Source organism: Mustela nigripes, chromosome 9 (genome assembly GCF_022355385.1).
Source record: "Mustela nigripes isolate SB6536 chromosome 9, MUSNIG.SB6536, whole genome shotgun sequence".
Lineage (NCBI taxonomy): Eukaryota > Metazoa > Chordata > Mammalia > Carnivora > Mustelidae > Mustela > Mustela nigripes.
In genome coordinates this window covers 55,025,632-55,097,720 of record NC_081565.1, presented here as the reverse complement: position 1 = coordinate 55,097,720, position 72,089 = coordinate 55,025,632, and the positions used below count along the sequence as shown (strand labels likewise).

At 36.4% G+C, this 72,089-nt stretch overlaps 1 protein-coding gene across 1 annotated transcript; it reads left to right on the top strand.

Moving 5' to 3' along the window:
- Nucleotides 1–51,472: 51,472 nt before the first annotated feature.
- TYRP1 (tyrosinase related protein 1) lies at nucleotides 51,473–69,755 on the top strand. Its single transcript, XM_059412295.1, has 7 exons — nucleotides 51,473–51,857; nucleotides 53,140–53,462; nucleotides 55,995–56,199; nucleotides 61,402–61,569; nucleotides 63,799–63,978; nucleotides 68,543–68,689; nucleotides 69,550–69,755. Exons 1-7 carry the CDS (start codon nucleotides 51,473–51,475, stop codon nucleotides 69,753–69,755), a joined length of 1,614 nt encoding a protein of 537 aa, XP_059268278.1.
- Nucleotides 69,756–72,089: the final 2,334 nt, after the last annotated feature.

The following is a 72,089-nucleotide window of genomic DNA, read 5'->3' as shown; positions in this document are numbered from 1 at the left end:
ACATATGTTTTCATGTATATATATAGTCATACAATAAATGTTTATTTATTGCCCAGTTGGGGGCCAGAATTGTACTAGAGACTGAAAGTTCGAGGGAGCAAGACCTAATCCCTGGCACAAGGAGATTTTATTCTAGAATGAGAAACTGACAATAGGACAGGCACCTAAATGCCATATTGTATGTAATAAAGGACAATTGGGAAAATTTTAAAAATAATATATTCAGTTCAACTTAGGTTGGGAATGAGACTAGTCAGGATACTCTTTGTAGTCTAACTAGTACTCAAAAGACTTTACTAAAGGGAATAGAGAGGAGGGTGAGAGAAGAGAGGGTTCCAAGTGATATAAATTGTTCATAATGTGTTGAGTATAGAGCACTGAACAAATTTGGTTGGTGAAGTATTTCAATATGGCTAAAGTATAGATATTGAAAGGGAATTTGGCAAAAGATAAAACTGAAGACCTAAGAAGGCCATGAATAGATATTGTCAAATTTGAACTTATTTTAAAAGAACAAAGATGAGCCATCTCGACAATGCTCAGTGATGGGCATTTAATGTGTGTATTTTACAAAAAGGAATTTGAAAGTCAAAAGCCATATGTGAATTTCAAGGTAATTTAGTGTACCACTCTGAGTTCTGGCAGGAAACAGATGGCATACTCCAACAAGGTGACTGAGGAGACTTGAATAAAAGCACTATTTATAAAGGTGAGTTCAGGGTATAGGGAAATCAACAAAGTGCAGGTCTAAGTAGGAAGTCCTTACTAACTCTAGACTGCAAGAACCCTGGGGGCAAAGAATTACCAGAACCCAGAGAAAAAAGATACATGGAGAGGCTATCTGACATTCAGTAAAAAGAAATCTCTTATCCACTGTGACTAGCAGGAAAGGAATGGGGAAAATGAAAACCTTGATCCCACTGTGCATTGTATGAACCCAAGTGGACGCCAGAGGTTATGGGAGTTATTTGGTGCAGTCTTAAAATATAAAGCATGGTGAAGAGAGGAAGAAAGAGAATATAAAGAGGCAAACTACAAGCAAGAAATCCTGAACAAAGCTCAAACTTAGTCCTCTGTCTCCAATTCCAAATACATACATGTATATGTATATGTATGTACATATATATATTTATATATTTGTATATTTATATATGTGTGCATATACACACATACACACACATGTATATTTATATATATACATATTTATATTTATATAACATGTAAATACATATATATAAATTATAAATTTATATATAAATATATATAAATTTATATATAAATTATAAGTTTATATATAAATTATCAAGAACAAAAGTTACCTTCAATAGGCTGCTATCATTTTCCATTTTTTTATAATGAAGAAAACCCATTAAAATAATATTCAAGAAAGAAATTATTTTTAAAAAAATACTTGAAACTCCAGCACCTGGGTGGCTCGGTCATTTAAGCATCTGCCTTTGGCTCAGGTTACCATCTTGATAAGGGAACAGAAGGCTGGCTGAGAATAAAGCAAAAGGCTAACACCTTGCAACCTTTGCCTCCACCCCCACTCCTGGGTGGGACATATTGTGACATTCTTTAGGAATTTCCCAACTATCTTAATAGCTTGCTAAAAAGGGCAAAACAACCCTGGCAATGGCAAGGCCTCTGGTATCCAGTATTTTTTAGGTCCTCTTTAGTATATGAAAGTTCTGGTGAGACCTTCCTTTACCTTACCTCCCTCAACTCCATGGTACATAACTTGCCATCCCTCACAGCCCAGGGGCAGCAGCTCTTCCTGCCCACGGGTCCTGTCCCTGTGCCTTAATAAACCACCATTCTGCACCAAAGATGTCTCAAGAATTCTTTCTTGGTCCTTGGCTTCGGACCTCACCCCACTGAACCTCACCTATGTTCTAAAACTTCATCATTTGGCACCCGAACGTGGGGCTATGAGTCTCTTACATCTGGACTCTGAGCTTCAGTACAAAATTCATGAGTACTTTTTCTCTTCTTCCTTTACTCTCACTTCAGGGGTTTTTCAAGGAGTATGGTCTTAACTGGAACACTTTCATGTTGATTAGTCAGGCTGCAAACCTCTAGCCCGTGGCTACTCTATGGGGAGGAGAATGTCTGCCTTTTGGCTGGAAGTTAGTACCCTGGCTGGAATGGTAATGAGACGCAGAAACTTGATGCCCTCTCTTTATTCCTATTCTTATATAAAATTGTCTCTCTTGGGTATGGGACAGCCACCTAAGTCAGCAGGACGGCTGCCAATCTTAAGACTCCATGTGAGGTTTCCTCCTGATTGATCTAATGTGATCCCCTCCACATCCCTGGTATAGCCACTTCTGGCCATGGGACCTCCACTGGGAGCTGGCCAAAACCAATATCTGATTGAATTAAAATGCAACCAGGGACTGTTTCCTGGGGAAGTTAGCTGTAAGGACCACCCACATGTGTTGGAATGTTGCATAGACCATGATGGATTTCAGTCTACTGTTTCTTGTCAGTGCCTTCTACAAACTACTTAAAGCTACAAAACTGGGTAATTTCTCCTTGCCAAACTTTTCTAGTATTTCCATGGGTTAAAATGGTAAAATAGTATGCAATCTTCAGGACAGTCGATAGCAAGGCACAGCACAGTATTTTTGTCTATTCACCAGGCACCAGTCAGCAGTCTAGGATGTGATGGGGAGGGGTAGAGATGCCAGCACCCCTCCAGGGCCTTTTATGGCAGGAATGCCTTCCTGGGGAAGGCAGGATTGTGATCAATAGCAATGTCTTGAGGGACGTCTCTGGTTGCTTTTGATACACGGGAACCTCTGACATATCCTGCATGGGATGCCACGAGTCAGGAGGATTTGGTAATGGACCTTCTTTACTTTTCTGGGAGCATGACCTCAGTAGGCTTCTTCAGTTCCCAAGGACTCTACCTTGGGGTGCCTTTTAGCCCACTGGAAATAACTTGGATTGCAAAACTTAGGAAAGGACTGAGCTCCTGTAACACTGCACGGCCTCAGTGGGATCTATCAGTTAGATCTTCTCCGCAGGAAGTAGGGCAAATAGACCTAGGGAAACTTCATTGCTCATGCCTAGGTCTTCATTGCTCTACACCAGGACCCCGACCTAAGGGCCTTTTGCAGAATGTGTTTGCCTGAAGAGTCAACTAGTAAACTCCCTCCAGACCTATTGGATGATAATTATGTAAATATGCCTCCTAATCAACCCAGGTTGCGGGAGGATACACTGGCCATCCCTAGCAAAGGGGACTTTATCTCTCTCTGTTCCTCTTATTAGATTTGGGGGCTTCTTCCTCACTCATTTCCCATGTTAATGGCTGTAACTGGAGCCAACTGGGGTTAGTCTAACTCCAGACAGAGACTTCAAGGAATATTCCCAAACTGCTGCCAAAACTCCCTTTGTTTCAGGGAAATTTCCTGTCTTCTCTGGCCCGATGTGGATTGCCTAACCCCTCCCCCCCTTGCTGGTGGGAAAACATGGCATCTGCTCCTCTATTGGAGCTGATGAGCTCTAAAACTCAGAATCCTTTCTCTGCCTTCTGGAAGCACTTTGTTTCTTCTGTCTCCCCTTCTGCTTCTGCACCAACATGGATGCAGCCTGCATGACTGGCCTCTAGACCATTCACAAGGCTCCTTCTCTCTTCACTATTAAGGAGCAAGAAGAGCACCCCCTGGACCTAACACTCCCCACTCCAGATTTCCCCACCATGTCTCAGGTAAATACTGAAAATGGGTTTGTATTAGTATTTAAACTAAGCTCATTTTGTTGGTTTAATTAAGACAGACATGTGTTTAAAGCTACAGCAGTAAATGTGAAGATTTATTCTATCAAGGTTTACTGAAGGTCAAATAAACTCGTGTTAACTCTATTGGGTTGTTCATCAGAAAGATGACTAAATTGATGGTTCATTGTCTGTCTCGGAGTCTTGTTGTTGTTGTTTTTGTTTGTGTTTAAGATTTTATTTATTTATTTGACAGAGAGAGCGGTCACAAGTAGGCAGAGGCAGTAGCAGGCTCCCCACTGAGCAGAGAGCCCGATGTAGGCCTCAATCTCAGGACGCTGAGATCATGACCTAAGCTGAAGGCAGAGACTTAACCCACTGAGCCACCACGGCAACCTGTCTCGGAGTTTTCATGGGTAATTGTTAATATAGCTTTCAAACCCTTTGGTAACCTGAAAGTTTATAAAGTTTTTCTTGGATGAAAAATGGAATTAAATTTGTTGGACATCTAGGTCTTTTCAAATAAGATAAAATGCTAAGCCATTAGTTACTGGATATAGGTTTATACTTTTCTACAGCAAAAAAAAAAAATAATAATAAGGATATTTAAATCTGTTGGTAAACACGTTTTGTGTTTAATTGATTCATAAAGAATTCTGTTGTAACAGTTCACAATTAATACTTAACTGACTAGAGACTAAGGTGTTTCTAAGAGTACAAAATTCGAACTGTAACCAAGACTAATGGAAATAAGGGAAACAACTCTATGTGGAAAAGTAGGTGCGGAAGAAAGATAAGGAATGGGAATGCAGTTTGTTAAAGATAAAAGGTAATTTCCTTCTAAACGAGATGGTTGTTTGGAAAGAAATGGCTTGGGACAAAATCTAAATGTAAAAGAAAGTTATTAGAATGTTTGTGTAGAAAAAACTTTGGAATGGAATTTTAGGCATGGTCAGGACAGACTAAGATTGAAATGAATGGGTTTTAAAGGTACATTGGTATAAGAATAAAACTGTCTCCCCTCAAAAAGACAGTTTTCTTAAATTAATCTGCTTTTAGGAAGAAAATGTAAACCGTTGTTTCCTATTTGCCTGTCCAGAAAACATTTTCCACATTTTGCCTATATCAGGTCTTTAACATCCCTAATTATATTTAGGAATGTGCTTTAAAACTTTATAAGATTTTAGCAAATGTTGACAAGATTTAAGTTGTAAATGAAATCTCTGTAACTCACAATGCTTTTCCTTGGTGTGCTAAGTTACTCATGAAGTACTCCTAAACAAATGATAAACCTTGGGTTACATTTGGGTAAATGTTATAACTATTCTAGAGATTCTATGCATTTCCTAAATTTTTAATGTTTTGATAGATCATCACTTGATATTGCAACTATTGAAGTGTTAGGTGTCACAGAAATAACCTGATTTCCTTGCCAGCTAAATTGTAAACTCTCATCTCATCAGCTCTTTAACCATATCCATTCTGACTTTTTGTCATTTATAATTGTTTTAATTCTTTTGTAAAGTGAGTTTCACCTTAAAGGGGATTCATAGAAAGGACTTTCAGGACAAATACAGATATTTGATATATTTGAGAATCCTAAAACTGTAATGGGTAAGAATTTCCAGAACTAACTAAAGCTGCATTCAAACTAAACCAGAATTTGTAATGGGAATAAATGAACTAAAAGATTATAGTGTTGCATCTGTTACTTTATTTTTTTTTATTTGCATCTGTTATTTTAAACATTGCTGGTTCTCTAATGTTTGCTCTTCAGACTAAGGAAAGTTTTTTCTTAAGATATCTGTGACTTACAGAAATGTAAAAATATTCATTTGTAAACAAATCAAAGCATTCAACTTTTCTCTCTATCTGAACCGTTTGAAACTCAAAAGATCTCAGTATGTATTCTTCCCTGGCAATCAGTCATTTGCATAAGTTTAATAAGAATCTGTTCTCCTTGTAACAGGACACCATTGGAAACATTGGTTATTTTACCAAGGCTTTGACTGGTATGTCATATTTGAGAAAGACATGCATAGACTCAGATATGACCAGACAGCTTTAAGGAACTAAAGTTGACTTTATGAAACATGGAGCCATAAAGCCCCTTGGAACTTTTGGTGCCTTGCTTACAGAATTCCCAGCAGCCTCACCAGGTGAGTAAAGAATGTCACTTCCTGGAAGGTGCAGGAACCTCAGGATATTTTGGGGACCTTATGAAGAGGAATTTGTTCAAATCTACAGGTATTGCAGGCATGTCTGATGGCAAGTACTTGGCTTGACTTCTGGCCTGGAGAGGCTACTAAAAGTTCAACCTAGAGATTCCTTATAAGAAATTGCAGCAAAGCAGATTCTAAAAGATCTATATGATCACTCACTGTTCTTGCTGGGCTTATGTAAATAGTTAGGCCAAATCTGTTTAAACTGGACTTGTTTTTCAAATAAATTAGTCTTAATTTGGCTATCTCTGGAAATGAGGGTTATTTTAGAGAGAAAAATTATGTTTTAATAACACACCTTTGTGGAGTCTAGGTTTGTTTGTCTTTCAGTGTTGTTTACCTAAGCTAGACAACCAGAGGTAAACTTACAAGAAATTACCACAATAACTTGTATATAGACAATCTTCTGCTGATTATTCTGTGGGGATAATAACAGAACCCCATAGGAACATAACAATTTAAACAGCTGAAAAATGGGATTAATTCCCCAACAATTGTATAACTCAACTATCACCTTGACCAATTCTGTGGGGCTAGGATAATTGCCTAAAAGCCAGCATATCCCACTCCATAAAATTAACTATGGACTTGTGGAGATAATAGATGACCCCACTTTCTTTATGATTGGATTGGATGATGCATTGGGACTCCCCTTATCTCTTAACAAGTTTTCTCCCACTTGTCAGTGATCCTTTGTAATCAGGGTATTGTTAAGGCTGGCCCACTCAAAGGGCTTCTTAATGGTTTCATCCCTTAGTCATATTTATCCTAGAAGCCAACAGTATTGAGGTACAGTTGTAAACAAAGGCTTTAGCTAAGCATAGAACAGCTCTCCTCGTAAAAGGAGCCTCAAAGCTCTCTATGGGACAGTCCCTGACTATAATGACTTCACATCAGGTCCAAAATGTCTTAGAAACCAAAGGCCACCAATGGGTGATGGAGGCTGACTTATTAAATACTGGGCTACACTTACAGATATGCCAGAAATAAAACTTGTCAAACTATAAACCTGATTGCCCATATGCCTGAGCCTAACCATTATACTTCTTTCTCTAAAGAGCAAAAACTGTTAGGTTATTGATCTTGCTTACTTTAGTTGGCCATATTTAAGATACCCCTATTAAAAGTGCAAATGACAATTGTTTTGCTGCTGACAGTAGCTTTCATAAAAGGAATAAGGAAAGCTGGGTATGCTGTAGTGCTCACTAGCACTTTGCAATTGTCAAAGCCCTACAAACTGATATTAAGACTGACTCCAAACATGCTTTCCTAGTCCTACATGTCAATGGAGCAATTTGGAAGAAAAGGGGATTATTATCAAGCCACAATCAAATAATGGGGCTAAAATTATTACTCTTAAGGCTATACACCTACCTAAGGAGACAGCTGTAATTCACTTCAAAGGATGTCAAAGGATATGACCTTAGGAACCAATGAAAGTAATATAAGGTTTACACCAGGACACTGATTTGTGCAAAAAGGCCATGGAGATAACAAAACTTCATAAAGGAAACTTGTCCCTAGATTTGGACTCTCTTGGTCCCTACACAGTAACAATGGACTGCTTTTTATTACTCATTAAAAAAAATGGCCCTCCAAAACTGAATAGCCTTGACAGAAACCCAAAATTGGAGGACTGTCTCCTAAATGAACCCAATGGTTATATGACTCTAAATTATGCTCATGGTTTTCCCCAGGCGGGATAGGCCACTGTACTCTGGGTTTGGCCTGGAATCACGAATGCGTTATTAAAACCATTATCAACCTGGACAACCTTCCAAAACTTAAAACAGTAGTGAAATCATTCTGTCTCATTGGTATGACCAAATAACATCCACTTTTGTTCCCCCTTTGGAACTGGAAGATGTTTGGCACATGGAAGCTCTTAGTAAGTATGTGGTTAGTCCTAATTGAAGTAACATTTCTCTATTAAAATGCTATGGTAATACAAATATGTAAAGTAACTTTACAAAATAGAATGGCAAAATACTATGTTTATGTTCCAATGACAAAATAGTTCTTGGGTTGTAACATACTCAAGTTGGCACTTTAAACAATCCCTCTTTCCTTTAATGATTGATTAAACTCCTGGACTAGAAAAGGGTTTTTTTGTCAACTAACAAAAACTTAATTTGAGCTTCATTTTCTTTTTGTTACACTAATCATGTTTTGCTGTTTTCTCCCATGTCTCCTCACCTGACTTCAACTCCTTTGCTGCCATAACTTCCACAGATGATTTTTTCCACTTGGGAAGATCACATGAGCAGTCTCCCCTGGATTCAGCTGCCTCTGTCTTTTGTAACTCCCCTACACATTCCCCAGCTGACCAGTGCTGACCCGAGTAGGTAGGGACAACTCTATGCCCCTGTTCAGCAGGATGAAGTTATAGAAGCTGAGACCTTCCACCTTCAACAACCTTGAAGATTTAAGGGTCAAAATTGTTCAGGGGGAATGATGAGGGAACAGAAGGCTGGCTGAGAATAAAGCAAAAGGCTGACACCTTGCAACCTCTGCCCCCACCCCCACTCCTGGGTGGGACATATTGTGACATTCTTTAGGAATCTCCCAACTATCTTAATAGCTTGCTAAAAAGGGCAAAACAACCTTGGCAATGGTAAGGCCTCTGGTATCCAGTATTTTGTAGGTCCTCTTTAGTATATGAAAGTTCTATTGAAACCTCCCTTTTCCTTACCTCCCCCCAACTCCATGGTACATAACCTGCCATCCCTCACAGCAGAAGGTATTAACATTAAGATAGGTGGGAGATTCCTAAAGAATGTCAAGTATGCCCCACCCAGGAGAGCGGGTGGGGGAAGGTTGGAGGGTGTCAGCTTTTGCTTTGTCCTCAGCCAGCCTTCTGTTCCCTCATCAGAAGCACTTAAAGGAAGATCAGAGATAATTAATTTCATTTCTACTAAGGCATAAACTAGCTTGTTAACACGTTCAGTTCACCTAATTTCCCCAGGCCTCCATTTCTTCCTTTGGAAAGTGAGGGAGTTAATTAAATGACCATCGAGATTCACTCCAGCTTCAAGTCCTAGAATTCCTGCATAATAAAACCAGCCATTTAAATTAAATATGTTATACCAAAGAGCCCTGGGCTCTGGCTCCTCCATACAGTTCTCAAAAACTTAAAACATTAAGCCTCAGCCTGTTCACATATGAAAAAGGGACAATAATATATTAAATTCCTCAGAATTATTGGGAGAATTCAGTTTTAAAAATGCATATGAAGTGAGTCTAAAAGTCTAAAGTCTAAATATAGTTAATAGATAAATAGTTAATAGATAAACAGATAAATTTGAAAGATTGTAGTAAACATTCCCTATCCTGTTTCTGTAGTTCCTTCATGGTAACATTTTTTTGTTTGTTTTGTTGTTGCTGTTGTTGTTGTTTGTTTTTAATCTCACTGAATGTTGAGAGTCTCTCAGAGACTATGACTATTGAAGAAATTACATGTGTTTTATGGTTTGATCAGAACTATGATGTTCAGTAGAGCAAAAATGAAAAGCATAAACACACAAATGCTACTGAGGATAAAATGGCAGACTAACAAGACCTGCAGGCTTCCTCTCTAACCCTACAACCCCAACCTCATTCCAGAGAATTCTTCAAAACATGATAAAAATTTACAAATGGGAAAAGCTAGTGACAACCCAGGGAGGCAGAATTTATTTAGATACTATTCCAGGAGATGCCCACCCGGAGTGGAAGAGAGGCAGGTAATATTGGGAAGCTTCCCCTGGGAGAACATGTTTTCAGTTGTACTTTTATCTTTTATACATTTATGCACTTCTTCTTTGGGAAGATCATCACTTGCCACTTGCTGGAGAAAAGACTGAAAATACCTGCAGTAACTGAATTTTAATGTCAAATGGAGGTGTAACCTCAGGAGACATTCATTCATTCTTGTTGGGTGGTGAGTAAATGAGAGGTACAGGTATGACTAATGGCCCTCAAGGGCCAGTTTCTACTCCAACATGCAAACCCAGTTCTCATTAAACTCTTAAAAATGGCCATTATTTAAAGATAGGGTCTCTGAAGAGGAGGAACGTGAAAAACAACAATCTTGGATTACGCTGTCAGAGACACTCCACTCTGAAGTTCAGCTCTTTCCCACTTTTAACTCTTCAGGCTTTGGCTAGGACCCCAAAGTTAGGAGAATAATACTATGTTGCTGATACCCACAGAGAAATACAAGTTTTCAGGGGAATATGACAAAACTTCTGACATTTTCAGAGAACAAATATAACAAAACAATTTAATCATCCTGATAAACATATACACAATAAAGATAAATTCTCCTTCCAAATGGAAGAATTAAAATGACACTGAATGAAAAGTAAGAAAGAATGGTAACATGACTGATGCACAAAACATTTTAAAGAAGAAAGTTGGAAATACAAGGTACACAAATGTATTAATTTCTACAAGGCATTGAAAAGAATTGATATAATAGAATGAGTACAGTAGAAGAATGCACCATGAGCTGGAAGATGAGAGAAAAACTTCCCAGGAAAGGATAAAGGGATTATAATGTCAAGTTAAAACATCAGTGAGGAGTGCCTGGATGGCTCAGTTGGTTAAGCAACTGCCTTCATCTCAGGTCATGATCCTGGAGTCTTGGGTTTGAGTCCCATGGGGACTCAGTCCACGGGGACTGTGGGGAGCCTTTCTCTATCTCTGTCAAATAAATAAATAAAATATTTTTAAAAATAAATAAAACATTCGTGGGTAGAAACAGAAGTGCCAAAATCTCTACAAGGTAGTCACAAATAAAAGAAAATAAAGAAGAGGAAGAAATATTTAAAAAGATATTAACTCAGAAACTCCCAAAATTAAGCAGAGTGGAAAAGTAACAACTGAGAAGATGGGAAAGCCTAGATATTTAAAAATTGCCAGGTGGGATATATAGAAGATGAGACCTAAACCAAGATAATGAAATTCAAGAATTCCAAAATAAAGGGAAACTTCTAAAACACTTTCATAGAGAAAGAAAATGTAGAAGAATCAATCTATAACATATTCTCAAAAGTAATATAGACTTTTAAGAAGAAAATGGTGTGATAGAGCAAGGTACTGAAGGAAAATAACAGCAAATTCAGAATTTTATGTCTAGCTAATGTAGCATTTTAATACCAGAATAAAATGAAGATATTCTCAGTCACATAAAGCCCTAAAGCTGTTTCTGCACAAAGGACACCTTTGAAAACCACCTTATGTTTCAGCATGAAGAAGAATTAATCCAAAAGTTGTACTAGAAACAAGGGTAACTAAATAAATAACTTAAAAAAAGAGATAACTCACTATGCATCTGGATCACCGTGGGATTGTGATCGCTTACCTCAGCCTCTTAGGGCATTTTCTTTTCTTTCCTTTCCTTTCCTTTTCATTTTTTTTTTCCTTTTCTTTTCAATTTTACTCATTAATTTGAGAGATAGAAGGAAGTTAATGAGGGGGAGAAGGAGAGAGAAACTGAATCAGATTCTGCACTAAGCACAGAGCCTGACACAGGACTGGATCCCACAACCACAAGACCATTACCTCAGCTGAAACCAAGAGTTGGAAAGACACTTAATTGACAGCCATGCAGGTGCCCCTCTTAAGGCATTTTTTATGGCATGATGTTACCACCGTGTACTGTTACTGCTTTGTCAGCTACCATGTAATAGGAGCCAATTCAGAGCAAGGACACTTGGAATATTTTAGTTATGTAAAACTTAATGAAGAGTGTTTATTAAGTGGGTGATACTCAACAAATAATATATTTAACATTTATAAATTTCATCTGATAAATTTTGCTCCCAGTAAAGATTTAATGAACTATCATATTTCCAGGTCAATGATAGACAAATCATATCCATTTAGAAGACATCTTACATTGTATTAATTTTCATCATAAATAAAAGTCAAGTGTTCTTCTGGCTTTGAGCTAGACTAGAGGCTCTGTGCTAATCGTACTCAAGGTTTTTTTCCCTTTTTCTTGATTCACTAAAAATTTTGAAACCTAAGGATTTCAGTCCATTTGTCTTCAATTTTAGGGGTACATACACAAGAATGCATTCTTAGTATTAAAAATGGTGCTTCTTGTATACAGACTTTGTTCCTCAGAAACAAAAGAAATACATATCTTAAAAAAACCTCTCCCACTCATGTTGAAATCACAAGAAAAAGTGACATCTAGTTTCTAGTTTTGTTAGTCAAAAATTTTTCCCTCAAATTTTTTAAAAGATTTTATTTATTTATTTGACAGGGAGAGACAGAGAGAGAACAAAAGCAGGTAATTAGGAGAGGGACACTCCTTGGTGGGCAAGGAGTATGATGTGGGGCTCGATCCCAGGACTCTGGGATTATGATCTGAGCCAAAGACAGATGCTTAATGACTGAGCTACCCAGGTACCCCAAAATTTTTCCCTCAATTAAAACAAAAAAATCTCATTTGGCTATGGAGGGTTAGGAGACTTGATCTGAGTCTTAGAATTATCTCTAGCAATTCTTTAGATGTACTGTAATGTTCACATTTTAAAGAATATGCATTTTACTTTCTGAATTTAACCTATAAAGGGATTTACAATTAAAAATCAACATTATCAGACATTTATCAATAAGAATTCATACTCTATAGGATTATAAGAATCATTGAAGTAAACTATTCTATTCTATTCTTTTCCTCATCAAATCTAATCTATTTTTTTAACTGAATCTAATAATCTGCTTGATAGCAGTTTTTCTTCAGTCCAAGATCAAATTTAAGATTAGGTATCATATCTTTTTAGTTCCTTTTAACTGGATAAGTTCCTCAGTCTTTCTTGGTCTTCTAAGACATTGACAGTTTTTGTTGAATAGTCTCTATTCCCATCTCATTTTTAAATACAATGTTCTTCATTTTGTTTGTCTGATATTTCCTCATGATTATTCAGGTCATACATTGTTAGCTAGAAAATAACATAAGTGATATGTCCTTTTCAAGATATCACATTCAGGGCACCTGGGTGGCTCAGTGGGTTAAAGCTTCTGCCCTCGGCTCAGGTCATGATCCCAGGGTCTTGGGATCGAGCCCTACATCGGGCTCTCTGCTCATCGGAAAGCCTGCTTCCTCCTCTCTCTGTCTCTGCCTGCCTCTCTGCCTACTTGTCTCTCAAATAAATAAATAAAATCTTAAAAAAAATAAATAAAATCTTAAAAAAAAAAGATGTCACATTCAGAGGTACATTAAGTCCACTTGCCCCTATTTCTGAAATTAATTTTGATTTCCTGTTCAAGGTACCATTCTATTTCCCTAATATATACTTTTTCCCTCCTTACTAATAAGGAATCTGTGGGGGAACATTCTTTTGTAAAAAAAGATTTATTTATTTGAGAGGGAGAGCATGTACGTGTGAGAAAGGGGACAGACAGAGGGAGAAAATATTCAAACAGATGCCCCATTTAGCTCACAGCCCAACTCCAGTGCTGAATCTCATGAAACAGATCATGACATGAGCCAAAACCAGGAGTAAGATGCTTATCCAACTGAACCATGCAGGTACCCCTGGGCAACATTCTTTAAAATCAAACACATATCCTGATCTTCATCAAGATTTCTCTTACATTATGCATTTATTGATGATTTTTGCTGACCCAATTTTTACTGAATAGTTTAAAAATGGGGATTTTCCACCTTTTACATGTCCCCCATATTTAACAGTCAGCATTGGTATCTACTGTGAACAAGATCCCCATTCTTCTTTCTCCCACATTTATTTGTAATGTATTATTGATGAGGAAATAAGGACTCATGGATTCTAATTTTTCCAATATTTTATAATCAATTACTCTCCTTTGTTCTTTAATGCTCAGATTGTCCTTGCTTTGGTAGGTGGGAGTGTGGCAGGTCTCATCATGGTTTTTAGTAGTTTCTCACCTTCTGGCATAACAAGATGTCCAGGCTTATCACTGTATTCAGCATCCCTTCAAGGAGCCCTAAGTCCTTTTATTGCTGTGTGCTATTAGAAACCGACATCTGGGGTGCTGGGTGGCTCAGTTGGTTGAGAGACTGACTTCAGCTTAGGTCATCATCCTGGAGTCCTGGGAACAGGTCCCGCATCGGGCTCCTTGCTCAGTCGGGGGGTATGCTTCTCCCTCTGACCTTCTCCCTCTCATGCTTGCTCTCTCTCATTCTCTCTCTCTCAAATAAACAAAATCTTAAAAAAAAAAAAAAAAAAAAAAAAGGAAACCAACATCTGGGTGCTTCGTTTCCTTCTCAATACCCATGTGTCTTTGTTTCTAGACTTTTTCAGTGGACAGAGTTAGGAAATCTACACGTTTATAAAGCCATACATATACCAACATACATAAATTTATAAGCATATACAAGTATATAGATACCTAAATACATAAGCATATACCTCAATATACACATATACATTTCAGAAATCAAGTTCATTCTCATCCTTCAATTGTTATCCATCCTCACATGGTTCACTCTTGTCTTCCCACATTTTATATTTTTATCTCCCTCTTTCCTCAGTGAGAGCTCTGTCTCCCAACAATACCGACATATTTACATTTTTGCTCAATGAGTATTACTTTGTCCATACTACTATGAAAGCAAACTTACTTTGTAAAAAGTTTGGTGTTTGCTTCTCAAGAGCAAGGATATATACGTGAATACTGTGCTTATAAGACTCTCAACTCTTGATATCCACATCTTTGCTTCCCTCTTCTACTATTCATAATAACATACTTCAGCCAAGACTCTTAATTTCTATGGACTTCAGCCTTCTTATCTGTGAAACAGGTTTAATGACAATTCTCATTTCACAGGATTGGTTGAGGATTAAATGAGATAAAGGCATTCACACAGTACTCAATGCTGGAAGCCCTCCATAACTGATCTGTAGTCAGAGAAAAGAGAAAAGAATTTGTAAACTTTTTGTCTTAGTGGTAACAGTGGTGCTGGTGAAAATAGAATTAAAATGTTGATTTTGAAAAATCAGTCTATTCCACCAATTATTAAAATATGTGTACACTTAGGCCTGATTTCAGAGAATGACAATCCATTCCAAACACGTCAAATATGAACTTTATTCAAAATATACTCACTGTGTCCATTATTTACTGGGTGTTGAATTTAAAAATATAAATAAGATATATTTTCAGCCTTCGAGTATTTGTAATATAATATGCAGATAGGGATAAGTAAAATAATTCTCAACACAAATTACTATAAAAAATACACATGCTGCTAAGGGAGTTCAGATTTGGGAGAATGTGTTAGAGTTAGAAATAAAATACCTATGATTACAAATGGAATCCAGACTATTTCTGTAATACTTATAATATCCACCCAAACATTGCTATCAGAAATTATAAAGTGTTTACTATAATGAAATAATATTCCAGAATTAGAATGAAATTACTTATAGTAATTTTTGCACATTAAAAATGAGGGTCTGGGGTGCCTGGGTGGCTCAGTGGGTTAAGCCGCTGCCTTCGGCTCCGGTCATGATCTCAGGGTCCTGGGATCGAGTCCCGCATCGGGCTCTCTGCTCGGCAGGGAGCCTGCTTCTCTCTCTCTCTCTCTGCCTGCCTCTCCATCTACTTGTGATTTCTCTCTGTCAAATAAATAAATAAAATTTAAAAAAAAAGTGAGGGTCTGAGATAATTTCCATGATAATCAAATTAAATTACAGCCTTTTTTTGGCTATAATTTGCAACTTAATTTTTAAATTTTAAATGATGTAATATTTCATGAAATTCTACTTATCTGTGATTTATTTTATCAAACAAGTCTTGAGACTCTAGAAAATCTTGATCCAGATTCTTTCTCTCATCAGCTTAATATTTATAAAAAAAATTTAAGCTCAATGAAAAAGAGGCTTCAAATGAACAACAACGAAATGTTACTCATTTTACAATGTCTCCCAAATGGAATATATTGGACTAGAAAATTATCAGTAATATTATGTAGGGTTTTTTTTTTTTTTGAGATATGATTGACATATAACCTTATTTTAGTTCCAGGTGTACAAGGTAATGATTCAATACATGTAAATATTGCAAAATTATCTCCACAATAATTCTACTTAACAGCTTTCACCACACTTAATTATGCATTTCTTCTTGTGATAAGAACTTTTAAGATCTATTCTCTTAGCAACTTTCAAATATACAATATGTTATTATTAACTATTATCATGTATATTACATCCAAGACTTATTTATTTTATAACTGGAAATTTGTGTCATTTGACCACCTTCACTCATTTTGCACAATCCCCATCCCCCAGCCTTTAGCAGCCATCAATCTGTTCTCTGCATCTATGTATTTGATTTTGGTTTTTGTTTGTTTTTTTGATTTGGAGTTTCAATACCTGATTCTTCTAGACAGTCTTTAAAAGTTTTCCAAATGGCATACAATAAGAAAGCTCAGCTATCACATGGAAATATTCTCTAATAAGTATTTTCCCTCAAGAAAATATTTGGTGGGGCACCTGGGTGGCTCAGGGGTTAAAGCCTCTGCCTTTGGCTCAGGTCATGATTCCCAAGGTCCTGGGATTGAGCCCTGCATGGGCTCTCTGCTCAGCGGGGAGCCTGCTTCCCCCCTCTCTCTCTGCCTGTCTCTCTGCCTACTTGTCATTTCTGTCTGTCAAATAAATAAAAATCTTTTAAAAAAGAAAAAAAAGAAAATATTTGGTGACATTTTTATGACATAAACAGTAAAACTCTAAATACATTTCCTGCTTTCAAACACTATCCATAATTTGACAACTATCTTGGTCTTGACAACTTTCTTTTATGGAATTTATGCTTCACTCAAACTAAGAGAGACCATTTTCTTCACATTCTAACACTTCTTGCATCATTCTTTGTTTATTCTATTTTCTCTACCCTTCTCTTAAGGTCTCCCATATTACTTAAAGTAACTTGAAGTGACTCGAGAGATGAAGGGAAATGATTATCTATACCTAAAATAATCCAGTGGGAAAGGCACACACAGAATGCATATGAACATACAATTTAATAGTCTCTAGGCAGCTTATTATAGACAGAGACTACTAAATCATTTATCTCCATGTCCTCCATTCTCAATTCTCATCTTTCATTCCTTTTTTTTTCTTATTTTCTTTTTTCTTATTTTTTTTTCTTCTTTTCCATTGTTTTTATTTTTTTAAAGATTTTATTTATTTGACAGAAAGAGAGAGATAACAAATAGGCAGAGAGGCAGGAAGAGAGAGAGAAGGGGAAGCAGCTCCCTGCTGAGCAGAGAGCCTAATGCAGGGCTTGATCCCAGGACCCTAAGATCATGATCCAAGCCAGAGCCAGAGGCCTAATCCACTGAGCCACCCAGGTGCCCCATTGTTTTTATTTTTTATTTTTACTTTGGTAAAAATACACTAATTTCAAAAACATAATACTCCATAAATATTGAGTACTTACTACACACCAACTCCTGCTATAGTTACTGTTATAGACAACAAATATACTCTGGTAAAGAATTCGAAACCAGTCCTTGCCTACATAACTTTTACTCAGTGGGTTTTTGCAGGTGCCTAGGCAGCTGTTCACATACTAGTAGAAGATAAGAATAAACAAATAAATAAGTAGCTATATAATATAATGGTCAAGTATTTTAAGGGCTTTAGGGAAAAAATAATTCCCAACAGGGATGAAAAGTAATGATTATTTAGTTAGAGTATTTAGCAATATTCTCACTGAAAGATGACATAGACATGAAAATATTTAGGAAAAAGTCATTCCAGAATGTCAGAAAATATTAAGAAAAAGGATAGGATGGAGATATTAAAGGCAAGAATAGTTAGGGAAAGCAATGTTAGGAAAGTAACAAAGAGCATTTTATTATGCCAAATTTTTGAAATTATATATGGCTTATAGATATCACATCCAGAATTTTCCTTTGAAGTCTTTCAGGAACATATATTCCTGTAAGATGCAAAAAAAAAAAAAAAAAAAAAAAAAAGAAAAGAAAGAAAAAAGATAAAGCTCCGGTAGGGATGGGAAGAAGTTAAAGAACTTGGGAGTAATCGTCCCAAAACTAATTTTAAAGTGTCTTCTTCTGAATTTAGCTATTTCTTTGGGAAGAGGAGGGATTTTAAATGTTCCAAGTACAACAGGAAAAAATAAGTAATAAACTCTGCTCCTGCCCCTTATGGTACCACAATCCATGTCAAATGGCATTGGAGGTTGAGCTATATGTTTTTTAAATTTGAAGCAGAGTACTCTGCCCACTGGCCCCTTGGTGCCCACAAAAACAATTCATAAAAGTGATGCGTTTATTTCTCTAGTGTATCCACTCATTGGAAGAGTTATCCTCCTTTATGCCCCAGTGATATTAAATTTCTCCAAGTCGCTACATTTTTCATGTAGAATGTCATCCCTTCTCTTCTTCCCCTTCATTTTACTAAACATTATCACCCTCCAAAATGGACATGAGTTTATTCTATGTTCTTACAGCAATCTGTGCTGAGTTTTATCATAGTTCACACCACACCAAATGGAGATTAGCAGCAATATTTCTCTCACCCTCTAGACTAGAATTACCATCAAGACAGAGGTTATTTCCTATTTATCTTTTTATTGCCAACCCTGCATAGATTCTAACATATAAATATTCAGATAATTATAGATAACAGCTGAAATGAGACAGAAGAGTACTCAAACCTTCCAACTCAACACAAATTGATGATCTGAATCATTTATTCTAAGAAAAAGCAATCAGGCTATTTCCTCAAAGGAAGTAGTAGGATGCAATTAAGTATTTTCCCATGACAATCAATGAAGAAAGCAGGATAAATCACAAAAATCACATTTTAAAAAAATAGCTGACCTAAAATTCTGAACTGAACTTCCAAGCTCAACTGTTAATCCCATCCATCTTTCCCCTTGAGGCATTTGCTAATTCTAAGCACAGGCTGTGTATTGGAATGGCTTAAAAGGCAAAGAGATTCTGCTGAGGAAAACTAGTTAAGTTTTTAGCAGTTAAACAAACCCGTTGGGAATAACTGGTGATTGGTAGGCCATGAATGCATACTCAGCTTTATCCTCTATATCCATGCTGAAATGTGGGATTTCCATGTGAGACAGGGAAGTCAGAGTGAAATTCCCTGCATTCTCACAGTGCTTATTCTAAGCACAGATCTTCTGGGAAAAGGGTCCTGCCTCAATCACATTTCTAGTTTCTCAAGATATCTGACAGATTTTTAAACTATGAGGAGTGGAGTTGATCGATAATTTTATATATCAACTTGAATGGGTCAAGGGACAGTTAGACAGTTGGTTAAACATTGTTTCTGGAAGTGTCCCTGAAGGTATTTCTAAAAGAGATTAGCATTTAAATTAGTGGACTGAGGAAAGCAGATTGCTGTCCCCACTGTGAATAGACATACTCCAGTCTTTTGAGGATCTGACTAGAACTCAAAGGGGAAGAAACATTGTGTCCTCTTTCTGCTTGATGCTTGATACATTGATCTGCTCTTGCCACTCCTGGTTCTCAAGCCTTTGGATTCGGCTTGGAATCTACACCAACAGATCTCTAGCTATGAGGTCTTTGAACTACACCACAGGCCTTTCTGGGTCTCCAGCTTATGGAGGGAAGATCATGGGATTCCTCAGCCTCCATGATCACATGAGCCTATACCTTTTATAAATTTTTTTTCTATATATAGATAGATAAATATCTGTTAATATGTGGATACATGAATAGATAACTATACATCTTTATCTGTATCTATGTCTATGTATATTTTTATCCTACTGGTTCTGTTTCTTTGGAGAACCTTGACTTGTACAGGGATCTAGAGAGCTAGGCTAAGGAAACCTCAAGAGCATAAGTACAATATATCAATCTCCAAATGGATTTAGGTGATGAGTTCTCCATCTTAGGTGCTTATAAATGGAAAGAAAATTTTCTCTGGTGAGTTGTAACTGTGAGGCAGGAGAGAAAGAAGTCTCAGGAGACAGGCTAACCAAAGTAACCCCATTTTGATCTTAGGCTGACTCTTAACCTACAAGTTAGAAGGTCATAAAAAAATTCATAAGATCTGATTCATGAAAAACTACAAGGCTCCACTTCCTCTGACAGTAAAAGCCACATAGGGCAGACATTCTTGAAATCACTCCCTGTGGGTAATTACACAATGCTAAGACATTGGAAAAACTAACCACCTAATAAAAATGATAAACCTCAAATTAAAGAGTAAGTCCCTCCCTGTATAGTTAGTTAATTTTTAAAAACTTATTAAACTCTTTGTTAGAGACAGAGTTGGGGAGGGGAGGGTGTTCTTCCTCATTTGGGAAGCGAGACTGATACACTCTATTAAGTAGCTCCTGTCTTACTTCCATACTTAGTAAATATTTCCCCCTTATTCTAAAGGGCTTGCTCTTGAATTATTTTTCATGCAATGCCAAGAACCCTTCTGGTGATGGGATTAAGGGTCCTCAGCCCATCGGGCATCAACAGCATCTATAACCTCTAGTTTTCTTTACTACACAATATCTGGAATAAAATTTTTAAAGTTACTAGATACTAAGAGACAAAAAGTAAATAAAAATCAAGAGGTGAGATAGTAGAAGTAGACATAATGATAGCCTGAGTAGCAGAGTTAGAAGATGAGGACTCTGCACTAACTAGGATTCATATGCTTCAAAAATCAGAAGATGAGATAAAATGGAATAAATGAAAAGTGAATAATTTCAACAGATAAATAGAATCCAATTTTTAAATGGACATTGCAGAACTGAAAAATTTCAGATACTGAAATTGAGATTTCATTAGGTGAGTAAGCAGAATGGAACAATGGACTACATTACTAAATAATTGGAGGAATGCTTGAGTGACTCAGTAGGTTTGGGGCATTACTCTTGATATCCTCTAAGGTCTTCATCTCAGGGTCATGAGTTCAAGAACCATGTTGGAGTTCCACACCCAGTGGGGAGCCTACTTAAGAAAAATATAAATAAATAAATAAAATGGAAAAGAGATCAACAGGAAATAGAAAATATTTATGATGAAACACAGAGATTAAAAACAAAACAAACAAAAAATACACTCACACACACACACACAACAAGGAGAAGAAATCAAGAAAGAATATGAGACTTATTCGGGACAGTAAAAATTTATCAGCTAGGATATATATGAATGGAGGAGAAGAAGGAATATGGCATAAACAATATTTGAGAAAATGATGGTTGGAACATGTCCAAGATTATTAAAGAAAACAGCCAAACTGGAAAGAACCAAGATGCCCTTCAACAGACGAATGGATAAGGAAGATGTGGTCCATATACACTATGGAGTATTATGCGTCCATCAGAGAGGATGAATACCCAACTTTTGTAGCAACATGGATGGGACTGGAAGAGATTATGCTGAGTGAAATAAATCAAGCAGAGAGAGTCAATTATCATATGGTTTCACTTATTTGTGGAGCATAACAAATAGCATGGAGGACATGGGGAGTTAGAGAGGAGAAGGGAGTTGGGGAAAATTGGAAGGGAAGGTGAACCATAAGAGACTATGCACTCTGAAAAACAATCTGAGGGGCGGGGGGGCGGGGGGAGGTTGGGATACCAGGTGGCCAGGTGGTGGGTATTATAGAGGGCACAGATTGCAATGGAGCACTGGATGTGGCGAAAAAATAGTGAATACTGTTATGCTGAAAATAAATTAAAAAAAAGAAAACAGCTCAGAGATTCAAGAAGTTCAACATATCTGGGGCAGGAAAAACACACGCATATATGTACTTTATACTGAAATTCTAAAGAACCAAAGATCTAAAAAAAAAAAAAAGAAGAAGAAGAAGAAGAAGCCTTACTAGCAGCCACAGAAAAGAAAGGATGTGGGGAGGAAGCACACATTACCTTCAGAAGAGGAGCAATAAATTTACAACTGACTTATCTAGAAACTAGAAGACAGACATAATGTAACTATATATATATATATAATGCTATAAGAAAATGGGCAATGAACTGTTATTCAAAAATGAAGTTTATAATAGCCATAAAATTCAATGTAAGACAAAAGACCAAAATAAGTGAGATGGGAATAAGGAAATTAGTTTCTTGCATAGTTTAAAAAGTGGCTTTCAAAAAGTCAGAAAGTATATAGAAGATTTGACCAATATTTGCCAACTTTACCTAGTTGATGTTTATCAGACATTCCACAAAAAAGTGCAGATTATAAATTCTTTTCAAGTGCATATGGAAATTTACTGGAAATCAAAACTTATCTGGGGTCATAAATCAGGCCTAGGCAAATATAATTAAAATCATACAGAGTATGTCTTATGACCCCAAGGAAAAATGAAAGTATCTGGATATAGATGAATTAGAGAAAATGAAAAGTACAACTTTGAAAAGTGACTAAGAAAAATAGAAAATCTGAGTAATACTATAACTTTTCAAAGAAACTCAATTTATAATTAAAAAATCTTCCACAAGAAAAATCTGAATTTTAAATACCCCAGCAACTCCTTGAGAAAAAAAGGGGAGACAATGTGCAGCACATTTTATGAAGCCACTATATTTTTTTATAGATTTTATTTATTTATTTTACAGTGAGAGAGGGAACACAGGCAGGTAGAGTGTGAGGAGAAGCAGGTTTTCCACCAAGCAGGGAGCCTGATGCAGGGCTTGATCCCAGGAGCATGACCTGAGCCGAAGGCAGATGCATAATGACTCAGCCACACAGGCGCCCCAAACCACTATAATATTGATGCAAATACCTGACAATGATATGAAAATTTAAAATAACAAAAAACAAAAACAAAACAGGTAAACCTATCTTGTGAACATATATACAAAAAAATTCCCAAACAAAATATTAGCAGAAGAAATCCAGTGATATATAATAAGTAAATACATAATGAGTGTACCTAATAAAAGAAAAGTTCATTCAGCTTTATAAAATAAGTCAATGTAATTCACATTAACAGAATAAAGGTGAAAACCCATACAATAATCTTAAAAGATTCAAATAGATTCAACTTCCTTATAGGATCTTAAAAAATTTCTATAGGGGCATCTGGGTGTCTCAGTTGGTTAAGCATCTGACTCTTGATTAAGCATCTGACTCTTGATTTCCACTCAGGTCATGATCTCAGGGTCATGAGATTGAGTCTCAGATTAGGTTGGAAGCTCACCTCAGAGCCTGCTTGAGATCCTCTCTCTCCGCCCCTCTCCCCACTCATGCGTTCTCTCTCTCCCTCTCTCTCACTCTGTCTCCCAAATAAGTAAATCAGATTAAAAAAAAAAGTCTCAGTAAATTAGTAAGAGAAATGAATTCCCTTAATTTGGCTAAAGGTATCTACTAAAAAAATCTACAAGTAACATTATAATTATTAGTGAAATATTGAACATTTCTACCTGCATTTAAGAACAAGACAAAGATGCCTAGCATCACCACTTCCAGCCAACTCTGTGCTGGAGGGGTTTATCAATGCAGTAAGGCTAGAAAAAGAAATAAAAGTTAAGGAGTTTGAAAAGAACTAAAATTAACTTTGTACATGGATAACTTGATTGCATGCATAGAAAATTTGAAGAGTCTACACAAAAATCACTTAGAATTAATAAGCAAATTTCATAGGGGGGCTTGAATTAAAAGTTAATATATAAAAAAAATTGCATTTCTATATACAAGAGACAAAACATGAAAAAGAAATTTTAAAATGTCATTTAAAATCCCATCATTACATATAAAATATCTATTGGGGCACCTGGGTGGCTCAGTGAGTTGGGGCCTCTGCCTTCAGCTTGGGTTGTGGTCCCGGGGTCCTGGGGTCAGGTCCCACATATACATATGTATATATATATATATATATATATATATATATACACACACACAATAAAATATTATACAGTCATAAAATGGATAAGATCATGACATTTAAGACAACATGGTTGCACCTAAACGATATTATCCTAAGTGAAATAAGTCAGACTGAGAAAGACTAATACCATATGATTTCACTCATAAGTAGAAGCTTAAAAAAAATAAAAAGTAAGAAAGAAAAACCAAAAAACAGAATCAGATCTATAAATACAGAGAACAAACTGATGGTTGTCAGAGGGGAGGGAGTTGAGGTATGGCCAAAATGGGTGAAGAGGAGGGAGAGATATAGGTTTCCAGTTACAGAATAAGTCATGAGGATAAAAGGCACAACATAAGGAATACAGTCAGTGATATGTTAATAGTGATGTATGGAGGGGCGGGCGCCTGGGTGGCTCAGTGGGTTAAAGCCTCTGCCTTCGGCTCAGGTCATGATCTTAGGGTCCTGGGATTGAGCCCCATATCAGGCTCTCTGCTCAGCGGGGAGCCTGCTTCCTCCTCTCTCTCTCTGCCTTCTTGTGATCGCTGTCTGTCAAATAAATAAATAAAATCTTAAGAAAAAAATAGTGATGTATCAAGATAGATGGTTCACACTTGTAGTGAACACCATATAATGTATAATCTAGTTGAATCACTATGTTGTACACCTGAAACTAATGTAACATTGTGTCAACGATATCAAATAAAAAATTTTAAATAGAATAAATTTATACATTCTCTTAGGAAAAGTTTAACAATAACTATTAACACAGTAATGCACATAATCTATAACCAAGCAATTGCACTTTGAAGTAAAGAGAAATGCAAACTTTGGTGCATCAAATATAATACACGAATGTTCATTCATACCGGTGTATTTGTAATAGCCTCAATGCCCACTTAAGTGGGCAAACTGTGGGATGTAATTGTATATAATCATTTATTATATATAGATAAAACAAAGAATACAATTTCTGCTACACAAAACAATATGGATGAATCTCAAAGACATATGCTGAGTGAAAGAGTTCAGCATTGTCTTTAGCTAGAGAGGTCTTCAAAGTCTGGGGAAATGTACTATATATGGCTCTACATAGTTGTTGCATAGGTGAGTACCTGTGTTTTCAGTTCTTGATTATTCACTCTACGAGCCTTGAGCACCAGATCTTAAGATTCTACTGTTGTATCCTTAGTATCTAACTCATTGCCTGCCACGTAATATGCACGCAACAATAAACATAAAAGATGATTGTGAGGGATACATGTCATAATATTGATAAGGAATATATAACCTAGCACGGAGCCAAGAAATAGCATGTTTTTAAAAATATTTACTATTTTCATAGCAACATAAGCTAATTGTATGCTGAACATGCAGGGATTTATAGCAAACTGCCTCTTCATTCTACATCAGAATTCTCTGTGAGAAATGCACTGCGGTATATATTCCCTTTTAATAACATGACTTCCTTATAAAGTATGATTCAAAGGTTTAACAGAATTACTGTGCCAGTGATCAAACAGCAACAGTTTGAACAATGATGACTTTTCCATTGAAGGTAAGCCAGGATGATGTTTTAATCATTGCAATACAAGAATATCTGCGGCATAACAGTTGATTCCTTTACTTCATTTTTAAAATAAATATAGTTGAACAACTGATTCATATAATATTTATATAAATATTTATTTATATTTAAATATATATTAAGAGTGATGGAAGTCTAATTGGATTAGACAATTCAATCCTGAGAGGATTGAAAAATGAATTCATAGGTAACAGACTGATGTTCTCAAGCCATTACTAAGATTCTTTCTGTTTCTGTTGTAATTACTTCTAGGCATAAACTGTGTCTTCTTTGCATGGATCTAGGGCAAGGGAAGATTACATTTAAAAGAGATAAGAGAAGTAACATTAAAAGTAGGAGAAATAGGAGAGGCTCTTGCATTTCCCAATCAGAAATAAACGGCACGATTCCAATATGAGCCTTAAATTGTAATTCACAGGGACAGACAGAAAATTACTAGCATTGATTTGTGATTAACCTGCTGCTCACATGAGCAACTCGATGAAGTATATTTCTCTAGTGAGTAGCATCAGGAATATATTCATTTTATGATGGGAAATTATTTTCCTCCAGAATAGCTGGAGAGGTCAGCTACTCAAACATAAATTCAAATGGCTAATAAAAGAGTTGAGGGGTTTATAATTGTGTTATGGGGAAAAGAGCCATTCTCAAGGGTTTAGCCATCCATGAAAATGACACTGTGTTGTTGGGTCACTTTTTAAATAATATACAATAACTGCTCTTTAAAGAAAAAATTTAGTGGACTTCAAAACACATGTGGCACAGAGATCTTATGACAACCACAATAACTTGCTTAGATTATTCACATAATTTCATTAAGTGTCACTAAGTGTCACTAAGTTTACATTGAGCAAGTTGTCATATGTATGTGTATCTTCCAACGACACTTACTTGGCATACGTCATATAAGAATGCAGAGGTGACCCCCCCTCTTTTGACACATCTCTGCATATTTTCCTGCTTTTGAGATTTCTTTACAAGTATATATTTATTTTACTAATAAACCAAAGATAAACTGAGCCAAACATAATCTGGAAATTTATTCCTATGCCCAAAGAAAGGAAACAGTATGTATTTTCATAAGATAACTAATTGTTTAATTTTTAAAAAAGAATTTTCACATTACATAAATATATTGGAGTTTCCTCATTTGCAATGGTCAGAATATCTTACCTGTACTAGAATCTATGGAGACAATAAATACCTTAAAAGCATTTTCAAAAGGTATATAGCCTTTCTAGCCAGCTACAATTCAAAGGCGAAAGGATTGGAAACCTTCTCAGCAGATGGGATGGTATAATGTGTCTAGGGCTGAGGATTTGCATGTATATGAATTACAAATAGCACAGATAATATGGTGTTCAAGAGCTGTTACAAATCTTGAATGTCAAAGTCATTTAGCTGACATTTGGAGGGACATAATTACCTTAAGAACATGGAAATGGGTTGGTCTAAATTGCATGGGCAGAGAATCACAGGGCACACAATGGCATTGCTTTGGCAATAATTGTGACAAGTGGGCATGGCCAAGAAAGCCAAGAATGGCACACATTAATGCAGTGACATTTTTTCAATGCATGCTGCCCTTTCAGAAATATGCATATGAGGACCAAGTAACCTTTGACCCAATATGAAGTAACAGAAGACAAAAAAAAAAAACTACCATACGCCCTATCACTAGTAGTTCAAAGAAGAAGAGTTCATTCACATCTTATACACACAGTTTTACATATTTCAAACACTTAAAATGTACGTAACATTACTAGACTTCAAAATTTTATCATTTGTAGTAGGTGTACTTGTAAGTCACTAATGGTATGTGGAGAATTTGCCTTGAAAAGAATGACAGTTTCTGATTGTACAATACCATGCTGATTGCTAAAATAATTTCCTATATTAACATAAATTGTCAATCAAAAATTAAATATGCTGTTCTAAAGGAAAAACCTTTCCATCAGTTTCTCATTTACTTAAGTATATATTTTTTTAAATGATGTTTGGAAAGTGAAGCACTGTGAAATCCTAAGACAGTGTACCAGACATAGTAATACTCATACACAATAATGTCAGCTTACGGTTACCTGTAGGAGATAATTTACTATGCATGGAAGGGACCCACTAGAGAGCATATTTTACTCTCGAATTTTTGCCATCAGTGCTAGAATTTCAGTATCAGCTATGATATCAGAGGATGCTACAAGAAAGTAATGCTCCATTAACATTTCATCAGAAAATTCACATACCGTTTCTGAACCACTGATTAAAATTCAACACTAGTGATGTAATGAACATTTTAGTATCTACCCACTAAAAGGATATTTGTGAACTCTAATTAATATTTCATTTTCAAAAGTGAATGAGACACTCAATTTCTTTAACAGATCAATATTCCAGCCTGTAATACCACTTGGAGCCCAGCAAGGAGACTTCAATTTACACTTCTATTTACCCACCTTCTGATGGCAGCTCTGATCAAGCCCAGCCTTCTCGAGTGCCAATTCCTCCCATCTTCAATGAGACACTAGTGGTCTATTCCATACCATTCAACACTTATTTATGCCTGGGATGTGTTTGCTAATCTTTCATATGCATCAGTATTTCCTCTTCAGTGGAAATAGATAAATTATTTATGGAATAATTCATATTATATTAAGGATATAATAGTTACTAATAGAATTTGTTGGTACGTTAGAAAAACACTGACTGCTGTATGGTGATGAAAACAACAGACAATCAGCCTATAGTATGCTACAGATAGTATTAAAATGTGGGATAAAAAGGCAAATAACAGGTAGTCCCTCCTACCATGAAGCTCCCAGGCTGTGGAGCAGTCAGAAAGCAGATAGATGGATACAGAGAAGTCAGAGTGATTGACGGACAGACTTGATGACAATTACAACAGAAAAATACTGTCAGAGCAAGCAGTGCGGAAGATCCAAGGAGATTCCTGTTAACGAAGGAAATAAAACCACTCCTCATAGAAAAGCCCATTTGTTAACCATAAAATATTTCAAGGTCAAATTCTGAGAATAATTTAGCATCTCACAAAATTAAATTGATACAATATTTGAAAGGATGATGTAAATAAAATCAGTATTAGGTTAATATGTAATTTGAGTTCACACAATACTAAATTCATTACAAGATATTTATTTGTAAGGTATTCTGGCCTAAAGACCTTGATTTTGAGGGGCACCTGGGTAGCTCAGTGGGTTAAAGCCTCTGCCTTTGGCTCAGGTCATGATCCCGGGGTCCTGGGATCAATCCCCGCATCGGGCTCTCTGCTCAACAAGGAGCCTGCTTCCCTCTCTCTCTCTCTCTGCCTGTCTCTCTGCCTATTTGTGATCTCTGTCTGTCAAATAAATAAATAAAATCTTTAAAAAAAAAAAGACCTTGATTTTGAAAGACAACCATCAGAATCAAAACTGCGCTTTTTTCAGTCAATGAACAAATATCACAGCCATAGTTATTATCCTCATAAATCTTCACAAGCACGTGTGTTAATGCTTTTATATTATTCTGATTCATTCATTCAACAAATACTTATTCAAGGCACACTGTGTTCATGACAGCATTCTAGACGCGGGTGATACAGCAGCGGGCAGGCGGGTGAGAGTCTTGTTCTCAAGGATCTTGCTGTGGCTCATATGACTTTACCATAATTAATTCTTTAATTCACTATTTTTGAACACCTATTTATTATTTATCACTAGAATAAGAAAGTGCAATAAAAGCCATCTATAAATATGTCATCATATACTTTACTGTTAACGATAGAGCTTTTGAAATGTCATGTCATAAATAGGCATGTGCAGCTTATATTTTTGATATATTAACACAATTTTATAAGTATTCACATGCCCACCTGCTGTGTATAAATGTGGATAGTATTACACACTCAAAGATATAAAGGTTTTTAAAAGCTTTTGCCAATTTAATCATGAAAAATATATTTGAAATTACTAATTTTTTGATTATAAGATTGCAAAAATTTTATCTAAGTTCTGTATTTCTATTATCTAAACTTCTTGTACAAAACATTTGGCTGTTAGTCAGTTGATGGTATCTTTTATGCATTTATAAGTACAATTTTATCGTTTAGCTTATAATTTTTGTAAATATTTTCCTTTTAATAAAATGGTGTGTGTTAGAAAGGTACTTTTATATTAATGCCAATTATTTATCTCTTTTTAATAGAGATATATATTTTACATTAATGGGTTTAATCCACTTAATCTACTGTTCTTACCGATTCAGTGTATAAGATAAACATCTAATTTGATTTTCTCCCCTGTAGTTAACACCAGTGTCATAGCAACATCATCATAAACTTCTCTTTTTATTTCCAGTAGGTATATATTTTTTTCTATTTCATGTCTCACTACAGTAGGGGGACCCCTATGGAGCCTAAGGCAGGGCTCCATCCTAGGACCCCAAGATCATGACCTGAGCCAAAGCTGGATGCTTAACCGAATGAGCCACCCATGTGCCCCTTAACTATGCATCTTAAATAATGTTAAGGAAATACTCTTCTGTTATTTGGTAATCAAAAGTTTATTTTTATCAGAAACAAGTATTAGTTTTTCTTAAATGTCTTTTAAACATTTACTAAGAACTCCGTGATGTTTCTTACTTTTACTTGGTATAGAATATATTGTTAATTTTCTTCAAATTACGTTCCCCTTTGTATTTCTAAATAAATTTTTGATTAAAATGTGTTATATTTTAATAAGCTTCTGGAATTTATTTGCTGGTATTTTATTTTGAATTTTGCACCTATAATCTAACATGAGATCAGTCTATAATTTTGTTTTTATGTGCTATCGTTATGAGTTTGGGGGATTAAGAGATTTTAGAATTTCACATAATAAATTTGAAAAAATTCTTGTTTTCTTTTTATTAACTTATAATGTATTATTTGCTTCAGGATACAGGTCTGTGAATCATCAGTCTTACACAATTCACAGAACTCACCATAGCACATACCCTCCCCAATGTTTATCTATAGTATAATTTAGAATGCTAATGGTTTTCATTGATCTTAAATCACTGTCAAAACTTAAGTCCATCTTACTATTTATACATGACAAATTTTATCAAAAGTAGAAAGATGTCTGAAAATACTTGGTAGATTAGTGAAAATCTTCACAATCTGTTTCTGTAACAGAAAACAACTGGAATTAGGATTATCCCAATTTTTATCACAAGTTTTTAATAATCATAAAAGTTAAGTTTATCAAGGTGTTCTAATCTCTCATCCAATACTGAGGAAGATGTCTGGACTCCAAAGAAATCTTTCATACCAAAAAAATTGCTATTATTTAAAAAAATGTGCAAAATAATTTTATAAAAAATAAAATTAAGGGGCACCTGGACGGATCAGTGGGTTAAAGCCTCTGCCTTCAGCTCAGGTCACGATCCCAGAGTCCTGGAATCGAGCCCCGCATTGGGGTCTCTGCTCAGTGGGGAGCCTGCTTCTTCCTCTCTCTCTGCCTGCCTCTCTGCCTAATTGTGATCTCTCCCTGTCAGATAAATAAATAAAATCATAAAAAATTAAAAAGACAAAAAAATAAAATTAAAATATGTGCAATATTATTTTGTATGGCAGATAGTTCAGTCTCAGGTAACCAACAACCATAAATACAGGTATGTAATTATATAAAATAGTTTTTACATTGAGTCAGGTTTCTCTCGTATCTCTTTAATGTAGAAACCAGACTCCAAATAAGACATAATAAACATACAACACAGATTTTATACTTGTCTTTCCCTACCAACAAAGTATTTATTTTCTGCTTCATTTCCTTACTTATTCATTTAACTCCCTATACTCAATAGTGTAACACTTCCAGTCTGGAGTTATATGGAATGGATCTATTTTTCTTAGAAATTTAGTAGTTTTACCATATTCCTTTTAAATAATTAACATGATTTCTGCCTCAGCATTAATTATTCTCCAGAAGTTAATTGCTGTGAATGTATAATTAATGAACAGATATGAAGGTGAAGTATTGCTTAAGTAGTTGGCAGAATATCTCTAAAATCAATAATCTGTTTCTCCAACTATTTGCACTTATTTCAAGGTGCTACTTTCTTATTAATGCCTTTAAGTCTCAGATAATGACTCATGAAAAAATCTCTGAATGGGTGCCTGACTGAGGCATGACAAACTTAATTGGAAAAGAAGAAGTACGATGTTGTTGGACTTGTGAGAACACAACCTTTTCAAAGTTTAAACTGGCGAGGGACTTTCAAACTTGTGAGGGGAACACAATATTGCATTCTTTGTCCTGCACATATGCGTGCGTACATAACTGACGTCACTCGGCTCAATGAACAATGCCAAGTTATCAAAGCACCCATGAGAACTTCATTTATGCAATTCACTCAGCTTTTGCATGTATTCCCTTGGCATTTCCCTCAATTTTAAAAAAAGTAGAATGATTTTAATTTTCTTACTTTGGAATTTCTCTGATTTGACTTGGTCAATGTAATTAATTCCTTTCATGTCTTTTGAGTCTGTTTCTTCATATTATATAGTTTCCATGGATTCCATGGTTTCCAAGATCTGAACCCTGTGTAACATACCATAATTTGTAGATGACAATAGATATTGGCACCGCAGTTCACATTAATGACTTGAAGGTAAATTCAGGGGGAGTTTATGTTTGTTTTCTGTTTGTTTGTTTGTTTGTATAGCTTATCTAAATCCTCTAACTCAGAGTTTCTTCATGTGATGATGGTAATAGACTTGACTTCATAAAATTGTGGGAAAATTTGAAAAGTTTGTAAATACTTTCATATTACCTAGCATATGGTTGGTGTACAATAACTATTATCATCACCAGTCTTCCTTCACATTAGGGGGATGCTCTTAATCAACTACTACTGCAGTGAAGGCATTGGACCTTATACAGTATCTTTTTGCAAAAAGAAGGTACAGATACATAACCTGTATCATTATTTTTTTAGTTAAATTTTGTTCAATCATCATAAAATTTCCTATGTGCACAATTTTCACAAACATGTAATGACTCCATATTTTAGTATCCACATCTTTACTAGATTGTAAGATTACTAGAATATCATAGGCATAGTGTGGCTGATTCTGAGTAAGCCTTTTCGATAGTATTTTTCCATCTTGCAAAAGCTAAAATAATGAGTGCTGAATTAATGTTAAGTGGCTTTTCAGTGGCTGATTCAATGAGCTATTACAACCAAGCAAAGCTCTCAAGAAAGAATAACTCTGTTCTAACTTTATGAAAGTTGTGTCAAGATTTTGAATAAAAAATACATAGATACGTGAACTAAATTTACAAATGACACAAAACTGGATATAAAGTCTAGAAAATAACATTTTTGACTTAGAATGTATTTTATCAGGCCATAAAATTGACAAAATTGAACTAGTTAACTATAACAGGAATAAGCCAACACTGAAAGCAGAATTCCAAGGTAAAAGAAATTTAAGGGAAGTGATTTGTCTATCAACCACACATATAAAGAATTCAGGTTTGGATGCTGAGGCTGCTAAAAGCAACAACAACAACACAATCTTAGGATTTATTTTTAATTAAAGAATAGAATTCAAAAATGGTGACTGAAGTCCCACATTATTCCATGGTGGGGTGAACATGCTTAAAGACCTGGACATAACTCTAGGTACCACAATTTAAATGGTCCATTGACCTGAGGGAGAATGTTGGCTAGATATCAACAGAGTAGGCATAGTCCTGGAAATGGTATAGTTAAAAAAAAAAAAAAACTATATATGTATGTATATAAGTATGTGTGTTTGTGTGTGTGTATGTATGTGTGTGTGTGTGTGTGTGTGTGTGTGTGTGTGTATAATCATGGAATAATTGTGGAGAAGAGAGAATGCTGGGGTAGGTGGGGGCAGATGACAGCTATAAAGACATCCCAGCTCAAACTGGTCTAATCCTTTGTGACTGTGTACATGACACCATGGAGCAGAAATTACTAAGAGACTTAATCTGTTTCTGCGGCTGAACTTTAAATGCTATACCTACAATAAGGGGGAAAAAATTCCTGCTTCATTGCCTGTATCTGATTGGCTCAAGCCTTGGCTCGATAACTATTTAAGAAACCAACTTTTTAGGAATGCCTCCAGGAGGGGTGCCTGGGAGCTCAGTTGTTTTAAGTGTCTGCCTTCAATTCAGGTCATAATCCTAGGATCCTGGAATCTGTCTTTGCCACCTGTCTCACCAGGGTTGGACTGCCTGCCAAATGGGGAATCTGTTTCTCCTACCCCCTGCTCTTGTGCTCGCTCTCGCTCTCTCTCCCACTCTCAAATAAATAAACAAAATCTTAAAAAAAAAAAAAAAGGAATGCTTCCAGGATATTGTTGAAAACATTGTAAGATACAATGTCTTTGCCCAGTATGAAACCCCATCAGAGAAATATCTTCATTATTTTTAACAGAAAAATTTTCATCCTTTATCAGGAAAACATTTCCTTATTGGACAATAAAATGTCTGTAACTTATCATATCCCCCTTTCCCTTCTATTGCTTACAAACGCAGAATTCACACACTCACTCACTCATTTATTCTATGTGGATTATTATAAATGCCCAGTACAGTTCAGAAATTGCTGGGTTCTAGGTACTGGGAATGCAGCAGTGAAAATGACGGGCAAAGAGCATTGTCTTGCAACATCCATTCTTGTGAACCTGGGAAGTAGAAAGATGAAACAAACAAATGAAGGAATACCTGAGAGAAATAATTTCAGTAAAGAGGATGTTAGGAAGAAAATGAAATACATTCACATGATTGAGAGAATCTGGCATTTTAGATTAGAATTGAGTCCTAATTCAGGGCAACTGTCAAAACTCTGGACCAGAGCGTCTAAACAAAGCAAACTTCAAGTAAAAAAGCCCCAAGAAAGTCAACAACTAAACCATTGATGGAAAATGAGAGGAGAAGGAAGAGGCCACAGATGTGGCTAGACTTAGCATGTAATCAGGTGGGACAGAGAAACGGGCAAGACGAGGCAGTGCCAATATTGTAGCATGAAGAAGTGATTAGAACCACGTGTGAGGAGAAATCATTTGAGGGTCTTCAATAGGAAACAGCAATATTTATCAATCACTCTATAATGTGGTAAACTCTTTAGAAATCTTGGATATACATATATAAGCATGTGCAATCTTAGTTTCTCCATCTTGATCTTCTAGTCCGGTTTCTTTTCTCTCTAGGTTTGTCAGTTTATTATTTAAATTTCTCTCTCTGTCTCTGTCTCTGTCTCTCTCTCTCTATGTATATGTATGTATACACATATACACACACATACATGTATATATATAAAATAAATCACACATATTTACACACACACACACTAAATACATATCATTGCTAGCATCCTCATTTACTTAGCTCAGAATGACTACCCAAAATGATGTAGCTTTCCACGTATTGTCACATATTGGGTATAGAAATATTAGGAGCCTGTGATCCAAGTCCTACCTCCTTGAGTATACCATGTTACCAACCCCTGTGGGACTTGCCACGTTCTTTGTTTTCCACCAGAGAGCACTTCTAAGGTAGCCATTACTGTCTAGACAACTCCCCCAATATATCCCTATACATGCCCACCTGTCTCATTCCCTTACATAATACAGCTTCCCTAAACTTCGTTATGATACTTTGCTCTCTTGCAGTAAATCAAATGGAATCCCTTCAAACCTTTATTCAAATGTGAGGGACTAGAGAAATAAATAAAGATTAAATGAAAACTATTCCTTCAATAACATACTGTATCTTTTACAAATCATTACCATCTGAAGGTACAGTTTTAGTCTAAAAAGCATATGAAAATTGTGGCAGCAAGTCACTAACAAATCACAAATGTTGCTTTCTGAATTTTCTTCCTATCAAATTTGTTTTCATTATAAATGTCATTTACTTAAGGAAAATATAAAACATTATATGAAAACACATGCTGGCAAATTAGTGAAGAAAGTACAGAAAGTACAGACTTTTTTAGGACAAAGGAGCAAAAGGAATTAAACTACTCAAAGGTAAAGTAATGAATGTAAAATCCTGATGTTTATGAGTTTTAGAGGAAATTAATTGTGAATTTGCAATTTCTGCCTTCAGTCTCTGATTATATGATTATAAAACCAGTATCTGTGGTTCTTTGATTATTCCAGGGGCCTTCTGTAAATGGGTCAGCCATAGTATCCCATATAGATCAATCATTTTTTGTAATGATTAGATAAGATCAAGAGTAATGGTTCAAAATGTTTAATAACAGTAAGAGAGCTTCACTGATCAGCGGACAGATATAAGTAAGAGAGTCCTATAGCTCCTGGCTTTAATCCAGTACTTGTAAGATGGTGAGAAGGTACACAGGGTCTTAAGAAAGGAGCTTGAGTGGGATGGGCTCTGGGGACTATTTGCCCATCGGTGGAGAAGTGTTTCAGTGCTTTAGTAGCTAACAGCAGCTCTGCTGGTATGTAGCAGCTGTTATGTAGGTAACCACATAAATCCCACTCTGTGAGCTAGGGAAGTTGGGTCAAGTAAATTCAAGTGTTTCTTCTTTCTATATTAAAAGCAGAAAAATGAAATTAATTACCTATGTTACAGATGGTATATGAAAGATATAATTTGAAATTCAGTGTAAGCAGCATTTTAAGAGTTTCATATTAAATGCCACCTCCTCAAAAAAAAACCTTCCTGATCTCCTCATTAAAAATGAAATAGGTTTCCGAACTCTCCACTGTGAGCTACTTTTCCATCCCTGTATCTGTTCCTTCATACTGCCTTTCACAATTTACATTTCTAATTCTTGCATCTGTTTGTTGAATTGCAGGGTTTGGGACTCATTTTTTAATTGTTCTCTCTCTCTCTAGAATGTGTGTGCGTGTGCACATGTGTTTATGTATTTGCACTCGTTCTTTTACTAGAATACAAACTTCTTGAGAACAGGGCCACTTTTGCAATGTACAGTCAGAATTCCCTTTGTATTCACAGTGCCTGGCACGTAGGTGATCAATAATTTGTTGAAGAAAATAATGATCCTAGATCATTAACCAAAAGTAATCACTCCATTCTCTGTATTTCCATTTCTTTGGTCATTATCTCCATTTTAGCAATTAATAATTTGTGCCATTTTATAATGATTTGAGCTCCTTGGGAATAGGAGGCGCACCTCATTCCTTTGTGCGCCATTCCATTACCCAGTGCCAAACCCATAGACAGAGTTACTAAATATTAGCCAAAATGAGAAAGGAAGACAGAGAAAGCTGCTTCTGTTACTTTCCTTCAACAAAGACATGATTATTTGGCCAGACATTGAGATACTTAGCTACTCAGAGACTGGATCTCAGTCTCAAAACATTGGGTGTTTTCCAGGATCATATGAGTTACAATGAAAAAAGAAGAAAGGTATGTAAACTATTTCTGCCTGAAAGCACAGTCTCACTGTAAAGTCATATGAAAAATCCAGCAACAAGTACTGACAAATCAGAAACATTGCTATCTGAATTTCTCTAATTACATATTCCAAATACATTGTATTAGGAAACAAAGAATACCATTACCTAAAACTGGTTTTTCTTCCAACTTCTAGAAAGCTGGGGAAATGATTAGGCTATGGAACTTACAAATAGCTCAAATCTTGCTCCACCTCAGAGAACCAAAGATTTGGGACCCATAGAAGGATTATGTTAAATTTTTAACAAGTTGATCCAAGGCAGCATCCACAGCCCATGAAAGTGGTGAATTGGTGAAAGTCCTCCATTGAGGTGAATGCTGGCAGGGAAAAGGGCCCTGTGGTCAGTCTAGTTCTACTATCACATGGCAGCTTAGGCCAAGGGGTGGCAGCTGGGTCTTTGCATTTCAGTTGAGGGGCAAGGAGTTTATCAGTTTTATTCAAATCAAATCATCCACATTTTTTGTTTGAGAATAGTCTGGAAGAATAATAACCAATATTTTTTTTGCATTTTAATGTGAAAAAAAAATTACACTGCTCTTCATGATATAGTGTTTATTGTGACTATGGAATCGTAGACATAGTGTGTGCCTTGAAGACTCTATGTTAGGGATGCCAGATTCAAAAAATAAGGTTATAGGATTTCTGGGTAAATAGGGAATTTGTTTGGGATTTTATAAATAATATTTATATTATATTTTACATATTATGTGTCAATAAGCAGCATTTTTTTTGGTTAAGTATGCCCCATGCAACATATTTACAATGAAAAAATCATTGTTTATTTGAAATTCAAATTTATTTGGGAGTCCTGTGTTGTATCTGGCAACTCTTCCCTAAGTTCAAATTCCAATTTTTTTTCTGGACTACCTTTTGATAGTTATTTATAACCTCTCTGAGACTTACTTATCTAGGAAATTTGAATGAACAAATCTTTCTTCCATGGCTTTTAAGACAATTTTTTTTTTAAAGATTGTATTTATTTATTTATTTGTCAGATAGAAAGAGTACAGAAGCAGGCAAAGCAGCAGGCAGAGGGAGAGGGAGAAGCAGACTTCCTGCTTAGCAGGGAGCCCGATGTGGGGCTCGATTCCAGGACACTGGGCTCATGCCCCGAGCCCAAGGCAGACACTTAGCCAACTGAGCCACTCAGCCATCCAGCTTTTGAGATAATTTAACAAGACTTTGTTGTGTTGTTAGCATGGATGCCAGATCAGAAGTAAACTCAAACATGTCTCTTAACGTAAAGGTGTATTATTAGTCAAGGTAAGGTTAACCAGATACTGTGCAAAAAAAGTCCAGCTCGGTCTCCTAACATGAAAAAAGCTTGTTTCTCACGCTTGCAGTACTACTTTGAATTCCAAGTATGCCCTGTAATTTAGACTGCCTGGATGTTGTAGCCCTGCCGTTCAGTTCAGTATGGAGCCTCCTTCAGATCTGTCAGGCACAAGCGAGAACGCTGTAAGAATCGTGCCAGTAATTAAATCCTTCAGCTTGGAAGTGATAGACTTCACTGTCATACGTGATCCATAGGCAAAACTCATCACATGGGACTACTTATCTACAAGGGGGCTACTTACTATACACCCCATGCCTGGGGGTGAATGGTAACAAGAGTGGGAGAGTGCTAGATGCTTTCACCACAATGTGTATCATGGTACTGTTAGGTAGGCGCTAGACAACAGTAGTGTAAGGAACACCCTGAGGCAGAGTCCCATGTCCTTGAACTCAAATGATAGAGACCTGAGCTGGAGGCAAGGACAATGATATATAAACTAAATATTCAAAGCCTGGGACTCAACATCCTGACCTTGTGGCTTCCAAGATCTTAGGCCGGCCCGGACAGACCAAGAGCCACAAGTACAGAACCTGCTCCTTTTCCACCTCTGCTGCAGGGTAACCCCTGCCACAGGGTAACCCCTAGTATCTTTTTTTTTTTTTTAAGATTTTATTTATTTATTTGACAGACAGAGATCACAAGTAGACAAAGAGGCAGGCAGAGAGAGGAAGGAAAGCAGGCTCCCTGCTGAGAAGAAAGCCCAATGTGGGACTCGATCCCAGGGTCCTGGGATCATGACCTGAGCCGAAAGCAGAGGCTTTAACCCACTGAGCCACCCAGGCGCCCCAACCAACATTAGTTTTTGATGTAGTGTTTAATGACTTATTAGTTGCATATAACACCCAGTGCTCATCACAACGGTGCCCTCCTTAATACCTGTCACCTGGCTACCACATCCCTCCATCCCCCTCCTTTTAGTAACCCTCAGTGTGTTTCCCTGAGTCCAGAATGTGTCCCGCTCTCTGATTTCTTCCCATTCAGGTTTTCCTCCCTTCCCCTGTGGTCCTCCATACTATTCCATATGTTTCACATAAGAATGAAACCATATGATAATTGTCTTTATTCTTCATTCCTAAAATAATTATGCCTTCTGAATTTGTACCTTACTTTGTATGGTATTTAATTTTTATTCAAGTTTTTAAAAAAAAAATTTTAGTAAAATTCAAACACTGGCTGTGACATCCAGAGTGAAGCAAATTTTAGGAATTATACAGAAGCAGATTTCAGGTTAACAAAGCCCAACAAAGAAGAAAATCTTTAATAATGAGCCATGAGCCGCATGTCACTTTAGGCATTCAATAATAATGTCAAATAAACAAATAAAAATCTTAAAAAAAAAACTAATGTTGACTAATTGAACATAAAAAACATTTAAAAGAATGAAGAATAAACAAATACTTAAAATAATAGACCACTTTAAAGGCTAAGAATGCTTAACAAAAATCACAATATAGGGGCGCCTGGGTGGCTCAGTGGGTTACGCTGCTGCCTTTGGCTCAGGTCATGATCTCAAGGTCCTGGGATCGAGTCCCGCATCGGGCTTTCTGCTCAGCAGGGAGCCTGCTTCCTCCTCTCTCTCTCTCTGCCTGCCTCTCTGCCTACTTGTGGTCTCTGTCTGTCAAATAAATAAATAAAATCTTAAAAAAAAAATCACAATATAAATCAGTTTTTTTTTAATTTCTTACAAGCGAATCTTCTGAAGGTGGGGATAGAGGTGCAGTGGTGGGGGGTACTTAACGCTTTTCCTTTTGCTCTTTGTTCAGGTTGCTATGTGTTTTCCACTTTTATTTTGAAAGAATAGTTTTAATGTTTCTAGCTGAATAAAACAATTTAATTGCTTTGGCCAATTTTAGGCTAAATTTCTTAATCTAATAGCCAAGAAAAGGATGTAGTTTACCACATTATGTTTTAAAAATAAATAATAATAATAACAAACTGCAGTGACAGCAGTGCCTAATATTTTAAGAACCTTTTTCTAATTCAGGGATCAAAATAATAATCAGAATATTTAATATATACTTAAATGAATAGAAAACACGAGTTATTTTGTAACTGGACTACTATGCTTCATCTATTCAAAGGAAAGCTTCTGTTTGCTTCCATTTGATCTTTCCTACTGATTAGTATCTGGGCTTAATTTTCCTTCTCATCAAGTTCCTATTTTGTTCGTTTAAACCTCTCATGCATGCTGGGGGAAAATCACTGAGCACTTCAGAAATACAGAGCTCTATTTTTACTGACCTACTTGTAGCTTTGCATAGGATAACAATCCGGTGGTAAAGCTCATTTCCAAATATAGGAAAACATTTAATAATGACCACTGATAGAAAGGAGACTCAAATAGCCCCAAAACATTGCACCACAGTTAGACAAGGAGTTTGATATTAAAAGGTTGTAAGACTATAACCTTTTATAGTCTCAAGAGCTCATAAATGAAAAACATGTCTTCTATCAACCAATTTATCAGTTCCTTCGACCGTTTTTTAAAATTCCGTCTGTGCTCCATTGATCCCCAAAGCCTGCCACAACTGTCCTGTTTATTTCAAACTATAGAATAACACAACTACAATCAGCTGTAATGTTATGGAAATGTCACTGAAAATGAGACTAAGAAAACACATTCAATCCCAGATTGCTTATTTACTGGCGTACAAACTTCAGCAAATCATTTCAGTCTTATGAACCTCTACGGGTAAGGATATGTATCTTATAGAGTTGGTGTGAGGATTATATGTAAAATGGGTTACAAATGTGCCCCCAATATTGTAAGTACTCTTGGAGTGTGAGTGCCTTTCCCTTACTGATGTCCACAGAAATGAAAGGGTGGATAATGAACGGTTAAGTGAGGAATGTGTTTACCATGAACAGCCCAGACAAAGAGTTACATTATGGAACAACAAAAGACAAATATAAAAACTGAAAAATGGCAATTAATGAGTCCTTGAAAGATATAGAATATGAATTAAGCAGTGCTAATAGGTTATTTCCTAATAAAAAACAAAAGACCCATCCCTATAAAGTCTGTATAAGCACTTTTCTTAGAACCCTACCCAGGAATGTTTACAATGTTCTTAAAAGGTAAGAAGTCACTGTTGACATTATCAAAACCTTTTTGTAAATCTCAGAAATTTCTAGATACTGGAAGCAATATGTGGAATAAACAGGCATGCCATTCACAATGGGTAGTATACTACAATCTGCCTCACTTTCTCAGTGTGACCCATAAGAAAATCAACATATTTTTTTCTTCTACTTTCATCTATGGTGTGCATTTCTGCCTGAAGACTACTGTTCCCGACGCCCGTCCACCCTCACAGCAAACATTCCAGGAGAATAATCAAGTGCAGAAAATTCTTTTACATTAGAGATAGGAATTATAACTCTGCTGTGACCCTAATTTATAAGGACAGGGTGGTTGAGCGCTTCCAAATATAAGTTTTAACCGACAAAGTTCACTCAGTTTTAGACAGAACTCATTTTTAACTATCTGCTTAATTTAAATTTAAGGGGTGTTTCTCAACGATACAGAGTCCATGGGGTGGCAACAATCGAGAGTGCCTTCTCCAGGGTACAGCAAGATCCATGGGACAGCCTCCTGACTCAGTCCTGGTCTTCCAATGTCACCTTAAAGAACTCTGCACACCCTTCCTCTGCCCCCTCTACCTGGCTCCCAGGACTTCAGACTTCAGACCTGACCGCTTCCTCGTACCCTCCTGTTGTGGTATAACTTCTGAGGCCCAGCCTCTCTCCCATGGATTATCAGAGGGAGTGTGGAGGGAAAAGAGAGTGAATTTTGGTTCTGGGGAAAAAGTAAAAAAAGTAGGGGAATCCTCCACCATTGTCTCACATCTCAAAGGTTATCTAAAAATTAAGGGGGTATCTTTAATGTGAGTATTCACCAAATGTTAGCTGTCTCTTCAAACTTTTTTTAAAAGCTTCTTATAGTAAAAAAAATAAAACAAAACAAAACAAAAGAAAAACAAATCTGTCTTCTTATCTAAATATGATTTAATTTACCAAAATTCCCTCAGACAAGTTTCAGTGTAAGGAATGTATGTGTCTATGTGTCTATGTGTCTGTGTGTGTGTGTGTGTGTGTGTGTGTGTGTGTGTAAAGGGAAAAAGGGAGGCATGATAATCCTTCAAAACATATCAAAACTACTTATAAAAGGGGCACCTGAGTGGCTCAGTGGGTCAAGGCCTCTCCCTTTGGCTCAGGTCATGATCCCAGGTCTTGGGATCAAGCCCCGTGTTGGGCTCTCTGCTCAGCGGGGAGCCTGCTTTCTCCTCCTCTCTCTCTGCCTCTCTGCCTACTTGTGATCTCTGTCTGTCAAATAAATAAATAAAAATCTTTAAAAAAAAACTACTTATAAAAAACAATATCAGTAATCACATATGCAACACAAATCCCTTGATGTTGATAATGCTTTTAATTTATATCTCTGAATTCCCTAATTTTAAGTTTTTAATGTTCCATTTTCCCATTCTATAAATAGGAAAATTATAATATTAATTCAATTTTAAAAAATATTTGAAATGAAAATAAGCTAATTTGATCTTCCTCAATTCATGACTGCATATGGATTTCGTCCTATTTTCTTAGTAAATTTGACACTAATTATGGTAAAACCTTTCCACTGCCTTACTTCTGCATCTGCATATTTCAAAGTTTAAGTTTAACTTCTAAGGGAATGATTTTTTAAAAATCTTTAACCTCTTACAGGATTTCAAAGAATTTTTTCCCCCCTGAAGGAGAGCTTTCTTTTGGCTGACAGGCAGTAAACAACCTGTCCCTAAAGGCAGTGAACTTCTCCTTCCAAAGTCCTCACATTACCTGCTCTGGTATATACCATTTCCATTTTATAAGTAATTTCTTCCAAATTTCTTACTCTCTGAGTATTTCCCTAATACTTCCCAAAGCTAATCGTTTTTTCTGGCCTCAGAATCATCTCATGTCCTTTAGCAGAAGAGGCAGTTTCTATAAAAGATCTGTTAAGAAAAAAAAAAAATTACCAATGTCCTTCAAGAAGGTAATAAGAAGGGGAGTTGAATCCAAGACTCAGGACACTTCCTTTGGTTAGCAGTATTTAATTTCCGGTAGGACTCATTTTATTGCATTAGTGAAGATACTTCTAAAAATCAGTGCAGCAGTCTAGTCAATGTTTCAAAGAAAACAGACCTTTTGTACTTCTTTTAATGCTTGTCATTGCATTATCTGTGAATGGGGACCAGATGTGTTGTGAAACAGGAAAGTGATTTTGCCACCCCTAGGCTTCCCGTTTGGTAGAGGATTACTAAGAGAATGATAATTGATTTCTCAGTTGAAAATGTCCCTGGCTTCTCTAGCCCATAGAATTGCCCCCTGCTGTACAGACTAGGCCAGGGTTTGAATGTCACATTTTTTTCTCCACATCTATTTATCTCCTGGGTCACTGAGTTCCTCACCTCCTCCTGGGCTTCTTTCTCAGTGGAACAGTTATCACAGAAGCAGTTAGGTAGTGTGCTGCCAAAAGTTTAATGATATTACAAGCATGTGATATCCATTCTATCCAAGCAACAGCAGTATAAGCACAGAATGTTATCTTGGCGCCAGAGCACTTCATTCAGTCCCCACTCAATCCCCAATCCTCAACACGATTTTCTTCAAGACTCTGCCCTGAAAAACAACACTGATCATGCATCAAGTCATAATGATCTTACTGTTGGTCAAATTTCCATGTCTTATATAGTAAGTCTCAGTTATTTCAACATACTTTGGGGATCGTCATTCTCTCAGCTAGATGTACCCTCATTGAGAAAGAGGGGTAGTTCCTACTTTTCTTTTATGTTTGAGACATTGGCCAGGATATGAAGAGTTTTACCCATGAGCTATATCCATCTATTTAGAAATCCTGTCAGAGGACTTCTAATGAGTGGTGTGAACATAGGTCAGGTCCAAGAAAACTGAATCAAGTGAAATAATGAATCATTAATGAAATCTACATCTCAAAAATATGAATCTTCCATCTGCAACATTAATAAATTTATATTTATAATTTTTATGCTGGCTTTTTTGGGTCCTTAAAAGTACTTAATGGTTGGTCAGTGGAATAGAGACTACTGGGTATGTGTATTTCCTCTTTCTCCTTAGCATATAGCTCATCTACATTCTCCAACCTCCCTTGTAGTTGTGTGGACCACTGACTAATGATGAATAATTTCTAGCCAATGGAATTTTGTAGGAAGTGATGAAAGCTCCTTTCAGTTCTAGCTAGTAAAAAAAAAAAAAAATTCCTATGTGATACTCCATATTCCTTTCATATTTACTATATTGATGCAAACCATGGTGATCTTTGAAGCCATTATGTTGAAGTTGAAAGACTCACAAATGGAAGGAATATAAGTTCTCTCACTTCAAGAAGAACCACTGTGGTAAGGAGCATCTATTTCACACATCACATGAAGAGGAAATTGATAAGCTATTGGGTGAGATTTGTAACTAGAGTTAGAAAAATATATTGCACAAGTTATCATGTTTAAAGAAGAGAAAGAAGAAATGTCAACAACCAGCTTCTGGCCTCATCCCCAACCACGAAGCCAGACTGGTGTGCCACAGATGTTATAGGACTCTGTCATGTAAGGTGTATCTCAGAAAAAGCCCCAATGTCCATTTTACATGTGCATCAAATTAAACACAGAGACTAATTTCCAGAGCAGTCACTTCCACAAATTTTATATATATATATATATATATATATATATATATATATATGTGTGTGTGTGTGTGTGTGTGTGTGTATATACATACAAACACACAAACACACACATACATTTTATTACATACTATATTTGCTTACAATTTATTTACTACACATGATATATAGCTATTATATGATAGACATCTATACGTGTAACTTATAAATAGAACTTATATATAAATTAAAATTATAACATATATGTTACATTTTTGAAGTAATGAGCAAGAAAAATATTGTTTACTATTCATTATTCATACATTGACATCTTTTTCACTATGTGCCTTCTTAAATCTCTTTTTACTACTAAAATTTATCACTATCCCTTTATATTATGAATATTGTAATAGAAGTTAAAGCAGAAACAGTGTCAACATTATTGATACAGATTATGCAAACTTGATATTTTGCTCTTCCCTACATCATTTCAAAATATGGATGGCTCAGTGGATTAAAGCCTCTGCCTTTGGCTCAGGTCATGATCCCAGGGTCCTGGGATCAAGCCCCGCATCGGGTTCTCTTCTCGGCAGGGAGCCTTCTTCCCCCCCTCTCTCTGCCTGCCTCTCTGCCTACTTGTGATCTCTGTCTGTTAAATAAAATCTTTGGAAAAGAAAAAATAAATATATGGTTAAAAAGTAAAGAGCCAATATGTGCACTCTTTCTCACTCATTCTTGCTCTCTCATTCTGTCTCTCTCTATATATACATGTATATATATATACACACACACACACACACATAAACACACATAATCTCTGTATGCACTTTTAACTATTTTATAAGCATTTGGGGTATAACAGCCATATTACCCATCATTTTCAAAGCATCAGCCCTGGTTCAGCCTCTTGCACACGGTAGATGCTAAATAAGAGGAATATGTCTATGATGATGACTACAGAGATAGGTTTAGAAATGTCAAGATAAGAGAAACTTCATATTTTACTAATATTATAGGGCAAACATAATCTTTGGAAATAAACACAATAATTTTAACTAAAAAACAAATGCACTACTTAATTCAAGTCCAACATACGTATTTCTCATTGTTTTGACTTTGATGCCTAACACACATGTATTAAGAAATCTTTCCATAGGGAAAGCTTACAATATCATTGGCTGAAACAAGAAGAATATAAGCCATCAGCAAAAGAAATACTTTACATGTTTTAAAACATGTAGTGAAATTCTCTCGTGTTTTTACACGTTTTAAAACATGATTCTTTCTCAAACTCAAATTTCTTCATGTTTTCACATGTTTTAAAACATGTAGTGAAATTCTTTCACTAGAAATTCTTTCTAGTGAAACCAAATTATTGTTAACTGTCTTATGCCAGTATTTGCAATATTGTGTAAAGATCTGAAAATGCAAATAAGAAACTAATGGCAGGTTTTACCAAAGACCACTTTAGCTGAGACCTCAATTTTTAATATTCTACCCTAAAATAGAAATGTTATGTTTGACAGAAACTCTGTTTAGTGACACAAAGACACAGGCCTAACATTCTTCCCCTTTGCTTTCACTGAATTTAAGCTTCTCCATGAGGTGAAAGCACATGACTGACCTAACAGATGACTTGGAGTTAGTTGCCTTAATGCCTTTGGAATTCTAGCCATTAATCTAAGCTTAGTACAAGTAAGCACACAATTTAATAACATATAATCCAATTGGACAATGAATATACTCAGTATCATTTGCCACAGATGATCATGAAAGATATTAATATTCATTAACAATTTTATGAGAAAATTAAGATGCTCCTAAAACTTTTTTCTCCTCAATTTAACCTCAATTCCTGGTCATTATCATTTAGATTTCTGATAACTTCTTTTATAAATGACATTCATAAGACTTGAAAGGAAAAAACAGGAAGTTAAGAACTAATCCTTTTTCCTGAGATGCGATTTTCACATCCGCTGTGATGGTATGGCATACACACCAACGGTGACCCCTGGCAAGTTTTCTTATGCTGCTAACATGTGCATTTCTGATCAGCCCAGTTCTTTAAAAATTACTGTATAAAATGTAATTTCCATTAAAGAAGTCTTAGCAATAATTTCTGTAGTGGGTCAAGGAGTATCCCCCATGTATTTTAACATTCATTTCTGACCTATGCTTTGCTGGATGATGGCATTTTAACCACTCCACGATGTTGAGAATGACATCCGTGTATGCAGTAAAATGTACTTCTCGTCATCTACTTGCAGGTTTTCACAATTAATGACACTGCCATTTCAGCTTTTCCTTTCTTCAGTGCCTGGAATTCTTTTTTTTTTTTTTTTTTTTTTTTAGATTTTATTTATTTATTTGACAGACAGAGATCACAAGTAGGCAGAGAGGCAGGCAGAGAGAGAGAGGAGGAAGTAGGCTCTCTGCCGAGCCAAGAGCCCAATGCGAGACCCGATCCCCGGACCCTGAGATCATGACCTGAGCCGAAGGCAGAGGCTTTAACCTAACACTGAGCCACCCAGGTGCCCCAGTGCCTGGAATTCTTATTCCACAGCACTACTTGTAACATTGATTGAATATTTAGTAATAATGAAGACACTGTAAAGTGCATTCCAGTCTACTAAGATAATCATGAATAAGATATTAATTTCAGCATTTTCAACTATTTTACAATTTCTACCATTGTTCATTTACTAGTTAAACTAGAATTGATCAATCGCATGCATTCTGCTGGTTATTTTTATCTGAGTTTATTTACCTCAACAGTACATTTTATTACATATAACTTACAGATGAGGGATGGAGACTCAGGGAAGTGGCACTTTTTTATGAGTGTATTTTTACTGGTATATTTTATGACTCAAAGTGCAGTGCTTTTTCCATTCTCCAGCCTTCTTTTTTTAGAATGTCAGCAGTACTTGCAAAGCACAAACATTTAGTTTTTGAACCAAACTAAGTTGTCTTCAGAACCTAAAAATGCCACTTACACACTAAATGATTTTTAAAGAACTTTTAATCTCCAGAAGTCTCTCTGTCTTCATCTGCAAAACAGGAATAAAAGTAATAGTTTAATATTTTTTTAAAGATTTTATTTATTTATTTGACAGAGAGAGAGAGAGAGAGAGATCACAAGTAGGCAGAGAGGCAGGCAGGGGGAGGGGGGAAGCAGGCTCCCTGCTGAGCAGAGAGCCCGATGCAGGGCTCGATCCCAGAAACCTGAGATCATGACCTGAGCCAAAGGCAGAGGCCCAACCCACTGAGCCACACAGGCGCCCCTAGTTTGATATTTTTAAAGAATGATTTGTCTGTATAAAATTTAATCTGCAACATATAATGTATGTAATGTATAACATATAATAGTGTATGTAACACATTTAGGAAGTAATAGATGTATATTAATAGTAAGAGATAAAGGGGAGCCTGGTGGCCCAGTCAGGTAAATGTCTGCCTTCAGCTCAGGTCATGATCCCAGGGTCCCGGGATAAAGCCCGAGTTGCCTGGATCCCTGCTCAGCAGGGAGCCTGCTTCTCCCTTTCCTCCCCACTTGTACTCTCTCTCTCTCAAATAAATAAAATCTTTTAAAATAGTAAGTAATAAATACCTACTTATTTCCTGGAAGAAATAAGAAAATATTACTGGAGATAAGTTATATCTATTCCTTTAAATGGGAATACGGATTAATCACTAGGCTGGGAGTAAAATAAATCAGATGTCTAGCCCTTCTTCGCTGAAAAAAAAAAACTATATGGTACATGGTTCTCTAAAGATCTCTCGGGTCAATATTGAAAAAGAAAGACAAAAAATGTCTCTCTGATGAGTGAGAGAAACAATGAAAATATGTATGTAATAAAAATTACAGGAAGTGTTTGGTACTACGAAGACTAAGTCCTTAAAAGGAAGTGATGAACCATGAGGTTAGGAACTAGCATGCGGGATTGTCAGGCAAGGCCTCTCTGAAGAAGTAACATTGGAACAGAGACCTGAATGAAGTGACACAGAAAGTCATACATACACCTGGGGCCATGGCAGAGCAGGCAATAAGATTGCAATTGAACAGAGACGTTAACAGGGAGGACGGAAGGAGGTTGTCAGAGATAGGAGGGGCCAGATCACATAGACTTCTGTAAGCATTTGGGTTTCATTCTATGTGTGTTTAGAAGCCACTGACGGGTTTTATTGAGAGCAGTGGTCATCAGGTATTAGCAATAAAAGATCTCTCAGGCTGCTAAGTGTAGAATAACATCTTATATGGAGAATACACTCCTGTGTGTTTAAGCATGGAAGGTAAGGAGATAAATTAGTTGCCACAGGGCAGGAAAGAGCTAATGATGGCTTCAAGTTAGACTCTGTTAGTTCAACTAATGAATAGTTTGCATTAAACAGAGAAGAAAAACAAAACAAAACAAAACAAAATGACTTCTGTGTGTAGGATTTTTTTTTCCCCCCAAAGCAATAGGATAAACAATGATTCCACTTACTGAGATGGGAAAGTAGAGGAACACATTTTATAAGTGTCTGATGAATCTCCTGGGCACCAAAGTGGATTTAGCAAGTAGGCAGTTAGATATGTATGTCAGGACCTCTGGGGAGCGAGTGTTATTAGAGCTCCTAACTTGGGATTCAGCAGTCCATAGATGACTTCAAGTCTCCCATCCTAATGGGAGTCTCTCATCCATGTGACTGGATGAGATGGTCTCCCTTAGTAATGATCTCCAGAATGGGAGTCTCACAATCACCTAAAGGGGTCCAGAAAGAAAAGACCACGACATCATTTTATATTTATTCTTACATTTAATTTTAATTAATATTATGTGATTTGATACTGATGCCCTCGCATTGTGCTTATCGTGTACCACACTGCACACAGGGTACCCTGAGGTCACTGCAGGAATTACATAACAAGGAGGTATAATGGGCAAAGCTTCATTTTTTTTTTCTTTCAACATAATGTGACACACTGTGGTATACTTATCTCTGCCCACATGAATATATATGTGAATATATATGAATAGATTACCTAGTTTTTAAAATAGCTTTTTAAAATAAACATTGTATTTTTATAATAATTTTAGATATACAGAAAAGTTACACAGATAATACAGAGTTTCCAAATATTCATCACTCTGTTCTCCTAAAGGCACCATACATGACCTCAGTTCCTTTGTCAAAATTAAGAAACCAAGGGTACATGACTACCACCTTTATTAGAGAGAAAAATGATCATCTACTTTGATCCAGTAAGAAGTTGGACTAAAAAATTCAAATAGCCAAAAAGACTATCTGAATATCATTTTCAGACCTTATTTTTCACCCTTCAATGTACCCCAAGAGTATATGAACGTGAGATATTGACTAATGTTTGTATGAAGCCACTAAAATTCCCACACTTTTAAAATTTAAAATTAGTGTCCTTGGATTAAGACTGCTTACAGAGAAAGCCAGAGAGAAGAAGATACTAAGTGGTTACCTCCTAACCAACAGAAGTAGCAGTGTCCCTGGGATGCTCTGCCACCGAGACAGACCCTACCCCAAAGAGGAAAGGGAGTTGGAGTACTCAGTTGTCAACACCAGAGGCACCAGGGAAGGCACTGCCATGTGATTTGATGGAATTGTATCTGATGACTTTTCTACTACAATTATTCTCCATAGAAATTATAAGAATGGCAGCATCTGTTTTCAAGACCAAAGGTAATCAAAAGCAGATAAAGTACTCGTCTAGCCCTGTGTCACTAAGTGTAAATAATCTCATTTATTTTCTAAAGATATAAATCAAAGGAGAAAAAAAAAAAAAACCCTAAATCTCTACAATGCAAACAAAAGCTCCCTAGTTTCTCTGACTTCTATTCCAAATTACCGCCTCTGACCTTTTCTTAAAACTTTAAGCATCACAAGGAAATCAGTGGGAAGGGAATCATGTGCTAACCAAGTACTTAAAGAGCAGAAAAAACGCACTGGAGTGAAAGGGGATTAGTAAAGGGTGGGGAAGAGGACAAAGCCCCTCCCAGTTCGAGTGAGCAGATTTGGGATTAGTAATCAAGCAGAAACCCGCATGCAATTAACGACTCTGACATCAGGGGAGAAGCCAATATAAAACACTCAGCTGTAAGAGGGGTTCATCGGAGAATCCCCTCCGGAGTGAAAGGTACTGGAGAGAAGCTCTATGGGGAGTGGGTGGACTCCCGCCAAATCTCCATTAGGATTGGGAGACTTGAAGTCACGGAAACTAACTCGCTGAAGATCCTCTGCCAATTCTTCCAGCTTCATGGTTAAATGTAATTAATGGCTGTGACCTGCTAATGAATGCTTTTGATAAGAGACATCTATGATGAGTTCTTTTTTTAATAAATAGAAATTTAAAATGAAGAAAACTAAATGCTCAGAGAGGGGATTTAATTATGTAGGTATTATACATGTCAAGTTTCTCAAGGTAAATTCGTGTTTTTATGATTCGCTAGAAATGTCATTTTACAGATACGAAAGGTATTTTGAAGGGGGTTGGGAAGGGCTCATGCCTGTTTATAACAAAACCGAAAAAGCACTGGCACAATTTCATTTTGTTTTCTTCTTTTCAGCCTCCTTTTTTTATTGGTGTGCTTCAGTCTCCACACAAAGGGCTGCAAACCAGAGATTTGTTCTTCGCTCTTGTTTACAGCAGAATGAAAGCTCATAAACTCCTCTCCCTGGGATGCGTCTTCTTGCCCCTGCTTTTTTTTCATCAGACCTGGGCTCAGTTCCCAAGAGAGTGTGCCACTGTCGAGGCCTTGAGAAATGGTGTGTGTTGCCCCGATCTGTCCCCGCTGTCTGGGCCTGGGACTGACCGCTGTGGCTCCACATCGGGGAGGGGCAGGTGTGAGGCAGTGACCGCAGACTCCCGACCCCACAGCCCCCATTACCCCCATGATGGCAGAGATGATCGGGAGGCTTGGCCCACACAGTTCTTCAACAGGACATGTCACTGCAATGGCAATTTCTCAGGACACAACTGTGGGACTTGCCGTCCTGGATGGAGAGGAGTTGCCTGTGACCAGAGGGTTCTCACAGGTAAGTGAGGATATCAATGGAGGAGACACAGTTCTTCCTGAGACTCAATGCATTTAACAGAAACCTAAATCACTGGAGCTAGAAAAATACCTGGAAATCCTATTACTCAGCTGAGGGAGATGAGGCTTGAGAGGATAATAAGTTATGCAGTTTAAAGAGTCAAGGCTCAGATGTGAGTTATGCGATTTTCTTCTCAAACACTAACTGGGCAACTATGCTATTCAAGGAATTGTGCTAGGTATTTATGACTAGAACATTTTTTTTCTTTTTTTTTTAGATTTTATTTATTTATTTGACAGAGAAAGAGAGAGATCATAAGTAGAGAGAGAAGCAGGCAGAGGGAGAGAGGGAAGCAGGCTCCCTGCTGAGCAGAGAGCCTGATGTGAGGCTTGATCCCAGGACCCTGAGAGCATGACATGAGCCGAAGGCAGAGCCTTAACCCACTGAGCCACCCAGGCACCCCATGAATAGACCTTTTTGTAACTTCTCAAGGTAGTTATGTTAATGGTCATAAGCGAGGTTCAGAAAGGTCTAATCCATATAGCTGGGACTTGGAAACCCTGGAATTCACCCCTGAGGTCAGTCTAGCTCTAAATCATGAGCTTCTTCCACTGCCCTTGCTAAGCCACAACGAAACTGCCCACTGTTATGGTCAAGTTCAGCCATTTTAGATGACGAACCTCACCTGTGCCCTATTAAATAGCAATAAATAGCAAAGCTCTAAAGAGTAAATCCAGAAATACTTGCTTGTTTTCTATGTGCCAAACACTGGACCAAAGGGTCTAACAAGAGTTTTATTGAGTCTTTATTATGAGCCAGGCTCTGATAGAATTTTATGTGTGTACTCTTTAATATTTACAATTCTGTAAAGCAGATATTGTTTTTACATACACCTGACAGATGAAAAACTGAGACTTAGAAAAATGAGTGCAGTCATAGAATGAGTCTCTGGCCTTAACCACTGTACCATGTTCTTGCAAGGCTTATGATTTTAAGAATGTAGAAAGTTCCCAAAATATAGCATTGTTAAGCAGAACTAATTACAAGATCACAGAATCATAAAGTCCACAGTCAGATTAAAGAAAACTAACAGAAATCCTAGGGTAAGGGGTTGGGGATGAAAACAGGCCTAAAGAAGGCATTTTAGTAAGAGGCATTTTAAAAAAGTATAAAATGATTTAAACATGCATGCAGATTATCATTAGTGGGTAAACGGGACACGGCGTTATGATTATGGTTCATGAGGCGGATGCTTTCATGGTTGAATTTTGTATCCTTGAAGTCAGGAGAAACCTTCTGGACTTAAGTGCAGAAGAGAAGAACCACTTCATCCAGGCCTTAGACATGGCAAAGCGCACAATTCACCCTCAACTTGTCATTGCGACCAGGAGATCAGAAGAAATACTGGGACCAGATGGCAACACGCCACAATTTGAGAACATTTCCATTTATAACTACTTTGTTTGGACACACTATTACTCAGTTAAAAAGACTTTCCTCGGGCCAGGACAGGAAAGCTTTGGTGAAGTGGATTTCTCTCATGAAGGACCAGCTTTCCTCACGTGGCACCGGTACCATCTCCTGCAGCTGGAGAGAGACCTGCAGGTATGTGTGGAACATTTCTGTTCTCGGGTCCAGTTTGTACATCATCTTAACTCACTGTGTTCTTAATGATCTAAACATGTGATTAATCTGCCTCTGACATTCGTGAAGTTTCTCCCTCTACTGATTACTTACTCATTTATTAATCTTTCTCTTTTGTGAAGGGTTTATGAAAAGATGGTAGTATCAATGATGAGAGAGCCAGTTGGGACATTTGTAGGTGTGATTTAAAGTGTTGGACATATTCTATAGCTCTGTAATTGAAAAAATGATCTTCATATGGCTTGCAACAAAAGAATCTCATTTGCTATGTCTTCCTTCTTGAATATAAACTAATACTCCCTCCTCCTGATTTGGACGAAACAAGTGTGCATACACTTCTGAGGCTACCAAGGCCCAAATACATCCCCCATTACGCCAGCTGATGATTCTAATACAGTACAGGGTTTAAATTATGGAAAATATATTTTACATTTATATAGTCATATTTTCATTGAGTGCCATTTTGCTTCCATGACCCCTGACACTTCAAGGCCTGTGGAAGAAACCTAATAAAATATCATATCAATCAGACAGCATTTTTCTTTAAATAGCATCAACTTTTGGGGGTGCATAAAGTGAACCTCAACCCAGACATAAGTATTTCCTGCTTATTTTTAAGCAGAGAAGCTCTAGCCACATTAAAGGATCCGTTAACACAGATATCTTTATTACCGTAGTTTCTTTTGCCAATTGCTTTTTCTTGAGAGAAGTATTGGAATTTTCAAGTGACATTTTAAATTATTATATCTCAACTAGGAAATCCACAGAGTGAACCCGTTCTCTAAATGAAATGAATTCTTTCCCTCAAATTAAAATCTGAAAACTAATCTGAAAATATCTGAGGGTAGAAAAGGTGTTTAGAGTCACCTATTGATTTGTAGTATGCCTGCTGTCAGCATTATCACAAGAAAATAAATGGTTGGAATACAGAATAAAATATGGGTATGAAAGCCGTCCAAACATACGCAGTTTGAGAGTGATTAAATTAATTCATCTGATACTCTGAACTTCATATTTTATAGTTCTGATTACAAGTAAGACATTTAGTAGATTATGAGTAGATAAATCTGTCATCTGTAATCAGCTCCAGATCTCCGTGCCTTTAAGTCATTTTCCCATGGGCACACCAAAATGAAAGGGCAGGTGGAAAGTATCTAAACGCTTCGTTTTTGCCTGTGTAAACTTCAGCCTCTATGACTTACAATTTTCAAACCCAACAGCACAAGGGATCCAACAAATTACAATCTAAATGTAATGCACAGTTGAAATGCCACATGAATATGTTCCAGCTCCCAAATGTCAGCTCTGAACCACAAACTGACTCTTATTGATCCCTTGGAAGCTGTCACTAATTTTTGTGAACCAGAACAATGGCTTCTAAACAAGGGCTCTCAACCCCTGGAGATCAATAACTGAGGCTCCTTGGAAAGCTTTGGGTCCTCTAAAACACCTTGAGGACATGGGAATACTTCCTGGGAAGGGTTTAAAGTAAAAAGGCAGAAAAGTACTAAATGCTTTGGAGGTGAGATAAAACAATAGCAGGCTCTCCATCTCAATTCCATGCTTTAAACATACTCACCAAAGGCCTAAGGGGAATGAGAACAAGTACAATAAATGCATGTTTTAGGGAACTCAATAAAAGAAGCATGTGATCTTGAGTCCAGTACATTTAAGAACTGTTGAGTCAGCTCAGAAGGGAAACTTGGACCCTAGTTTAAAGAACAGTATCCACAAAGAAGTATTTTGCTTCTGTTCAGTATTTCCTGATGGTATTAGTTTCGAGCAGAAACCCAAGTCTTAACAGTTTAGATTCTGAAGCAGGGGTCTTTAAGTAAAACACCTTCAGTGTCCCGGCGGGTAAGGTAAGTGCGAAACACTATGTAACCTGCGAAAAGTCAAATTCTTGTGTCTGGGGCTTGGAAAACCTGGATTGTACCACTGCGGTCTTCGTCGCTCCGATCCATAGGCTTCTCCCACTGCCCTTGCTAACCCACAAAACATTTTAAAGGCCAGACTCCAAATGCCTGAAGTCGTTCAAGTTAAATTTAAAAGACAGAAACAAAACAAAAAGTACTGCTCTACTTATTTAAAGGCTGGATCTGGCTCCAGACCCAGACTTACTGAGGCTTGAATTCAAGATCTGAAAACAGAAAGAGGTAAAGTGTCAAAGGGTGAAAGTTATTATTGGTATTTTTTGGTATAACCAATAGAAATGTGATTACCTGCTTAAAAAAGAAAGGGAAGAATCCCTCCTTCCCCCCCAAAAATCATTTGCAGAAACTTCTGTATGCTGAATGACTTCTTGTAGTACATCAGAAGCCTTGTTAAATAAGGTGTTTAATTCCTCTGGCCTCTCAGACACTACTGATACATTCCCTGGTTCGAATTGCTCAGAGAGAGCCGACAAAAAGACACCGCTGGGGAGAAAACCAAGCCAAGATGGAGAATTTTAAACAAAAGCAGAGAATACTAATAAAAGTTTCTGTGATCTAGGAAATGTTGCAGGATCCCTCGTTCTCCCTTCCCTACTGGAATTTTGCGACTGGGAAGAACATCTGTGACATTTGCACCGATGACCTAATGGGATCCCGAAGCAACTTTGATCCCACTCTGATCAGCCTGAATTCTGTCTTCTCTCAATGGCGAGTGGTCTGTGAATCCTTGGAGGATTATGATTCCCTGGGAACTCTTTGTAATAGTAAGTTCTAAATGACATCCAGGGTTCAGAATTCCCTATTAGATAAAGAGATTAAATGTGTGGCCCTTCATTCTGATGAAGTCCCAGAACCTAAGTCAGGTTCGGTGGGGTGAGGTTCGGAGCTGACGACTAAAGAAAGAATTCTTAAGACATCTTTGGTGCAAAATGGTGGTTTATTAAAGCACGGGGATAGGACCCGTGGGCAGGAAGAGCTGCTGCCCCGGGTTGTGAGGAGTGGTTGGTTATATACACAGGAGTTGGGTAGGTGAGGACAAAGGGGTGTTCAGAAGGGCTATTGGGGCAAAGAATACTATCAGGATATTGAAGGCTTAGTTGCTATCAAGTAAAGACAATTGGAAGTCTGGTGGAATGTTACATTCCTGCTATCAAGCATCCTTGTTAATGAGATTTAGGTTTTAGAAGAAATTTAACTTTATTTACTTTTCCTTCTGCCTCCACCTCCTTCGGTTTTTTATGGAGGGGAGGGTGACATTAGGCTTGAGGAACTGAGTTCTGTGTCTTTGGAAATTGGGCTATTGATAAGGTAACTTCTTTGTTGTAATCTCAAGGACATTTGCAAACCAAGGGAGACTCCTGTTTTGCAGGGTTGCGATGATCTCAGCAAGTTAACTATTTATCATTTTATGGCAGTCAAGGGTGTCTGAGCAATGCTACACCTATGGAGGGGAGTGGATGAAGGGGGGGTGCAAGGCGCCAGCTTTTGCTTTGTCCTCAGCCAGCCTCCTGCTTCCTCATCAATTCTACGAAGGACTTCAGAGTAACGTCTACTTTTGCTATATAGAGAATCCATGTACAGATCTATTCCTTGAACACTGGGGCTATTCAAGGCAATCTCAAAGGTCCCAGGGGAGACTAAACATTTTGAAATGGCTTTTCTTAAGCAATTTGGTTAGTGCATTGCTCACTCTCTTATTTTGTAAATGTTCACTGTCTTATTTTGGAAATGTATGATTGTATAAAATTCATCCTCTTAGCACACTCAGCACTGCTCAGGAGTCATGTGTCTTCTGCTGGACTTTCACAGAAAATTGTTTCCCTGAGAAATCTGGAATGTGCAGAAACAGTTGAAGAGCCCAAAGAGTAAAATTCGAGTCAAAGGGTCAAACCCAAAAGGTGATATGAAGGATATCCTTAAGTAAAGGAAGATGCTGGGGCACCTGGATGGCTCAGTTGGTTAAGTGTCAAGAGTCTTGGTTTTGCCTCAGGTCATTATCTCAGGGCTCTGGGATGGAGCCAGGTATCCGTCTCTGTGCTCAGCAGGGTACATGCTTGAGATTCTCTCTCTGCCTTTTCCCCCTGCTCTCTCTCTCTCAAGTAAACAAAACTAATAAATAAGTCTTTTTTAAAAAGAAAAGGAAAGGAAGGTTACTGCACAGAAAAGATCTGCCAGCCAATCACTTTCCACCTCTCTCAAAGCAAACACATAAAGAGAATGCTTAACCAGCTGTCCTAGCTAGCATCCTCTCTTCAGTGATTTAAATGCCACTTCTGCCTTAGGCCAAGTTTCTGTTGTATGTGGATGTGTTCCTGAGTGTACCATTCTCTTCCTTGGATCACATTATTAGTCTCTGTGGTACTAACACAGGTCTTAATTATTAGAGTCTCCCTACCCTGTCTTATTTTTCTTCTTCAGGCATGCTCAGGGATTTTAAGTTTGTTCTTCCATGTAAAAACTAGATTTCAGGAATTCATTTTATTACTATCTTCATAGCACATTTTATGTACATTCTTTTAAGTTTAAAATATTAAATTCCTTTATAAACGTAAAAAAAGGATATTCTTAAAAAGAATATTCTAAAAAGAACAAAAAATTCAGTAGATTTTTCTTACCATTAGAAAATTATTTAGCTGTGTATAGGAATAAAGGATGAGGGAAATGACAGTATATTAATTTTTTTTTCTGTAGAAGCTTAAAACTTAGAGTAAAAATTTTATTTGTTTGGCATGCTGAATGAGTAACCACACCTTGAAATACAATTGAGAATTAATATATCTTTAGATACCAAAACATTAATTTTTGAGCAGGCTATTGTATTTTGGCCTGGGATTTTTTTTCCCAGACATTTTCGGATGATGCAGATAATTGGATGCCAAAATGTAGCATAGTTTAAATGGGTAAATAGGAGAGAAGTCCCTTGGTCACAGTATCTTGGTCAATTAGTCTAAGTCTCATAACAGGACACAGAGTTTCATGAAAAATTGAAGATTATGTATTTTAAATGAAGCAAATTTGAAGATTACTCCTTGTCTTAGTTCAAAATATAAATGCCAAGCATTTTATTTATTATTAGCCAGTGAAAGATAAAAGGAAACTAGTAGTTGATTCAACACATGCTATGCAACTGATACGGTGCCAAATGCTTTAATATAACACTGTATTTAATTCTCCTCTCTAGAGTCTCCTCCAGTGTCCTGGGAGGCTCAGTTGGTCAAGCCTCTGTCTTCTGCTCAGGTCATGATCCCAGGGTCATGGGATCCATCAAGCCCTAAGTCTGGCTCCCTGCTGAGCAGGGCTTCTCTCTGTGCCTTTTGCCCCTCCCCCCTGCTTGTGCTTACATGCTCTCTCTCACTCTCTCTAATAAATAAATAAAATCTTTTAAAAAACAATTCTCCTAGAGATTCTTTCCTTTCTTTACTATTCCTGTGGATTTTTGTTATCATATTTTACAGGAGAGCCATGCATAGACATATCACATGCCTGTGTTTTCATGGGCTTGTTGCACCATGTCTCTCCAATGTTCTATTAATGCACCAAACTTGGTACTTTGAAAGAATGAATTAGGGACATCTAAGCCTCTTCTAACCAGTAAAATATCATGTTTGATACATCACATGAAAAACACTGTTGTTTCTACACAGTATTTCCTCCATCTACTTTCTCCTTCACACACTCAGAACTTTTTATTCCTTCCTACATGAAAACTTCACAAGACTCCAATCTATACAATGTTTTTAGGTGTATTTTAGGCAGAGGTTGTCCATGCCTGTTTGGTCCAAACCTAAAGACCCTTGGGTTGGGGCACCTGGGTGGCTCAGTGGGTTAAGCCTCTGCCTTCTGCTCAGGTCATGATCCCAGGGTCCTGGGATCGAGCCCCACGTCGGGCTCTCTGCTCTGCAGGGAGCCTGCTTCCTCCTCTCTCTCTGCCTGCCTCTCTGCCTACTTGTGATCTCTGTCAGATAAATAAAAAAACTTAAAAAAAAGAAAAAAAGACCCTTGGGTTAAATTAAACTGCTTTAAACTAGTTTCTTTACTATCTGAATTCTCCACTATGAAACTCCATGAGGGCAAAATTAGAAATGTAGTGTTTTCAAAACCCACAGGATTTATTATTTTTTCTTGGAATTTATTGACCGTTCCTGAACAATAATCCCTAAAACATAAACTTGAATTGATAGATTAGCCCGTGGTATCTGAAACTTCTAGTAATAATATATACCTAAAAAAATGTACATCTACTTTCTAATCTCAATATTGCCATATGTTTAATTTTTATATTATATAAATAAATTTGCTATGCTAATTCATCAGGTATTAACCGTTAGGTCAGTTATAAACATTACAACATAATAAGCTTTATGAATGAGGTGAAATGTATACAAGTTGCAGTTGTAAGATCACCTCTCCCATCCCATAAATGCAGATTATTCTGCATATACTAGTAAGACACACACATTCCTCTGGGGACCACCGAACAGATAAATGCAAAAGGCTCCTAACCAATCTCCTTTCCTCCCAACTACCTAAGATTTCTCTTCACTTCCTATTGAATTAAATAAAAATTTTCCTATTGCTCTTGATTTCTTCACGTATGGTTCTGGTCTAGCTTTTCATTGTTCTCACCGTCCACTACTCTCATACATCACCCTGTGCTCAAGGCAAGTTATTTCCCACACAGGCCCTCTTTTATAGCCGACATGATCTTTCCATACATCAGCATATACCAAACGATGATTTAGCATCTGTTACATGCCAGACACTATACCAAGATTAAGGGGTGTGCTGGTGAGCGAGTACAGAGAGCATTCTTGCTCTGACAGAACATATCTCATAGACAGGAGAAAGCTTATCATCTGTCCTTATTACCTCTGTCTAAAATCTCTGACTTGTAACATTTCTCCTGTTTCACCTGAAAATTCTCCTCAGTCCTTCAGGGTTCTTTGCAAATCTCTCTTCTTTAATGACACCCTTCTGGAGTCATTCAACTAAAAAGGATTGATATTCTCTCTCAGTCTCTCTCAGTCTCTTTGTCTCTCTCTCTCTCTGTCTCCCTCTCTGTCCCTCTCTCTGTCTCCTTTCTCTACCTTCCTGTCTGCCTCTTTCCCTCTCTTTCTCTCCCTCCCTCCCTTAAGGCACCTATCCCATTACCCCTACTATCACAGTTCTTTGTTTCCTGTTTGTCCTACTGCCTTTTAATTTTTTTTTAAAGATTTTATTTATTTATTTGACAGAGAGAAATCACAAGTAGATAGAGAAGCAGGCAGAGAGAGAGAGAGGGAAGCAGGCTCCCTGCTGAGCAGAGAGCCCGATGCGGGACTCGATCCCAGGACCCTGAGATCATGACCTGAGCCGAAGGCAGCGGCTTAACCCACTGAGCCACCCAGGCACCCCCTACTGCCTTTTAAAAAGTCTAATTATTTCTCACATCAATTGCTGTAAAACATGAATTGATTGAAGTACAGACCATGTCCCAAAGAGTTTTGGATTGTTTTTCTTTATTTCTCTGAAGGCTTGAAACAAATAACATTTGAGTACAAAATTTCACATATATGTGAAATACAGATTTCACCGTGGAATTTAGGTTTATGAGGTTTTGGTAAAATTCAATTTTCCAAGGAATTTTTATGTTAATATAATCTCACTACAGAAGCATACATCGATTAAAAATATCAGAACCTCTACCTATTTGTGATTTTATAGATTCCACTGATTTTATAGATCACATATCTATTTTAAAATCTTCTATTGATTTTATGGATCGCATATCTAATTCTGTTCACAGAAGTGGCCATGATAACTTAGATTTTCTCACTGTAATGCTCCTAAGTAAGCATTTTTAAAAATTTTCTCTTCTACAAAGGAGAACTTATCTTTCCATGTTCTTGCTATTAATAAAAATTAAAGAGCAAAGATAAGATCTCTAAATATTCTATAAATATTTACATAGTCCATCCTTTTTCCAGGTACTGAGGGTGGACCAATTAGGAGAAATCCAGCTGGAAATGTGGCTAGACCAATGGTGCAACGCCTTCCTGAACCACAGGATGTCGCTCAGTGCTTGGAAGTTGGTATATTCGACACCCCTCCTTTTTATTCCAATTCTACAAACAGTTTCCGAAACACAGTGGAAGGTAAGTTAAAGAAATCAGCGTTTTGAATTCATCTGGTTATCATAGTAAACTGAACTGTTCACGTTCAGATCTTTTTGAAAAATCTTTGAAAGCCGCATTGATCCTGTGAATTTACAGGAATGTTGCTTCCAATTATGATGCAGTCACAGTTCTTTGCTCAAGAAAGAACTTGTTAAAGAAAAGTGTCAGACCATGAAACTCTTTAATTATCATAAGACAAGCCCTTGGAAATTGTTCTTCAATCTCTTAAATACCTAAAAAGTATTTAAACAAATCTGTTAGGTGGCTGATCAATAAGTGTATAACTATATCAAATTCTAGTAGAGTCGAATAATATTCAAGACTTTGAGAGCTTATTAAAATTTTTTCTGAAAAACTAACAATAAAAAATTCTAAACAATTAGTTGACAGCCAATAAAGCCTGGTTGGGGCATTCATTTTATTTAAGTTTATATCATCCTGTAACTTTTCTAAAAGGTCTAAAAATATTCAAATTACCATGTAATGATATTTACTTTGATTTTCCTTATTTAATTCAAGCATTTTAAAGCTGAGGAAACTAAAGACCAAAGAGCTACTGTGAATATCCCCCAAAATACTCAGTAACAGAGCACAATTTCAAATCCAAATTTTCTAAGTCCAGTGTCTTTATATGATGAATTTTGATATCGCTAAATCATTATTGAAACATATTTAAAGTTTTAAAACAACAGAATCACATTTATATATTAAAAATCTCTTACTGTCAAAATTCACATTATATGTAGCATTAAACATATTAGACTCCTCCCCCTGAAAAACAATGGGAATAGATCTCTCTGGCCCCATGATCTGAGATACTTGAAACATAAATCTCATCATTATTTTCATTCTCTCCCCTTTATCATCAAAAGTATATGCCATTCTCTTCTATCTTCATGTTAATTTTAATAATTAAATATGAATGCACTGATTTGTAGATTATTCAATACATCAGCGCTATATTTTGACTAAACTGGTATATATAAACTAAGGCCATAAACACTAATGTTTAAAAGAATGTGTAGATTGCATCTTACTGAAGCTCAATCAAAAGACAAATAGCTCTGATGTCCTGACAGCACATATGAAAAGGACCAGCCCCTACCAACATGCCCATCATGTTACAGGCAATCTTTAAATATTTTATAAATAAAAAACAATAATGGGATAAAAGTATGAAACATGGCTATATAAATGCGAGTAATTATACAAATGGGTTAATGTATTTTAAATTCTAATTTTATTTTATAGTATGTAAATTTTCCCTGCTGTCCCACCTCTGATTCTTACTCCATCCCACATCATAGACCTCCGTTTTTGTTTGTGATCTTTCCTCACCTTTTGCCATTTATACATATACATACATATACATATACGTATACATATACATGTATACGTATATGTATGAAATATACATGTATATATATGCATATACACATGTATATGTATGAAATATATATTATATGTACATATATGTATATGTATGAAAATGTGTATGGAAAATACATATATAACAGAAATATATATAATACATGTATTATAGGAAGTATACATATTATATGGGAATAGCATATATATATCATATAGAATATGGGAAATATATATGTAGAATATAGATAATTATCAAAAGTCCTAGAAATATTTCAACCAATAGGCTGTCCAGATGTTTAAAACTAGTACAGACATGATAAGAACGTTATGAGAAATTGTGACTTTTCTACAAAAATAAGATGACTTTCTAAAAATAAATGTGCTGACAGTCAAAAGGAATAAGGCAGGAAACTAAAGTAATATCTGTCCATGTAAGTTCTAGGACAGTCAGAGGGATGTTCTCCCAATTGTGCCAGCAGTTTTTAGAAGAAGCTGGAGATTTCCATTGTCTTTATTTCCACTAGACCAATGTTTGCCTTGTCAAAATAGTGTGTACTATATATTTTGACTGGTATCCTTTGCAGGCCATGATTTTTAACCTAGAGGCTACATTTAGCAAATCAGGCCACTAGTTTAAAGCTAACCAAGCTCTGGCTCAGGAGCAGGAAATGACACCAACCATAGGAACAGAGAAGCAGTGCTATTACAGTAAAGTAAAAATTGGCCTGAGAAGCTTAGGAAAAAATTGTTTCCCAATTTAATCACTGCCATTGATTTGGAAAGTAAGATGTTTGTGATGGCTTTTACTAGTCTCACCCATGTTTTTTTTTTATCTAGGTTACAGTGATCCCACAGGAAAATATGACCCTGCTATTCGAAGCCTTCACAATCTGGCTCATCTGTTTCTGAATGGAACAGGGGGACAAACCCATTTATCTCCAAATGATCCTATTTTTGTCCTCCTACATACTTTCACTGATGCAGTCTTTGATGAATGGATGAGGAGATATAATGCTGGTGAGATGTTTTCATATGCTTTTTTGCAGGCTCGGCAAGGACACTGCTTAGGTGATAGAGTTATCACTATAGAGTAAGCACTCGACACATCCAAACTACACTTCAAAATAAGGATAAAATAGCTGTGATATCTAGACATTTCCAAATATCCCAAACTACTTTGAAAATGCAGATGAAACATCTCTTACAGCGGTTATAAGATATTTATTATCATCCACTCAGACTAAGCACAGAACCCCTTCCCATGTTGTATGAAAAGATGACTATCAGACTCCTCAATTGTTTCTTCCCCATATCTTCCAATGAACATTGGCATTACCTTTTTTTTTTCTTTTTTTTTTGGAACGTTCTCATTGTGAATAAAAAAATCCTACTGAGCTCTTCCTCAATACCCAAAAGACAAAAAAATTATACTCACAATCCACAGTTTTGATTTTTATTACTTTTGGCCTCTTACAAATGGAAATTTTATTCAACTTGAAAAGTTAATGTTGGCTTTTTATCACTGCATAGATAATCTCTTTCAGCTTCATTTTAATGCATTTTTAAAAAATATTATTTAAAAGGCCATTTTCCCTTCAGTTCTACTCAGCTGAGAGGCTCACATTACTTTTCAAATAACAAAAGTGCTTCTATTGGTTAAAACGTCATGCATTTTCATATTTCAAAACTGTTCTAAATTTTTGCTTCTGTGCCTTTACATCATCACACACATAAACATAATGTTGGGGATTAACTATTGATTTATCTATCCAGTTCGTCCAGTCTCTTATTTGTGTGTGAGTGTGTGTGTGTGTGTGTGTGTGTGTGTGTGTGTATTTATACACCAGAAACCTCTAATCCAACCTGATTATGAGCATTAACTACTGTATTGATCAAAATCGAATGTTCCATCAAAAAATCCATAAAGGATCAAATAACTTACACGTAAATATTTGCTCATCAACCTGCTATGAATTCATTGAATGGAGTGCCACCTTATTTCACATGTATTTACCTACATACCTACAAACATAACGAATTACCTAGAATTTACAATGTCTATTTTTTAAGTGAAATAAGAAATTAACAACGCTTAAGATGCAATGAATGCAGTATTATTGTGGATTTTCATAATGCCTACCTTATCTTTACAACCATAGTGCTCACTCCTAAATCTTACCCAATATCTCAGGCATTCATCTTCAACAAATCTTTCCTAAGCATTCATATATTTAATATAACACAACATCCATTTATTTTCACAGTCATAATTATCATTTTATATATGCTTAGCTGTATTACTTTTAGGACAATAACAAGTAAATGGGAGTTAATAGGTTTAGGAATGAACAAAAAGGTTCATTAAATATACACTTCTGAGAACTAGACAATGATGTACAAACTGCACTTACGCAGCCATTCAAAATGGACTGTTTCTAAGTTTTTCTTACTTAACACTTACTTAGGAAGTCAGAAGTGGAGAATCTTGGTTACTCTGGCAAGTCTCTTAAAGGGAGCTTGCTTTCATCCATGAAAACAAATGTTCCTTTGCCTTACATATCTTGATTGAAAAGATCATTATTTCACATTCATAACAATCCATTAAAGGCCATTGATGAACCAGATAAAACACTTTTGCTTTTTAGCTATTTTCTTCCTGCTCCCTTTGTGTATGCTATAAATAGCATAAGATCTCTCAGTTACCTGGAGGGTAACGGACGGAAAAGCACTGTAAATGAAAAATAGGGAACCTGAAGCCTATTCTGACAAAATACAGCCATAAAATTATAGGACAAGCCAATGTAAACACTAATAAATTGCATGAACACTAAACACTAACAGTTAACTACCCACTTAAATATTCCATGCACCTGCAAATGCCCCTTGAAAAACAGTGTCATAGAACAACTATGTTAAAGAAAAAATAAAACGATTGGAAAAATTTCTAAAATTATCCATATAGTAGAAGTCTTTGTTGAAAATAAGTCTATGAGTGGAGGATGGAATTATATTTTCAAAATGTATTAAACACCTTTTATAGATAACGAGAACTCTTCAAAAATCATAAGATTATAAAATTATTAGGATCAGAATGGAATAAGAGTTACATTTTACAGCTGAAGGAAATTATAGTCATTTACAGGGAAAAGTCTATTACAGAATCCTTTCATTAGACATGAGGTAGAACAATATAGAACATCCAAACTAATACTAATTTTTATTCACTAACATTTTTTATCTATGTGCACATTTACTTCAAATCTCTTTTTTTTTCCAAATGAGAATCGTGTGAATTAAGTTTTAAATATAGTACTCCAGAAGTTCAGTGAATTTTTCAGAAGAAGCAGTTTATATATTTCCTAGCCCAATCACTACTATTATGCCCTGAAAGAAATGAAGTAATTACACACACACTCAAATCCTTTCACATATATTATCTGATTCCATATCCTGGTTATTGTGAATAATGCTACAATAAACCCTGATACAGACATCTCTTTGAGATACTAATTTCACATCTTTTAGATATACCCCCAAAGTGACATTGCTGGATCATATGGTGGTTCTATTTTTATATCTTGAGGAACTTCCATTCTGTTTCCATAGTAGCTGCACCAATTCCCACCAATAGTGTGCAACGGCTCTCATTTCTCCACACTCTTGCCAACACTTGCTATCTCTTTTCTTTTTGATAATCGCCATCCTAAAATATGTGCTCTCTCATTACAGTCCTAATCTGCATTTTCTGATGATTAGTGATATTCAATACCTTTTCACATACCGGTTGCCCATTTGTAAATCATCATGTCGTACATCTTAAATATATACAATTTTTTGGCCAGGTGGACCTCAGAAAAGCTGGAAAAAATACTATGGGCACCTACGATTCCATACATTGTCTTCTAGATACCAGAAATACAGTAGCATACAAAACACACAAAAATAGTTTCCCTCCTGGAACCCTCCTCGTTGTTAGTAGAAATGACAGTAAAAATATGTAAGTAAATATATAGTATGTTAGATGGGGGAAAGTCTTTTTAAGCAAAGAAAATCAGGAAAGTGGTTAGGGGGTACGAGGTAAATACATGGTGGAAGATCATCCCTAGGTGAGCAAAGGAGCCCACTCTGACTGGAGAGTGGAGGGAAAATGATGGGAAGTAAGGTCAGAGGGACAACAGGTGGAGATTTTGAGGGATATTAGATGTATTTCTAGGATGCGGAGCTCCTGAAGGGTCTTGCATAGGAAAGTTTCATGACAATTCTGCTGTTACTGTTTATTATTTTTATGATTATTCCTCCACTCATTAATGGGTATAACACTTTATCACATAGCTGACGCTGAACTGGGTTGAGGCTGACCAAGTCAGGATCTAGTAGAAAGGTGAAATGAAAAGTTAAAAAATTATCTAAATTATTAACTTTAGTATCTAACTTTAATAAATAATTAACAGTAGTACACCAAAATGTGAACTTCTTGAAGCCAGGCATTTTGTCTGTTTTGTTCAGTGTCATCACCTCCATGGCTAGACCAGTGTCTGACATTGGTAAGAGCTCAATGGATTTGAATAGATAAATATTTAATTAGCATTAATACATAGTAAATTAAAAGTCACAAAAATATAAACACTACATACCATTTTAATGATCAAAAATGTTTTTTCAAAGGAGATGCTAAAACCCTCTTCTGAGCTTCCTAGGATCACAGTGACTGTGATCCTAGGTAATATATTGCTTACAAACAAAAAATCTAATACTCCATTAGCCTTCTCACATACCCCAGCTCTTCTAAATATATTCCCACTCATGTCCTGCCCAAGTCCATTTCCAACTCTGGTCTTGAGATATCCCATTTGGTTTAGTTGTATTGACAAAAATGCAGAACAACAATAACAAAAAAGAATAATCTTTTGCCACAAAGAGCATATCACTCTTTTTATCCCTGATGACAGAAACTCACTAATAATATAAATGCCTGTAATTTGCATTTAAGTAGAAAGAGGAGAGGAGGCAGGAGGTAAATAATATTTCAGGACCTTGATTTAAAATTTTAAGTGTTTTTTCTAACAGAGTATCTGGAGATAAGTTAATATTTATATCTCTGAAGATAAATAGAAAAAGTAAAGAATACCAAACAGATATATTTATATTCAAGGGCAAACTTCCATTATATATAGTACCTCTCAAATTTAAATTTTAGATGAAGCTACAGCAGACTACAGGTCCATCTTTTTTAAGCTTTGAAAAATAACTTCAGTGAATTTTTTCAAATAAGTTTTTGTAATTTAAAAATAAAACAATAAATGATCATCATAGATGATAAAATATTAAAACTTCCCTGCTTTTAAACTCTCTTGATCTACTGAATGATGTGCTAGGGCTGTATTCAAAGCATTTGAACTCTGTTTTATGCAATTCCCTGTTCTGCTGTAGTGAAACTATTTTTATGTCTTTTTCAGTATAAATTATAAAAGAAATTTTTATCTTATCCTAGAATATTTCAAGTCACCTTCAGAATATAATAATAATCTATTAATACTAACTTTATTATGTCTAATAATGAGATGTCTTTGGCGTATTTTAGATGCATCCAAATTTCCACTGGAAAATGCCCCGATTGGGCACAATAGACAATACAACATGGTACCATTCTGGCCCCCAGTTACCAACATAGAAATGTTTGTTACTGCTCCAGACAATTTGGGATATACTTATGAAGTTCAATGGCCAAGTGAGTATTGAAAATGTAACTACTGTGGAAATTTCCTAAAGCAAATTTGTTGCCTTTTAAGGTAATCACAGTATTCTGTGGCCTATATTTTCCACTTAGATTTAGAAGGTGTTATTTGGATTTTTATTTGGGGATAAAGAGAGGAAATTTAACATTTGTTGAGAGCCTACCCTGACCTGGAATTAAGTTGATTATATAGCACACTCTCTCACTTAATCCCTACAACCCTCTGAGATAAGTATTGTAATCCTCATTTTACAAGTAAGGAAGAAGGGGCTGGCCATGATTAGTTTAGAAAGGATAAATGTCAAAGATCACATTTTTAGTAGGCAGGGAGAATTAATTTTGAGCTTAGACCTGTGTAATATGCCCAATTTATTCTACTACATAATTGTGCCTCCTTATCTTTATTCTGAAAAAAAAAAATGGAGTGAGATAATGCTTACTGCTTTTTCTGAGATTCTGAAATTGAAAAGTTTCTTGTTTAATTTCCAATCCCTTCCCAACAAAGGCAGGAGGGTGGAAGAGCACACAACACGTAGATTCTGAAAGACTTGGGCTCTAAAACCAACTCTAGTGCCTCCTGACCAAGTGACCCAAGAGGTTCAAACCCCACAGCATCATTGTCTCAACTTTAGAATGGAATTAATAATAACTATCCCAGGAGGGTCCATTTATTATGAGAAATTGGGAAGTGCCTTTAAAATAACAGGTGCTATTATCAGCAATGTGGCCAGTAAAAATTATATATGAAGAATGTGGTAAAATGCCTGCAACAGTGTCTAAGTTTAGGGTGTCTGATTTTTGGGAGGCAACTATTTTACTGTTTATTTTTAATTCTCCTTTTATTTTTCCAATAGGTCGGAATCTTAGTATTTCTGAGATTGTTACCATAGGAGTAGTTGCCGCTTTATTACTGGTTGCAGTCATTTTCGCAGGTGCTTCTTGCCTGATTCGTGCCAGAAGCAACATGGATGAAACAAATCAGCCTCTTCTCACTGATCAGTATCAACACTATGCTGAAGACTATCAAAATATGCAGAATCCTAATCAGTCTATGGTCTAATGACAAATGACCAATTCACGTATGTACTAGTATCACAAAAACACTTGGTTGAAAATAATAGATTAAATTGCTTGGTGTATTTTCTTTCCCTCTGTTACTTTCTTCCTTATGCATGCACTTGTTAGAACTAAAGCTCTAAATATTGTTTTTCATAACTAGGAAGACTCAAAATATTTTTTAATGGGATCTAGGTTTCAAATCTTTAAAATGGTAAGTTGTATGTTAACTAACCAAAATTTAATCAAAATTTGAAACAATTTTTAAAAAATGAAATAAAATGAAACGGTAGTTTGTAGGCACATACCCTAACTGCTAACCCTAATTTCTAACCCTAACCCTACCTCTAACCCTAACACTAACCCTCTTGAGAGGTCCCTGAACAGCAAAATACCAAGGACATGCCCTAACCCTAACCCTCAGTCTGAGAAAGTGGCTTCCTGAGTACATAATAAGAAGCTGAGAAGACCCTAGAGAAGACCCCAAACACTTAAGTATTGGTAATATTTCTGAAAACGGATGTGAAGGTAAAGATTTAAAAAAAAAAAAAAAAAAGTAGTTTGCTCCAACTCCATGGTATTTAAGGAGAGTGTGAAGGTTTGGGGCACATTTTACAAGTCAACTATATGACAATGTTAATAAGCTACTGTGCTCTGTTTATGTATAAAGAAAAATCATGATAATAAATCTCTGATTAAAATACAGGAGTAAGAATATCTACAACGTAAAATGTAAATATCTTTCCGTTCACTTACATTGAAGAACAGATATATAGGAAGCCACTTTTATGAGTTAAAATCAATTATGTGGAGCTAGAAATGAGATCCTAATTAATTTTTTCAAACTAGAATTCCCCGTTGGACATCCGCACACATTTTAGTCTAAGGTTCAAAGTCGCAAAAAATCATAATCACTGTCACATTCTGAAGTGGTAAAAACATCACTTTGTTTAAAGGACAATTGATACTGCCTCTATTTGCCACTATGTTCTCCCTCTCAATTCACTGAAAAAGGAACTACCCATCTGTACACTTCACCTCCCAGTTCCTCTGCCAGTATCTTAGAGGTCCACAAGCCAACCACTAAGGTGGAGAACACACAGTACAGTGTTCTACAGTTACCATTCAATTCATTGTGTTTACCCCAAATAGCATTCTCTTATCATTTACCAGCCTTTTATATGTTTTCAAGACCAAGTATTTAAAATATTATTTCATCAGCTCCCCTTTTCTATGTAATCATGCAAGATTGTCATCGATTGTTTTCTTCTTCCTAGCTTCTAACATAAACTATTTTTTACTATTTTTGATCTTGGGGTACTGAAACAATATTCCCAAAGAACTTTAAAGGCTGGTCACTGTGAAAAAACATTTTCGATAAAATAGGTAAAAAGAAATACTAACAATGGTAATCACACACTACAGAAAATGGAGATTCTGGTATTCCCAACTCAAGAAATAGAAACTAGATTAAAGTTAAATCCACACAGGGATGCCTGGGTGGCTTAGTTTGTTAAGCATCTGCCTTTGGCTTAGGTCATGATCCCAGGGTCCTGGGACGGAGTCAGACATTAGGGTCCTTGTTCAGTGGGGAGTCTGCTTCTCCCTCTCCCTCTGCCACTCCCCCTGCTCATGCTCTCTCATTTGTTTTCTGTCAAATAAATAAATAAAATACTTTAAAAAAAACTTTAAAAAAGTATGCACCCACAATTGGTTACTGGTTTTCCCTATACTAAGCAACCGTAAGGCTATGGGCACAAGATAAATAAACAAAATGTGATCGAGAAGGAGAATGCATATACTAATAGTATCTTTTTAAATTTTCAAATAGCATTACTGAATTGATTTTCTGAATACATTTGATTTATTAAAATACTATATACTCATAGCTTTCAGGATAACCTATTGTATAATGTAAGATTTCTTTTCATATAAGTATCAATAAAACCAAATCTACCACATCATATTTTTAGAGATTTTTTAAGTACTCATTTCATAAACATTTATTAGGCATATTCTCTATTTTTAGACACAGTTCCAGGTACTGTGGATTGGGGAGGGAAAAGTAAGAAATACAAAATTTGAGAAAGTCAAATTTGATGTGGGCTTCAAGGAAAGCTAATGGATTTACCAAATACAAGAGTAGAGAAGGGGGGCGCCTGGGTGGCTCAGTGGGTTAAGCCTCTGCCTTCGGCTCAGGTCATGATCTCAGGGTCTTGGGATCGAGCCCCGCATCAGGCTCTCTGCTCAGTGGGGAACCTGTTTCCCTCCCTCTCTCTCTGCCTGCCTCTCTGCCTACTGTGATCTCTGTCTGTCAAATAAATAAATAAAATCTTAA

Bases quoted from the DNA above. Each gene is read 5' to 3' on its own strand.
- TYRP1 (XM_059412295.1), top strand. From the start codon at position 51,473: ATGAAAGCTCATAAACTCCTCTCCCTGGGATGCGTCTTCTTGCCCCTG. The intron at 53,463-55,994 runs GTATGTGTGGAA...TCTGTGATCTAG, and splicing joins AGCTGGAGAGAGACCTGCAG to GAAATGTTGCAGGATCCCTC. The intron at 61,570-63,798 runs GTAAGTTAAAGA...TTTTTTATCTAG, and splicing joins TTTCCGAAACACAGTGGAAG to GTTACAGTGATCCCACAGGA.